Source organism: Thamnophis elegans, chromosome 1, assembly GCF_009769535.1.
Source record: "Thamnophis elegans isolate rThaEle1 chromosome 1, rThaEle1.pri, whole genome shotgun sequence".
Classification (NCBI taxonomy): Eukaryota; Metazoa; Chordata; class Lepidosauria; order Squamata; family Colubridae; genus Thamnophis; species Thamnophis elegans.
Window position 1 is genome coordinate 72,235,003 of NC_045541.1, and position 59,437 is coordinate 72,294,439.

The following is a 59,437-nucleotide window of genomic DNA, read 5'->3' on the forward strand; positions in this document are numbered from 1 at the left end:
AGATAATTTCCTCTGTTAGTTTTGCTAATTAAAAGTGTCCATATAAGAAATTTTAAAAAATCCCAAAACAAGACAATCTCCCCCATCGCTTTATCATAGCATCAGAAGTTCAATTTCCAGGAGCAAACCAGCTGCAACTGATATGTTTGTGGCCATTTTCTCTCATTTATTTCTTATCCCTGCTGAGAATTGTGATTCTCTCAGTACAGGGAATCCCTACTTACAGAGGATTTAAAAAGTAGTCTGCATGATTACAAATAGATGACAGCAAACTAAAAAAAAAATCTTCAAGTTTTCCGAAAGTAAAAATTAATAATTTAATTATGTAGCTCTTGACCATATGTGAAATTGTCCCAGATCTGCTGGCATCTAGTTAGAGCCTTAGATAGTTCAGGTAATTTGATCAGCCCTGAAACTCATTGTGTGTCTGTTTTGGAAATAGTTGCCCTGGCTAACATACGATATAGGTTTCTTGTGATTAAAACATTGAACATAATTATCTACCCACATGTAGCACACTGAGCTTCTGGGGAAACGTTAGTTTCAGAAATTAATGTCCATGTGAATGTATTCCCCAGAAATGCTAGAGACATTGTGATGGGCAAGGCAATATGTTCGGTGAGTCAGTTCTTGGACATTTCAAAACACTAAGAAGTGTTATCAAATATGTATCTTAGAAGCTTTCAGAAATTTCAGTTCAAGGATTTCAATATATCAAGTGCACTAAATATACTATGTTTGCTACTAGTGAAGAAATCCAACTGAATGATGAGCAAAAAGGCATTTAATTTCTTCTTATAGTTAATGTTGGATTCTTTTTCTCAATAGTTTCATTGAAGATTATACAAATAAAACTAATGCAATTACATAGTACAGAAAGACATTTTAAACATTTAAAAAGTGCAGAAAGGGGGAAAGAAAGGGAACATAAAAGATAAAAGAAAAAACCTCTTCCTGTATCCTCAGCAAGCATACTCAACAAGTTAGCACTAATCCAACCAAATACCTCTCTGTTCCATACCTCACCCTATATCTCCATAAGCCTGTCTCTAAATTGTCCATGTTAATCAGAAAACCCAGTAAGCGTTAACAGAAATAAGCATTACATTGGGTTTTATCTAGTGCACTCAATTTGAACCCTTTTGTATTTATATCTAGTTATGTTTAAAAGATCCCCCACTTCCTCTTCTCAAATAATCAGTCTGATCCCAGTCAAAAAAAATTAATATTACCAGAAATAACCACCATCATCCAGTCCCAATCAGAAAACTATGTAACCCCACCAGAAAGAACAATTACTTATTTTAATCTTGATCAAATAAATTGATGTGTATTCATTCTTCTTTCTCCCAACTATCTTTGAACTCATCACAGCAAGTTCTAACATCTGATTTCTCATACTCTTTTTTTTCTCTTCTCACAAAATTCTTGTCAGGCCCCTTTTGTAATTCCAGTGTGACTACTCCAGAAAATGTTTTTTTATAAATCCAATATAAGAAAATTATCCACATCACTCCTCTGATGTATTATTTGTACAACTTTAAATATTTTAAAATCTTCATTCAATTTCAGTTTGTAAATCCATTGTTTTCATCTCTTTCTTATAAGCTACAATTTTTTTAACCATCTATACATTAATTTCAGTTTAATCAATGGGATTTGTTCAATAACACTTTCTGATTCTATTATAGTAGCAGTCGCCAACTTTTCTGGCTCCATAAAATGGCAGTATCAGTGATGAGGGGAGATGGTTTCATGTGTAACCTAACCCTGTACATGCACAAATGAAGCTTTGTGGTCTCGCCCATCACTTGCACTGCAGTTTCCCACGGGGCCTGGACCAATACCAGTCCATGACCCAGGGGTTGGAGACCATTTATTTTAAGGTAGCCATTGGGTGCCATCTAGTGTTGAGCTTTCAAAGTCATCTTATCAGTTTCAAAATATAAACCAGAGCATTTTCCCATGAGAGGATCTTTTCAATTTGATTCAAAGTCTTAAATCAAGTCATCTTTATCCCTTAATTTAATGTTTTCTAAATCTAGCAATAATTATTATGTTGCTGTATACTAAAAAATGGTACAAATCTTTAATGGTTTTTTTAAAGAATTGAAGGAAACTCACCCGTAATTTTAATAAAATTTGCCAGACTGAAAGTTCTCAATTGTATTTTAAAAAATGGCCAAATGGGAGAAAAATTAAATACAAAGTGATTAAGAGATGAACCTCAGTCAAATATATGATCCATATAGATAATGTTAATGGCTATAAGCACAAATAAATCCCATGATTCCCAACTCATAATGGGTTGACCATAAAAAGAATGTGTTTCCTGCTCTCGGCTCACAAAAACAGATGTGTGGGGTACATGCACATAACCTTGCAATCTCTTTACTTTGAAGAGATTTTGGCAGCACAAAAGCATTTGGGTGCCATTTTTCAGCCACAATATGTTTTTCTAACATCAATTTGCCATGATGGCTCACTGGAAGCTTGAAATTTTGGGTTAACCCTCAAAGAGTACATGTCAAATTTTAGTCAAAAAAAATTGTAATACCTATTCATTGTTTCTTGATTATTGGCAAGTAATGGAATGCCTACTTGTCACTCTGCATATAACTACCACAAATGTGATTTTAACCTTAATTAGTCAAGATACTTTTTATTATGAATCTGAGAATCTCTGGTTCCAGAATTAGCAGAAACATTCCATATTTTTAGCTTCTTTAGAACATAATATAGGGAGTGAGTAAACATTAAATTATAGATAATACAATACTTTGCCTTAATCCAGACTTTTCCTATCTATATCCTCCAGATGTTTGGAGCCAGAGCCTTTGACCTTTCCTAGATTGGAATATTGGAGTTTTGAAGTTCTGGAGGGTAGCAGAGAAAGGCTGTCTTAATCTCTCAGGGCATGACCCAGCCAAAGTTAAATGTGAGCAGTTTAAGCACATAATTTAGCATTGACTCATATAAGTGTTGGCATTTGGCTTAGTCATGCCTGCCTAGTTCCATGAATGTACTTCATTTTTTTTGTTGCAACAGGAATGAGCACAAAAATAAAAGTCCTGTAGCGTCTCTTATGCAGTCTTCCAATTGGACAGCTCACTTAATCTGAAGGCTTCTGATTTCTTTGTTGTTCTCTCGACCTTTTGTTCAAGAACAATTCATTTCTATCAGAACTTGCAGGAATTTCCTACAGTTTTGTTCCACTCCAGCCACCTTGCATTGCCTGGCTATTTTCTATTTGTTTAACTCAAGAGGAGCCCCAGAATGTTGGGATTTCAGCCTTCTCGATTCAATAGCTTTATTCTTACCAGGTTATTATTATTTTTTAAGTCTGTAAAACACCCTGCAGTACCAGCAGTTTTGGGGAAAGGCAGTTGCATCTATTGGTAGCACCTCTAGGTAAGAATCATTGTTTAAAATAAACAGCAATGTTGCTGGGACAATCCACAAAAGAAGGGGCCAATACACAGTTGTACATAACGATTTTTTGCAAATATAACTGCCCCACTAGAATAAGATAGGCAGAGGAAAAGAAATGATGGGATAGTTACTTTTCCTTCCTTGACTAAAACACTCAATGGTTGCTTAAATTTTCTTGTTTGTGAAAAAACATTGAAAATAAATGGTAGAAATAAATTGAAATAAAATGGTAGCTTTTGCATTTGGAAAACAAGTCTCTTTTATTGTACATGTTCTTGGAAATTAAAATACTTGGTAATCACATGCACACATTAATTGGTACATATATATGTCAATCCATATGATTATTAGCTCTAAATATTGAGTCTTGTGTTCAGTATTTGGTTTTCTAAACAATTTATTTCTTAGACTAAACTGAATTAATAAATTACAAAGGAGTTTGTGCTGTCTGTGGATTAATGAAACATCTTAAAATATTGCACTAAGCAAATATAGGATCCATTCCAAGTCATGCAAAATATTTGTTCCACTCTACATTGCCCTGATCAGATTCTGCTTGGAATACTTAGTTCTGTAATCCATAGTTCAGAAAAGACATTGGCCAACTTCAGAGGAGGGCTACCAAAATGGTAAGGGATCTGGAAGATAGGTTAAAGTTGCTACATTTGTTTAGCCAATGGATCCATCAACTGAGGGAAGTTGTTTGAATCTTCAAATATCTGAAGATTATCCACAGAATGAGTGGACTTATTTTTTTATTGTCCCAAAGATAGGCCCAAAATGAAGTAGGCATGATTGATTGTATAAGCTTTCAGCCAAAGGAAAGCTACCACGTAATATAATGAGGTCTTCAATGGAGGTCTTCAAACTGATGCTGGATTGTCATCCTTCAGAAATACTCTACCTGGTCCTGCTTTGAACAGGGGGATTGAATTAAGTCCCTTCCAATTCTCTGATTCTAAATTGATGAAGTATATTTGCTTGTTTGACCAAACGGGTGCTTGGATGATGAAATAAAGTTATGTAGAAATATATCCTCAAATTTCACATTAAATTTCTTCTCCAACTAAATTATTTTAGGAAGTTGTTTAAGTATTGGACCATTGTATAAGCAATGAAGGAAGATGAAACTGCTATCTAGCTGGATTTTGTGTGTGTGTGTGTGTGTGTGTAGATAGATAGATATATACATGGAGAGGGGGGGGAGAGAGAGAGAGAGAGAGAGAGAGAGAGAGAGAGAGAGAGAGAGAGAGAGAGAGAGAGAGAGAGAGAGAGAGAGAGAGAGAATACTTGTTCCACTGAATTGGTTGCTTAGGCAGAGTCCTGGCTAGTCAGTATACCTGAGATGTAATTATATGAAGAGCTATGGCTGAAGAATTAGATTTACAGTATTTAGCTATTTATTTATTGTGTGTCACTCATCTTCTCTAAAGGCGACTTAAAATTACACATCAATGAACATATGTTATTTTAGGCTGTTGTTCTACAAACCTTTTTATATTCTTGATTCACCCAGAAGATCTGATATCAGAAACTGGAAAACATATTTAGCTTTTTTTTTTTAAGGAAGGTAGAAGTAATTTTACTGTTGCTTAAGGTAGGACTATAAATTGTCTAAATTTGAATAATTCCCCCAAGGCAATAGAATAATGAAGCAGCATTGCAAATATTAATATATTCAAAAATTCAAATTAAAGCATGCCTGATAGCTTCTGCTTGAACACATTTACAAACAGGAACCAACCTTCTCATTAGATCATCTGTTTTAACATTAACTGCTTTTGCAGTTAGGATTCCCCCACCCATCCACGCACATATTCAATCAGAATATCTTCCTGTAACTTAAATGTCTTGTTTTTTTGGCCTTCACTCTAGAATAATAAAGAACAGGACATGATTTTTGGAACTTTGTACTAGCATATCTCCTTTTAGCCTCCTCACAATGAAGCCTATCTATTTCCCTCAGTCTTTTGACCCAGTGTTCATCTTTGCTACCCTACCTGAACCCATTTCTATTTATCTGCATCCTTAAGGTGTAGTGCACAGAACTGCAAACAATACTTAAGATGGGGTTAACCAACGCAGGAGAGAACAGTTAATTCACGTGACAAGGGGAACTTCATTATTGTTATTATTTTAGTAATTATATATATTCAAGTTTGAGAACAAGAAATCATAAGGCTGTCTGTACTTTATATACCGGAGTTCATACAGAATGGATTTGCCTATGATTAGAATTTATTTTAGATACCATTATAGTTAAAGAATATTTGCCCCCAAGGATAGTAACTGCTATATTGGATTTTGTTTTCTGCTTTTGTTAGGATAAGAAGAGCTTCCTTAAGTTTCTTGGTTGATAAAAGAAGAAAAGGCAATTAGAAGCAAGGAGAATTTTTTTCTTTCCTGATGAAGTGAAGTAGGGTAATTCCTAATTGACATTTCGACCAAGATGAACCTTTAAGCTGATTAAATTAGATAAATAATCTCATTGTGGCAAGGAATACTAAGACAGTGATGAGGGAAAAGAGAAAAAGAAAGACTTGCCTGGCAATATTCAAGCAGAAGGTTGAAATTATCTTTTTTTCAACTATAGTCTCAGCAGTGATTCTTGAATATGTAGTGAAACTACATCTCTTTCAACCCACAGGGTTGTTGTTGTTGTGGGGAAAATAGGTGGAGGAAGGTATTAGGTATGTTTGCCATCTTGAATTACTTACAAACTGATAAAGGAGGATAACATCTAATAATGAATAAACTATTATTTATTTATCTACTAGACCTTGTCCAACAAATTTGAAAGGCACCAGGTTTAGGACTTATGCAACGTATATTTTTATTATGTCTTTTTGTAACTACAGATTTGAGAATTCTAAATATGGCAGCATTTCTGAGAGCAAAAGAGCCATGCTGGATCAGTAATAGTCTTAAAATAATATATAGAAAAATAAACTTGGAACTCTTGTTATCAGAAGTTAATTTAATGATTTAATTGCATTTGAAAAGATTGTGCTAGATGTATGAAATAACTTGTTTTGGTTTGTGCAGGTATAGTGTAGCTCTCTGTAAACTTCATGTGCATGTATTCAATGAAAAATTTAAGTGGCACATTGGAACTGAATGTGGTAATTCATCTTCAACATTAATCTTAATGGTCTGTACCTCAAATCTTCGTCCCTCAATGCTGCTGAAGATATGAATAGATTCTAAAGTAGGCAAGCTATGAAAAACAGGTCATGCTATTCTTAGAGAGAGATTTACATTAGATTATAAAAAAGCACCAGGGAAGCTAGGATGAACTTTGATATATGGTGAAAATGGACTGGATGAAAAGGAGGATGAAATAAGGGAATCATGAATAATGTTGCTAAATTTCAGTGCCTGAATCAGATACTACCCTGGAGCCTTTCAATGATGTGGTCATGGCTGTCATCTTTCTTGCCATTCACCTTGTGATAGCATTTCCTACGGTTCCTAGCCAATGGTAATCATTGCTGAGGATTGTTGAAGTTGTAGCCCATCTGTTTAAAAAAGACTGTCATCAGAGGCATCCATGGAGAATATTTAAAGAATGGCTGATTCTTCCACAGTCAACTTGCTTCTTAGTTGTCCCACCCCCAGCTGGAGACTCAACTGATTACTTCTTCAAAAAGCACTCTGAGGGCATCCAGCTACCGGAGGGAGCAAGCTGGTTGATTTCCAGAGCTTCTCTTTACCCAGGGAAGTTTCTTCTGACTTAGAAAACATTCTAAGTTGTGGAGAATCTGTAGTAGACCAGAAGGAAATGCTACAACCAAGTCACTGTGATTCTGCCGGAGGTTTTTTTTCTAAGTCCAGAAAAATTAGAAACACCTTTTTTTTGGGGGGGGGGAACAAATGAGCAAATCTCCCAGGATTTTCTACAAAGTAAAAAAAAATGCAATCAGGTTTTGCAAGGTTCATAACCTTTCTTTTATATCGTTGAATGCCTTTTGGGTTTGAGAGCATATTAGGACTCCTGCTACAAAATGGTTGCTATGCTGGGAATGGTCAATCTCAAAGTACCCATATGTCAGGTTTCCAAGTGATGAAATCCATTCAAAAAAGAAATGTGCAAAGTTCATCTTCGTTTAAAAAAAAAAATTATTTAGGTAGACATCAAATTGGCAAAGTCTGTTGTAATTCTGGATCTGACACAAACCAGAATTACACCACATAATATTGTAAGTTAGAAACATCCCTGAAAAGTCATATTCTCCAAATAACACTCAATGTGTTCTTCATACTTCACTTTCCGTTCTCAGCAGGAGCAGCCTCTGTTCCCACGGGAAAGAAGGACACCTAGCCAAAACAATCCTCACTATCTATTCACTCTTTCCACCCCACCTTAAGAATGTGGCAAGTCCAAAAAAAACCTTACATAGTAAAGAGAAAGAAAATGAATAAATGAGTATAATAGAGAGCTAAATAAAATGGCTACACGTATGTCAAATTTGGACTCAACACCATATACCAGAAAATAAATCATTGAGACAGCTACCTTCCCACTCTTAACCTTCCAGAATGCTTTATATAAATCAAATATAGACTGGGTGTGTTGTTGTTGTTTTCATTTGGCAGGTGGCCACAATTCCAAGCAAAGCATCTAGGCTGTGTAGCATCTAAGAGATGGAAATCATAATTAATGTAACCTTGCAAGTGCTTTCCATTGCAGAAGCTTCCTTTTGTTACTTTACAGAACCTTTTAAAATGAAATGGTGAACTCTAATAGAAGTGTTCACTGTCCTTTTACACTGTAGTACTACATGTGGGACAGAGATAGATTGTTTCCTAAGGAGTCTGCTCTAAAACGATGGCAAATGCAAGGCTGCTGTGCCTATAGCCCTTGATTTTCCTTCCTCTAATCTTTTATCATCACCCTAAACTCATTTGTCCATAATTGTACTCCTTTGATGCCTAGAGATAGAAGAGCCGGTGATTTAAAGGACTACAGCCTGGATTCCAATAGGAGAACTCTGACGGAACTCTTTGTTCAGCTGGGATGCTCACTACTACAGTGGCCTTTGCATCAGGCATTTAACCTACTCCACCTATTATTATTGTGAAGATAAAATAAGAAAAGAAAGGACACCACCTTGAGTGCTTTGAAAGAAGTGCACAATAACTGTTTGTAAGATGGTCAAATTGTAAAATCCTGTTAACTGGAGTTTGAGAAATGTAGTATATTCCAATAAACAACCCAGTGGAAAAAATTCCATTAAGAAGCAGTTAAAGAAATTGTATTTAACCATCCCCTTTTTAGGAGATATAGTATTAGACAGTAGGTGCATGAAAGGTAATGTACAGGTAAGTCTTTGACATGGCTATAATTGAGACTAAGCAAGGAAGTTGGTAAGTGAATCATGCTCAATTTACCTTTTTCAGCACTGTTTTTATGCAAATTACTGCAGTTGCTTTATGCAGTTGTTAAGTGAATCTGTCTTCCCTCATTGACTGCTTAACAGACGCCAGCTAGGAAGGCTACAAATGATGATCACATGATTCCATTGTTATAAATACATCCAGTTGCCAAGTGAATTTTGTTTTTTTTAAACATATTTTTATTTCCATTTCATAACATACAATCACATGTATACTATACCCAATATCATATAATATTAAATAATGATTACATCAGTTCCTCTTGTCCTCAACGCCCCAAAAAGATTAACACCCATTATTAGCTCTTCTACTCCGTGACCCGTCAAAAGCGCGGACAAAAGCGCGCTCGACGAAAGCGCGCATGTGACGTCATCACAGCGCAACGAAAAAAATTAAAAATTGAAATAAAATTAAAATTAAAGCAAGCCGATTCACATAAAGGTAAGGGTTAGGGTTAGGGTTAGGGTTAGGGTTAGCGTTAGGTTAAGGGTTAGCGTTAGGTTTAGCGTTACGTTAACGGTTAGGTTTAGGGTTAGATTTAGGGTTAGGTTAAGGGTTAGGTTTAGGGTTAGGTTTAGGGTTAGGTTTGGGGGGGTAGGGTAAGGTTTTAGCTTTATTTTTACATTTTTCGATCACAGCGCGATGTTTTCGTCGCGCTGTGATGACGTCAAATGCGCGCTTTCGTCGAGCGCGATTTTGTCCTCCACGATTTTGTGGTGGAATCCTTCTACTCTCCATACACCTCTTTCTTCTACCTCTCTCTTATTTCCTATCTTCCCTCCCTCTTCCTTTCCTACTCTATTTCCCCTTCCTTTCTCCTTCTCCTCTCTCTACATTCCACTCCTCCTTCTCCTCATCCTCCTCATCTTTCCCCCTTACCCACTCTCCTATCCCTCCCTTCCCACCTTTCTTCTCCCTTCTGCTTCCCACTCTTCCTTTCGTTGGTGTATTTCTGCTTCCATACTACTCTATTTCCTCTTCCTTTCTCCTTCTACTCTCTCCCCTTACCACTCCTCCTTATACACCTCATCTTCCCCCTTCACCCTCTCTCCTATCCCTCTCTTCCTATCTTCTTCTCTCCTCTACTTCCAACTCTTCTATATCCTGACTTCCCTCCATCATTTTCTACTCTACTTCCCCTTCCTTTCTCCTTCTCCTCTCTCCCTTTACCACTCCTCCTTATACACCTCATCTTGCCAAGTGAATTTTGATCATGTGACCATAGGGATGCTCCAACCATAATAAGTGTGAGGACCAATTGTCTTTTTTCATTACCATTGTAACTTTGAATGGTCACTAAACAAATCGTAACTTGAGGATTACCTTTATAAAAAGCATTGAGATTATTAACAATCAATATTCATTGTGGCAGGAAAGGTTTACTCTCAATGAGTAGTTGGTGAATTGCAGAGTGGGGAGGGGTAGAATGAAGCAATAATTTCTATCAGTATTTTCAGTCATTGAAAAAGGTTTACATTTAGGGCACAGTTCCCCAAAGTTTCGGGCTTTGCAAATTGGCAGGGAGAGGGGAAACAGAGGGTGGTTCATGCAAGTGGCAGGCAAGCACACAGCACGCAGCTCCATTTCCATGAGCTGCTTGCATGTTCACCTGTCGCTTATGCAAATGGAGCCCACTGCTCACATAACTAAGGATGCACACATGCTCACCAGCCATTTCCACAGCCCAGTTGCAAACCCCTCACGGCCAGTAGTGGGATTCAAAAAATTTTACTACAGTTTCTCTGGACGTGGCTTGGTGGGTGGGGTGTGGCTTGGCTTGGTGGGTGTGGCTTGGTGGATGTGGCTTGGTGGGCATGGCAGGGGAACGATACTGTAAAATCCCCATTCCCTCCCCATTCCAGAGGAAGGTTACTGCAAAATCCCCATTTCTTCCTGATCAGTTGGGACTCAGGAGGCAGAGAATAGATGGGGGTGGGGCCAGTCAGAGTTAGTATTCACCAGTTTTCTGAACTACTAAAAATTTCCGCTACTGGTTCTCCAGAACTGGACAGAACCTGCTGAATACCACCTCTGCTCTCAGTCCACAGATTAGGGACCACTGGTTTAGGGCCAGACTAATCCCAATGGCAGTTGTCTTAAAATCTAGATAAAATCCTGGCCAAATAGAAAGAGGATGGAATGGTATTTATTTATCAACAAGGGGCAGAATTCTTCCTGTACAAATGGTTTCCTACCTACATGATTTAATTGTCTGCCAAGGCAGACTCTCTTTTGATCCTAGAGCTCAGTTAAAGAGAAACACATGGGGAGTGGGGGGAAAAATTAAAGAGAGATATTCTATAGGAAAGCTAACCATAGATTGGCATCAGATTCTTACATCCTCCACACAAGAGACTGTTCTATTTTAGAAGGGTTTTTTTTTTAAAAAAAAGTTCATTGGTGCATCAAACTGATTCATGTGCCAGAGAAGATGTGCCTATTTTTCTCTCTCAAAGTTATGCCATATCTGCATTTGGAAAAGTGCTTCTTTGTTGGTATATCTTATTATAAAAAATACATACTTGTCCCTAACAGTAGAATCCACATTTGATAGGCTTTGAACTCTTATTTGGTTCCAGTTCACATGTTTGGATGTTCTTTTATTAACAGATTTTGCTTCTTTCAAACTTATCTCCCTTCACACTTTTGCCTGCTCTTGTAAATAATGAACTTGCCTTTAACTAAGATTTTCCACAAAGGTGCAGAGCAGTAGGTGCTATAATCTGAGAAAGCATTGTTCTAGCATTTGAAGAGATTTATATGACACATATTCTCAATTTAGAAACTGAAAACTCTGCATCTCAGTATCTAGTTTACCCATTTCAAAAGAAAATATAATAGGATCAAATCTGTGTTGGTTACCGAGAACAGTTTTGTCTTCTGAGCTACTGTGTGACACAGAAAAGTTCCCTGACGATGGGCTCCAACATGAGTCCAAAAGCTCAGAAGATTAAACTTCTGGTTCCGGTGATCAACCCAGATTGGATCCTGCAACATTATCCTGGGACACCTATATTCACCTTCATTTGTGAGTAAATGTAATGTCACGCAGAAGGACAAACTGGTGTATAATAAATAATTTTACACCATAGAAAGTATGTGTGAGGAGAGAAATAATAACATTAGGAGTATATGTTTTGGAAGAAAGTATTGAATCTCCTGGTTGAGTGAAAGAAAATAAAGATAAGCTTTATTTAGGAACTAATCAGGTGATAGGAAAAGCTTAGTTAGTTGTAGCTAAGGAACTCTTTTCCACTATGGACAGAATGAGTCAGTTAAGTATCTGAATTGCACAGGTCAAAGAGGAAGGAGACTGAGAAGAAAGTAAGGAAAGTGAATAGTTGGTACTTCTATTGGCCGTAATGGTTAATGGCGTTATTGGTGCACTAGGCTAGTTCATATAAGACTGAACTCTATCAAATATGCTCCTCACTAATAAAGCATTGCTATAAGTAGTTTGTGAGATATTTTGATTCATGGTGTATTGAATTCCTTATTGAATGGTTGTATCTTGAATTCTTCATCCTGAATTCTTGATCTTGAATTCTTGTATGAAGTTATTCCTGTGCATGTTTATGATTTGCTTTCTGCTGATTATTTATGTATTTTCTCAAGTTTAATTTAGCTACTGAAATTCCTCTTGTTGCCTTCTGTTCTCACATTGCCTCCTCTTCTCCTGCTTCTTTTGTCTACTTCTGATTTACTTTTTGTTGTTGTTTCCTTTCTTTTTGGCCAGAACTATTTTTGCAATGGTTTAATTGGAGTGGAATAAAGGGAATAAAACTCACTGTGGCAGGGGGGCGGAGTTAAAAACGGCACTAGGATTGAAGTCCTTTTACAGAGTTTATCAATTAAATCATCATCTTTCCATAAGGAACCAAGGAATGAACAGATGAGGAATTCTTAGAATATAAGGCAACAGCCGCAAACATTGTAATAAAAGCCTTTATTTGTGCAACACCAGGGAATGGAACCTGCAAGCAGAGACTCAGAACCAATAACCTCTAGAACTCTATTCTCTACATGAGGAATTTGGCTCCCATTCAGGGGTGGGCTTCAAAAATTTCAGCAATGGTTGCTGGGTGGGTGTGGCCATGGTCTCCTGCACCATGGTGGGGAGATGTTTTCGCCTTCCCCAGGCTTCAGAGACTTTCCTTGAGACTCTGGAAGGGTGAAAATTGCCTCCCCCAGGCTTCGGAGGCCCATTTCCAGTCTTCTGGAACTTCAGGGAGGCCCATTTTTCTCCCTCCACAAGGCTCTGCACTGGCCCTGCATTTACCTCGTATCCAAAATGGGCTGCATGGAGACTCCTGGGTGGGGCAGGAGGGGGCCAGCCAGGGGGTGGTATTTGGAGGTTTTCTGAACCGGCCATAATGTTAGCTACGAGTTTTCCCAAACATGGACGAACCTGTAGCAGCCCACCCCTGCAGTTATCGCTATAACATCTATCCTGCAGCTGCGCTCTCTCTAAAAGACCATGACAACACAGATCTTAAAAGACAGCCCATAATTGATTGTATAGACAATGTTTACTGACAGCTCAAATTGTTGTTTCTCACTGTGGCTTTGGGGTCGGTTTCTGTGACGTTTCCAATAATTTTTATTTTAAGATCATTTATCAGGCCTAGCTTCCTTCAAAGATTCAGGTACAATGACACTCAGGAAGACTCTACTGTTTGTTTTTTTTTTGTTTTTTTATTATTATTTTTTATTTTTGTTACATAAACAACACATGCCCACACCAGTGGGAAAAGAAAAAAATCAAAACACAAAAAAGACAAAAAACAAAAAACAAGGCAGGGAAAAAAAAGAAAAAACAAAAGAAAAAAAACCACAGGTATATATTATAAAAAAGTATATCAGCTGGTTACAACATGTTTTGGTGCATCTCTTCCATTAATTCATATTAATTCAAATATCTTAACTCAAATGTTTACCATATTGACATCATTATACCTCCACTTTTAGTTGACTACAGTTATTTAAACATCTTTCATCCTTAACTATGCCAAAGATTTAATCCATAACCACGTTAGCATTTCATTTACTTGTTTATAAAATCCTCCATTAACATCAAATCCTCATATCCTGTTTTACCTAAACATCCATAATATTTAATACCAAAAATTCCATCTTCCATGTATATAGTTTATTATCATTCTCCTTTCTTTATGTAATTATATCATATATCATAACATTTTCCCCATATTAGTTAACATTTAACTGTATATAGTTTTATTTTATTTTTTAATAGTGATAATTATTGTGATTAATAACCTTTGTATATGGTCCAAAAATATTTCTAACCTTCCCTTCTCATATCCAATTATTATTTATCATATCAACTCCACATTATATACATTACTATCATTATCAATTATTATTCAACTATGTCTATTACAAATAAAAATAATTAGGTTTAGCTAATTTTGAATTGTATTCTTCCATCTATCAGCCTGTGTCTCTCCAATAACAAAACCTCCTTAATCCTATTGCCATTAGTGGAACAAGTTCTCCAAACGTCTTTATAAGCAAGTCCAAACAAGAAGATCTTCGCACCTTTTTGCTTAAGATGCCTCTCATATAATGTCGTTGTCCTACACTTGTTGCACTTTTCAGCTTGTCTTTAATTCTCAGTGGTGGTATCGAAAGTTTTGCAAATGATGTTTCATAAAGTATAAATTCTTTAATGCTTCTCATTCCTCCTGCGCTCTGTCTTTTGAAATAAATCTTCTGTATGGCTGCCCCCCCTTCAAACGTTGCATCTCTTTCTCCCTCCGAAGTAAACCAGATGCCAGGAGTGTCAGCAAGTTGAGAATCTTTAAACCAGATGCCCGGAATGTCAGCAAATTGAGAATCTTCATTTCTGACATCCTTCGTTTGTATTTCAGGAACATTCAAACATTCAACATTCTCACTTTTTTCTTCATATTCTGATGTTAAAAACAGCAAATAGTCCAGTTTTTTTTTCAAATCTATCATACGTGTCAGACAGCTTTTGTAATGCGGAAAAAATCATTTGAAATGAATCATTTGAAACTTGCACAGACGCCATATTTGTGACATAGATAGTATTTTTCCTTTAGAGGCTTTAAGGTATTTGCAAATAAAAACAAGCTGTGCAATCTTATCTGATCTTAGACCAACACAGCCAAGCAATAAAAGTGTCAAGTTGTAGGGAGCCAAATTATAGTAAATTGGTTTACAGCCCACTTACAGAGAGTCAGAGGAGATGTTGAAGTAATCTTTCCTTTGTCCATGTAAGTAGCATTTAAGTCATTTATGAAATAGGGTAACCACCGTCCATGAACCCATAAAGAGCTCCAATTCGCCGCTAGATTCTTCCGTTCTTTGGTTTCAGTTAGCTTAAATTTTTATGCGGACCGTGTCTCTCTGAGTAATAAAATCACCTTACCAGCTGGAAACACTTACGCCATTCTTAGGGGCAACCTGCAGTTTCGGTTAGCTTACAGCTAATCCAGAAGTCACTGGCAAAGGAAGTTAAATTCCAACCCCCCAGGGACTTGCGAACGTCTCCGGGGTCACTGGATCTCCTCCTACCTTTCACTGTCTCTCCGGGACAGCTTGGGTCCGAAAAGGACCGTCCAATTTCCTTCGGAATAGAGGAATTTCAGGAATAGCCTGAAAATCCGTCTTCTCACTGCTAAGCCCCACCTTCTTCAGGAAGACTCTACTGTTTTGAGGTGGGCATTTTAAAATGATTTGTAAAGAATGTTAACAGTGCAAATATATGCTATAATCCTGTATATGAGTTCTCGAAGTAAATCCCACTAAATTCAGAGCAAGCAATGAAATTATACGTGAACTCAACCCTTGACTTGTTTTGCTCCTACTGTAATTCAGTAATTGGGTAAAGTAGCTTATTTTTTATTATTTTATTAATGTTTCATCAATAAATAAAATTCAGATTTTTTATGATGGGCAGAGAAAAATCAACCTGTATGATATGGAAATCTGTTACATGTTAAACTCTTCTTTCCCTTCTCTGGGACCAGAGCTACTGAACAACCCTAAGTATGGTTGATCCGTGCATTTAATACTCATATCCCCTGGCCTTGGACCTTTGCAGCCATTTTATTCAAGCATCCAGCCTATATGAACTCTTGTTGTATCAGTTATTTCCCAACTGCTCCTGAGCAAGAAAATGAAACAATCTGTTGATAATTGTTGTTCTTGAAATTAGCATAACAATAACTGGCTCATTTGAAATTTTGCTACATCCATCTCCGTTTCCAGTCAATCAGTTTATTGTTTTAATATCCTTTTTAAGTAAAAAAAAGTCCTTAATATTACTGGATGGATCTTTTTTATAGTTTATTTATTTTTCATATTTACGGTATATGGTAAATGCCCATCTCTCAAAAGCAGTGACGTGTGGTGAGCTTTATGGCTGGTGAGGCAGCTTTTTAGACTTGTGGACTTCAACTCCCAGAATTCCACAGCCAGGCATGCTCAGTTCCTATTTAAAGTAACAGCATTTTTCCCTCTTGCAAAATAGGTTTTCCCATTCTTTTTCTTCTCCCTCCCCCTCCTTCCTCCCTCTCTCCCTCCCTCCCCCCTCTCTCAAGCAGACACATGCACACAGAGAAGTTGGATCCCTCTCTCACTCACTCACTCTCAAACAAACACAAACACAGAAGTTGGATTGGATATATTTCCCAAAGGCTTGAAAGCAAGTCCTCTGCCATACCCCCCTCCCTTCCCCTGCTGCCTTCTGATTGGAGCCTTTGATTGCAGGTGGAGCCACATTGCCTTTTCAAACTTGTAATCAGGGAAGCTGGGCTTATATACTTTTATCCAGCTGTGTGTTTGTGTGTGTTTGAAAGGCGGTTCTGCCAGAGCTCTGAGTCAGACTGAGCTAGTTGCTCCCAGAGAACTCTAAAAAGCCTCTAAAAATGCCCTCTACAGGAGGCGAGAGAACCACGTGCCTCCTTTGCATACGAAATTTTTCGCTTTTTAACCCTTGCTTAACTCTTAAAAGGCGAAAAATTGCTTATGCATAGGAGGCCCCTAGTTCTCTCGCCTCCTCCTATAGTTAACACTAAGCACTGTTCCAAGTCACTATGACTTGGAATCTGGCAGCGACTACCTTGGCTTCAATTATTTTTAAAAAATTCTTTAATTTTTTTTCCTTTTCCTCATGACTGGTGAGGCCACGCCTCCCCTGCCTCTAGTGACTGCACGCCCCTGCTCAAAAGCTAACCACTATTGCTAACTAGATCAATATTTAGTTCCCAGGGTTAGGGATTACCTTTGCAGATGCTCCCTTTACAATTATACCAGAACTAGAACTAGGTGCCATTGATGTTTCCATTTGAACAGGACAGGCATCCTTTCCATGGTTAATGTGTCATGCTTCAAACCGATGAGTCATTCTGACCCCTATGGAGATACCACTGACTTTTACGCCAAGGCTCTTTTTGGGTGCAATTTTGAGTTCGTTATTTAGGTGACCTGATTCTAGTGCTGGTGATTGTATGGGAAAATGTTTGCCATAATGATGTCTCTTTAGTAAGGCAGTAAAATTAATAGTAATTCAATTCAACACTAAAATATACACAATCAATACTGCTTGTAATGCCTTGTTTATTTTATCACTGGAATACATGCAGACTTCCAAAAGAAATAAGTCCAATGGCAATAAGAACCAGCTTCATGTCAGCACTGGAGTCCATTTATTAAATAGAAATCAGCATATGTTATTAGAATAGGAACACAGAAGTAAGGAAGAGATAATGATGCAACCAGGAGAAAAAATTCAAAGCTGCTGTGATATACTCCCCCCTCCCCCCCATCAATTCTTGTAATTTGGGAAAACTTGCAGCTAGCAAAGCTATCCATTTCTTTCATCTCTTATAGGATCAGAAATTGATACGTAAATAATGACAGTGTAAAACCTCCAGCCATTGTGAAATAAACTGTAGGCCTTTGCAATGAATTTGGTGTGAGAAATACTTTTTGCAGATGAAATTTCAAAGGATATCTTTCTTCGCAACAGTTCATTTTGTACTCAAAGCAATGCTAAATCTCCTTTAAATGAACAAACTGCACTTTCTCATGAGGCAGTCACCATTTCTACAAGGGCCTCTTCAGTTGTCCTTCACCATCATTAATCATTTGCTTGGCTATCACAGTGCCTTAGTGCACCCACCACCTTCTTGCTGTCTTCCAGATGAGCTGGACTAGAGTTCTCAGTTAACCCATCAGGAGGATACCAGACTGGGGAAAGATGATTGAATATCAGAATGCTCTGGGGCACATCCTTAATAGGTCAATTCCTATACCTCATTGTTGGCGAAGTTGCCGAACTCAATATTCTTGAACAAATATTGCTAGAAACTATTTCACTTCTGATTTTAGCTCAATAGAAAAGCAATCAGATACATGCTCGCCACTGAATATGAATAGATGTAAGGCCTCCTTTGACAATTTCATTCTGCGGGCTTTGCAAGATGCTACATGACTAACTGCCTTCTCTGGCCCAAAAGATCATTCTTCATATACTCACATATTTCAGGTCATCATTTTAGGTGTCCGAGAGGTAAGATAACAAAGGCAGTAATCTCTGTTGTAAAAGAACCAATTCTAGAACTCTGGTTTATTCGTTCATCTTGGTGCCGATGTCCTATGATGCACAGAAATCTTATAGCAGGAAAAGGGTGTGTTATTATTTATTCTCCTGATCACGTAATTTCAACAGCACATTTCCCAAATACATCCTTCAAGAGAAGAGATCCTGGCTGCTGTATCTTTAGCCCTCAAGTAGTACTATAAATGATTAGGATAGTAGCCAGGGGATAGTGAACAGCAAAGCAGTGTGGCATCTTCAGTTCCACTCCAACAACTGGGTCAAAAAAATACTGTTTATGCAACACTATCAAACACTCCCAAGTCAATAACTTTCAATAAAACCCCAAGGAGTGCTTGCTCTATTGCTCATAAACACACATTATTGAGGTCAACTTATTAATTTCAAGGCAAACTGAAGAAAACATTACTTCCTCAAGAATAGAAATGGTAGTGTCCAATTCAGAGATTACAGAAAACTCTGTCAGATGTGGTTTCACATCGCATTCAGAACATAATCCCAAAAATCCCACCAATGATCAGTTGATAACCTCTAGCCACTGTGTCATGTTCTGGCCTCCTCCTCTTGTGATGGTAGAGTTGGAAATCTGGTAAAGTCCACACAGATCCAGGATGAGGGTGCAATCATAAGGAGACAAAAGGAAGCCACAATGTATGCAAAGTTCTGCTGCCAACCAGGTATACATGCCCAATGGAACCAATGGAACAATCAGTAACACAAACTGAATTGATTGGCTAAAATCATCCAAGCAGGAGACTCTGATTGTAGAGGCTTTGTGAATTCATGGATTATCAACAAAACCTGATTTTCATTGTCATTATTTATGGATGGAAGCTGAAATAGCAAGTGCCTTCCACAATGAGTAACCACCAACTAGACCCCTCGGTCTGAAAGTAGGAGGGAATGGCTACCAAGGGAAATTATGTCTTCTAGGAAGCCTGCATCGGTTGTTCTCATCTCAGAAGTTTCAAAATATCATCCAAAAGGAAAAGCTGTTTCCTTCTTTAACCAGAGAAAATCAGAGCCATTTTCATTTTATTAACACCCAACAGGTCATCTAGATATTTGAATTAAAAATTCAATATCAATTTTAAGTAAACCCTAGAATACAATAAAAAGAGAGAGGCCCCCATCAATACTGCAGCATCAAAACTGAAGTTTCACTAATTAAATCCAAATAGTCCCCACTTTTAAAAAATGACTTGCTAGAAAATTCAGTCTCTGAGGTCAATCTTTGGATGTGAATAAAGGTGTGTGTGTGTGTCTGTGTGTGAGTGTGTGTGTGTTAAGTATAGAAAACATGAGAACCAGGAGTACAGCAGAAATGTGGCCTAAGGAAGATCATAGCAATGGATCCGGGACTAGTATGTTGAATGCAAGCAAGCGCAATTGAAGAAGCGTGGGAGAAATGATTTCAGGTGGGAAGAGCGTGTTCTAGAACGTCCGTGGCATAAAAATGAAGTCCATTAGTTATGAGTGGCTATCCGTTAGATCATTTCCCCATCCTTCCATCTTTACTGGGGTTTTGATCAGGAATGGCTTTAATACCAGCGTGCAATGTGTGGGAAAGGGCATGTGGATCCCTCAAAGGAAAACCCTGAGCTACAATCAGAAACAAAAGCAAAACTTTTCCCAGCTACTTCCTTCAAGCTCCTAAGAAATACTGGAGGGATCTGCACCTTGCAGCTCTCAAGGAAGGCTGTTTTCAACAGGTGCATGCCTTTGGAAAGCTGGAGCAGTTGTTTATCTATCTATCCATTAAGCAGCAATGACCAACAGCATTTAGAGCTCAGAGTGGCAAGCAAATAATGAGCCCAAGGTCCAGCCAAGGCTTCAGGAATATGTTTTTATATATTTATATATGTGCGTATATAGAGTGGTTTTTAAGTAGAATATTATATACTGGCTGAGGAGGAATGCATAGAAAAAAAGGAAGGAGTTCCAACATGGCCTCATTCCAAAGTGCCAGAGAGTTCATATTCACTGCGTAAAAATGCCTGGAGTAGATGCTCTCAAGAAACTGAAGCTGCCACTCAACAGGAAAAGCCTGTGCTTCTTACATGTTCAATTAATATTGTGCCATCTTGAATATGAGCAGACATTCTGTCATCGATTTTTCTGGGTGTCCACAGAATAACTGAAGGTAAAAATCCTTCCCGATCATCATCTTCCATTTACATCTCGCTGGGATAGAAGCCCAGTTTAGCAATGGACATTTCCTTCCGAAGCCTCATGACTTCCCAATACATCAATTCCACTGTGGGTCAAAGGAAAAGAAAGAGATTAAGCAGAGAAGCAAATGAGAAATTGTAGCAGAAGCGAATGTTTGTTTGCTCTATGCTAGCTTCCCCAATGTAGTGTTCTCCTGAGCTCAACACTCATCAGCTCAGCCAGCATGGACAAATGATCAGGAGTCATGAGAATCATTTGAGGAACCCATCCCTCCCATTTGGAAAAACCACTTCAAATGAAGGTAGAGGAATTGATGTAAAGCATCAGTGTTCCACAAACACAAAAACAAGATCCTTGCCCTACAATAATGGCTATTTCTCTACGGACCAGTGGTGGGTTGCTGCGGGTACAGCCGGGTACGGCTGTACTGGTAGTGGCCGGAAGCAGTTGAGAACATACCGGTACAATGACTCATTTGGCCCACCCGCCTGTCCACGCTCTATAGGCTGTTTTTATGCCAAAAGGCACACTGTGCACTTTTGGCATAAAGTGATGAATGTCGCAGGGGTGGTGGATTGCGCATACATGCACTGTGCATGTCTCACATGTGCACAGCACACGTTAGGCTCATGCACGGACAGACCGCAATCAGCGTACCGGTGGCGACGGTAAAGGCAGGGGGGAGGGGTTACTATTGCTTAACAGTATGATATCTTCTTTTCCCACCACCATCAGCCCGCCACTTTCTCAAATTACATTTCTGCTCTGGATTCAGATTTCTTTTATCCAAGCATCTTAGTTGGGGCTCTTCCTCCTGTTCACAAGATTATTCCTTCTACCCCAGATAAACCACATATTTATCTTCTCACTGAATGGAAGGCATTTGGATGTTGAAACCCTACCTGCTTTTAATTAATATGCTATCCTGAAAATGGTCCAAATTCTGCAAAGTTCAAATCCCAACTTGGATCTTAACATCACATGTACCTTCTTGAACTTATTTCTGGAGTTTGGGGTTTGATTTTATGCACATGAACTTTTCAATCCATTACACATTAGATTATCTAGATTAGTTCAGGTAATGTAGCTGAACACATTAGTTCAGCTAGTTTACTGTTCTTTTCTATCTGCTTTGGGTAACATTTACAAAAGGGGTTGGAATAATTCTCTCTTGAATGTTGCTTTATGAAATGTCCAAAATGCTTGGAATGATTTGGTAGTCCCATTAATAATCACGTAAGTTGGTTGTGCATCTTGTGAATTAGCTACAAAGGAAGAGCCCAACTTCCACATCTCAAAGAGAGAAAAAGGGGGATTCTTACCATCTTGTCTCACCAGTCCCTGCTGGATGTACCGAATGTAAGTGAAGAAGTTGCATACGGCTGTAATCTGAAAGAGAGACCAAACATTAAAGGTGAAGGTTCCCCCACAAATGGTGCTAGTCATTTCCTGCTGTAGGGGGCGGTGCTCATCTCCATTTCTAAGCCGAAGAGCCAGCGCTGTCTGAAGACATCTCTATGGTCATGTGGCTGGTATGACTAAATGCTGAAGGTGCACAGAACACTGCTACCTTCTTACTAAAGGTGGTCCCTATTTTTCTACTTGCATTTTTACATGCTTTTGAACTGTTAGATTGGCAGAAGCTGGGACAAGTAACGGGAGCTCACTCTGTTACGCGGTGCTAGAGATTTGAACCGCTGTACTGCCAACTTTCTCATTGACAACCTCATCGTCTTAGCCACTGAGCCACCGTGTCCCTATAACAAGCATTACACAAACATTATACCTTTTATAAGCACATTTGGAAATATTTCCAGGAAACATATACTGTATTTTTTGCACTATAAGATGCTCTGGACCATAAGATACACCTAGCTTTTGGGGAGGAAAACAAGAAAAAAATCTGCCTCTGCCTCCCAGCATCATCGGTATTTGTCTGACTAGCATCCTTGCAGCAAACAGCAAACAGCCTGGTCAGCTTCTCGCAGCCTGATTTAGCATGAGCAACTGATTGGCAGTTGGATCAGCCTCTTAGAATACCACTGATCAGCTGTTCCAGGCTGTGGGGATCACCGCCGCCCATCTTTGTTTCTTGTCAGGCAGAGGTGACAGCCTTGAAGACGCTACTTTGCAGCGGTGATTGGTGGCAGCATTAGTGATTGGCGGTGGCAATTGGCGATGATAGGCAGCAGCAATCCCCGCCACCTGGAACGAGGCAACAACAAAACATGCAGAGGCCAAAAATGGGGCACACGGAGGCTGAAAACAGCCAAGAGGGGGGGGGGGCAGCAAATGGTGAGGCTTCAACAACATTCGCTCTATAAGACGCATAGATATTTCCACCCACTTTTTTGGGGGGGGAAGGTGCATCTTATAGTGCAAAAAATACTATATGAATAGCACAGACAATTGTAAACTCTTCTGCCTTTAAGATGATAATTACTCTATTGGCGTCAGATGCAAGATACCTAAAAAAAGGCATGGAGCAAGGCAAAACAAATGCAAGCAAGTTGAACACAATTTTTCTATATGTATTTACACTATACTGTCCAGATAAAGATTGTATTATTTTCTGCTAGGCACACTACTAATAAGAACTTACCCTGGCCCTGCAGGAAGGGGAAATGTAGTAATAATTCCCAGAATCTCCCAGTTTGATGCGATGCTTGCAGGCTCGAGACAGGCCACTCAAAGCGCATTTTCTATAAAAGGGAGGTGAGAGTAGAAAGAATCAAGCAGGATGTCATCTAGAGGCCTTGACTAAAGGGAACAAAACATTATGCTGGACACCACCATTCAAACCCAAAAAAAGACCTTCATTTTTGCATCTTACTGGTATTAAAGGGTTTCACAATATGTTAGTTATTTTTAGTTATTCTTTATGCTAAGAATTTATCCTAAAAGATATTAAGGCTATAAATCTAAGCATAATTATTAGCATAGAAGTTCAACTCAACTCAACTCAATTCAGTACCATTTGCACTTCTTAGAATGGATGGCAAATTTGTCGACGTCCCATTCGGGATTGTTATATCCTGGCAGGAGATCCTCCTATTCCATCAGCTAAAACTGTGAACGATCTAAACCAGTGTTTTTAACTCCCAGAATTCCCCAGCCTGCTTGTCTTCATAGCAGCCATCCTGCTTCTTGTTTTTCAGTGGGGGTGTGGGGAGCTAATCAGTGCTTTGGTTGAATCATTTTTTCTGGATTCAAATGTTGCTATTTGTAGCCTGTTTGAAAAGTCCATTTGGGGCATTCAGTCTCAAAACATATTGCCGCTATAGAGGTTGCAGAAAGTTTGGAATTTTGTCTTACTAGAAATAAAAATATTAAGAAATGGAAAAATCATAAAGATGCATTTACAAATATTCTGCCTCCATTCGATCACCTCTTCCTATTCTACAGTAAAGGGAATCAATTGTCAATATCAGGATTAGCATTGTATAATATTTGAATTTGTTACATTTTGTCTTTCTTCCTTCTGTAGGTTTATAAGTAATTTAATTTAAAAAGAGAAAAGAAAAGAAACTATTACTATTAAGCCACCTGTAAGCTATTCAAAATTTCTTGCATTAAAATTTGACATTTGAAAAAGTCTAGCTATAGGATTTGGGAGGTAACCACCAACACAGAAAACCAAGTAAAGTTAATATTATAGGAGAAAGTTGACAGTTAGTAGACAAAAATATTCATCTGAGGTTATATACCCAGCAGTGCAGGAATAAAGATGAACCATTCCAAAGACAGTTGTAATTGAAGATTACCTATATTGTACGCAGTCAGCATCCTGAGTGCTTAAAATGTATTGGACAGCACCAATTACAAAGCTGTTAGTAACAACTTGAGTTAGTAGCTTATTAATAATGGAGTAAATACCTTTTCACTGGCTTAAAAAAAATAACTTACGTTATAATTTGGGACCGGAACCCACTGTGAGAAGAAATAAGAAGTTGAAACTAGTATTAGGCTAGAAATGGCAACATTCATTCTTCTTGGACTAATGGCAGTGTGCCTGTAGAAAGCACAGCTCAAACTGAGAGAAGATTAACATCTAAATTATTTAGGCTACAATCCTATATGGGGGGGTCTTTAGAGTTCTCTGAGCTTGCTTGTTTTCTTGCAGACATCTCATTACCTTAACTAGGCGACATCATCAGTGCACATCCTATACTTACCAACAAGAACAAACTCAAGAGTAGCAGAATTCTGGACTGTACTATTGCTAAAGTTTAAATGGGGCAGAGAGAATATCTGTCTCAAAGACAAGTTATTCCGAGCCCAGCAGACTGATCCATACCACTTGGGTCTAAAAAGTAACCAAGTGCCCCTTCTTGTGGGCCATCTTGCACTGATGTCAATGGGGGGGGGGGGGTTTGCATAGATGAACCACCTTAGCAGCCATCTTAGCAGCCATGCAGTCTAATGGGAGAAAGCAATTGGGCAACTTCAGGCAGTTTAAATCCTTTGCCCAGAGTTGAATACAAATAGTAGACATAGAGATCAAATCATTATCATTCTCTCCCTCCCTCTCCCTTTCCCACCCCTCTCTCTCAAAAAAATGGTGCCTGAGAATAACTATCGGCAAGAATTAATCATATCTCTCAGGCTCCCTTAATGTCTAATTTCCATGCCTGGAAAATAAGCATCCCTTCAGTCAAGTTCTTACTTTGCACCAGCATGAAACGATTCTCACCAGTTTGTAGTGCCTTTCTAGCTACATTAAAGTCCATTAGAACTGCTAATTGTTGCTAATAGTATTTATACTTTTGTACATTCAGGTAATCCGATTCTCCCTTTCCTCCTTTCCTTTCTCTTCTGGTTCTTGTGGGCCAAGCAGTAAAAATCGAAAGGAAGGATACACAACAGTGCAATAAAACAAATTCCATGAACAACCAAAGAGAAGACCATGTTTCAGAAAAGCAATTGGCAATGTAGCATGTTAGAAACTAATGGTGCATCTGTGGAAGAAGAGGGGGAGTAAAACCAAGGCAGCTGGACACCTGTTATGATCTTACTTTGGTCCGCCGCATTCAATGGCTGCCACCTTCACTACTGGCAATGCCTGGGTAGCCACTGGTTCAATGGTAAGGGTGTTCTGCTCCACAGCTGCCTGAACCAGCTCTGAAAGCTGCAACAAAGAAAACAAACACAAGGTTTTCATGTCAACAAGGAAGGAGCACCTTCACCTCTCAGAAAACTCTGAACAACTCATCTTTAAACTGACTTCATGCTTGGTGAAGTCCAGGCAAGGGCCTACATCTTCATGGTAAATCCTCTTGAGAAAAGGACATGATTTATCCAATGTTGGAGACTCCTTCCAAGCCTGAAATTCTGCAAACAAGATGGAATCCACCTGCGGTGACAGAAAACCATGAAACAGAAGTCTATTGAAGAAAACTAGGAAGTGGAAAACATATACACACAGATAACAGGCACAAAGAAGGAAGTAGATATCCCCTTACAAAAACCAGAAAGTTCTTCTAGTGTAGGTCCTATTCTTTAGGCAGATGATGAGGGAAGGAAGCAGAATGTGACTTATGCTCCAGCAATAGGCAGCTCTGCCTCCTGTTCCATGCAGAAAGGGTATGACAGAGAGAGCATCATCAGGAGACAATGTATCCTCCCTCAGTAGATTACAGTACTAGTATCCCAATAAGGTAATCAAAGGGAACATCACTTATTAGTCTGTAAATATTTGAACATACGGGGGCTCACATGCCCTATTGGAGGTGAAGTTCAGTTCCCTCTTCTTGGGGAAGCAGCCTCACATGGTCTGTGATCTGCATTCATACTCAAGCAGTATGTCAATGACAGAGAGGGTGGGGCCTCAGCAAAATATCCTGCTTCTCTTTATGACAAATCAGTTGCTTCCAACAGGTCCAGAAGAAGGGCAAGAATACTTTAGTCAGCTCGACTGGACATAGTCCTATAACTCTATTACTATCTACAACATGAAAGTTAAGCTCTTCTAAACAAGTGATATGCATTTTAAATCCCATATCTTTGTTCCACTGAATAGGGAGAAAGCCATGTGCATGGCTTTCCCATGGAAAGAAGTTTAATTGCCTCCACCAAAAAGGAATTCGCTTCCGATCCCAGCAAGCAAACATCCCTTCCCCAGTTGAAATAAACGAGTCTTTTCCAAAACACGCCATGGCTACTTGGTTGTGTTGAATAAGGGGCTGATTCCAAAAACAACTCATAGTTGAAGCATTCTATGTTCTGAAGATTCTGACTGTTACAAAATAAGGCATGCAGGCAGGTAGGAAAGGCAGGATGCAATGAGTCCTTTCTTCTACCCATCTATGCATATGGCAGGGAGAAGACTCACAAGATCAGAGTGTCTTTTCAATTGCTTGAAAATTGATGAATTCAATTCAATTCAAGTAAGTAAGCCAAGATGTAAATAAATAAATATTTAACCAAGCAAGTAAAGACGATCGGGCAACCATGGTTTTGCACTAGCAGGCAGGCAGAGCCAACTGAGAAAACATACCTGCTTGGTTTTTATAGCTATCCCTTAAGAATAAAAAAAATATTTAAAACATTCTGTGATGAATCAAGTCTCGAATGCTGATTACTCCCAGAAAGGTCTACTGGCACCTTTGGGAAACCCAAAGCAAATAGGACCTGATTGCAGAGCCCTCTTCATTTTTGCTTTTAGCAACTGCTAAACATTTGGGATTGCTGATTCTAAAACTGAACATAGTATACAGCAATCCTGACTGGTAACCATCCAGTCTTCCATAAATTTGTGAGTTCTCCTTTCCAAAGTTAGTAGCTCATATATGATTTGTGGAAAAGATCTTGGCATTTCAGTTTCTCAACCTGACCCATGGAACTTCCACAGCTATAGACAAGACCTTTGTTTTAAATCAGAGGTGGGGAACTACGGCCCTTTTATGACTTGTAGACTTCAACTCCCAGAATTCTGGGAGTTGAAGTCCACAAGTCATAAAAGGGCCGTAGTTCCCCACTTCTATTTTAAATAAAGGCAATTCTTCAAAGGCAAAATCTTCAAATTTTGGTACCACCAGGTTTCTTCTTTAAATAAAGGCAATCCTCAAAACCCGGGAGTACCTCCAGTTTTTCAGAAAGCCGCCAACCTCACCCAGCATGCTCTGTTCCAAATTTTGGAGAGGGTTAGAAAGTTCCACAATAGAAGGCATAACCATGATAATCAGAAATAACTGGAGATTCTCAGTCATCCAAATCATGGTTGTCCCAAAGGTGCTTTTTCAAAAGGCAACTAGACTTCTGGTTTTTCTTTGAAGACATTTTGCTTCTCATCAAAGAAGCTCAGAGCCAAAGAAGCTTCTTGGATGAGAAGCGAAACGTCCTCCAAGAAAAAACCAGAAAGTCCAAGTGCCTCTTGAAAAAGCACCTTTGGGACAGAAATAACTGATTTCCGACATCCCTCGCTGCAAAAAAAGAAAAAAAGCAGCTTATAAAAGGTTCCAACATTGGAATATTGTGGGGAAGATTTTTTCTTATTCTCCTGTCCATACATATTTTTAAGCAGAACTATGAAACGAATGTAGCAGTGAATGCAGCTCTCCAGCCCGAAAGAAAAATCTCTACTGACAACGTAGAAGCATTGAGCTACAAGGACTGCTCACCTGAGACCAGGAAACCACCTCAGAGCACCCATATGGGGAAGGGGGGAAACATTTAGAGAGAAAGAAACACACACAAATGACTTGTTAGTGTTAAAGAAAAAACTGAACAGGGGGAAGGTATTAAAAGCACACTGAAAAAATATTTCTTGTCCCCAGAACTGATCCCTCCTCAAGATCAGTGAAACCAGTTTCCACAGCCAGACTGATTGAGATTGCAGCTATCAAGATTTTTTTTTGCCAGCCTTGATGTTGCAGTCCCCGCCTTTCTGGCAACAATTGCTATGGATAGTGAATCAGGAAAAGGAGGACATTTACTGTCTGTACAGAAGAAGAAGAACAGCTTCCCTCAGACTTTATGACCACCTTCACAAGCAAATCTTGTTGGCACTGTTGTGACCAAATATCTGAGCCTACCTTCTTAGTCGCAGAGCTATTCTACTTCACCCCACCCGAAGAGAGATTACCTGCCGCGAGAGAGGAGAGGAGAAAGGAGAGTCTGCTGCCAGGAACCGCCAGCCTGGCTCATAGGTGATGTGGATTGCCTTCGCAGGGACGATACAGAGCAGCAGGGAGAGGAGAGTGGGTACCCCAGACTTTAAGGAATGGGAGAGCAAGACAGATAGGTGACAAGGGCAGAGAAAAGGGGGAAAGAGGAGAAAGACAAGGAGAGAAAGGAAAATGGTGTGAGAGGGACAGAAGATTAGAAAGAAGACGATCTCAGTCACAAAAGAACTTGGGCACAAATACCCCACCCCAGAAGGTACATAAAGGTGGCCATCCTATCTAATCCAGATGTACTGGGACTGCAACTCTCAGAATTCCCAAATTATCCTTCCCCAACAATATTGGGAACTCTGGTCCAAGATGGCTAGAACCTACAAGACTTCTCGTGTTTGATTCCAGTTATATTTAAGCTCATTCATGCCTGGTCATACATGATAATTACTGCTTATTTCCTCAACTCTGATTTAGTATATCAAAACAACCCAACCAGAATCAAGGAATTAATCAAAACAGGTCAATGAAAGTTTCCTCAACACTTCCTGCAATGAAGCAGGTTGTGTAAATGTAAGGTAAAACAGACTTTTCGACTAGATCCCTCGCCTTACTGCGTTTCCCCATCACACACACAACACAGCAGGGCGGATAATATTTTGCTTCCTCCCGGGGCTTCAAGCTAGACACGGATCAATCACATTTACCCACCTCTTTGAATTCGCTGTTGACTGATTCCTGGGGTGCACTCTGGCCAGCAGCTGTGATTGCACCGGTGCTACTGGTGCTCTTGTTGCGTCCATGTCCCTTTCTGAAGGCTGTTTTGGTGGGGCTCTGAAGTTGTGGGTGCAATTCCCGATTTGGCGAGGAAGGAGTTGACGTTATAACTAACGTCTTCAAGGCTGTCACCTCTGCCTGCAGCATGTCAATCTGAGAAGAAACAAAGAGCCATCAGCAATGATCAGCAAAGGACTTGGTCCCAGAATTATGCCATGTCCAGGAGAACATTTAATGATTCATGAAGCTAATCAGTTGTGGCGCTTCTTTAAGCAAACAGAACAGTTGAGTTCAGGAGCTATTAGCTTTATATCCTCTAAATTACATGTTTTTATTCTTATTTCCCCAAATATTAAGTATCTAAGCTTTATAAAGATTTTCCCCTGTACATCATAGCTACCGAATGCACTAAATAGGAAAATATGTTTGCATATATTAGTTACCTACATATCTGGTTTTCTTGGTGCATAATTTGTATTTATACAAATACTGGCATATATAAAAATATTTATACAAACATTGGTTCATGCAAAGAAGGTCACGGGTAATCCTCAACTTACAACAGTTTGCTTAGTGACTGTTCAAAGTTGCAACAGCACTAAAAAGTGATTTATGACCATTTTTCACACTTACAACTATTGCAGCATCCCTATGGTCATGTGATCAAAATTCAGATGCTTGTAAATGGCATGTATGGATGCTGGTTGCAGTGTCCTGGGATCTTGTGATCATCTTTTGTGACTTTCCAACAAGCAAAATCAATGAGAAAGGCAGCTTCACTTAACAACCATGTCACTAACTTAACAACGGTAGTGATTCACTTAATCACTGTAGCAAGAAAGGTTGTAAAAGGGTGCAAACTCACAACTGTCTTACTCAGCAACAGAAATTGTGGTTCTAAGTTGAGGGCTATCTGTATTTCTCATATTATGGTTGGGTAAAGCATCTAACACAAAATCTTTCAGGTGATGTGCTTCAGCTCTGCCAACAGATGGTGCTATATTCGCATTATAATGGCAGCTTTTTTTCTGTAGTTCATAGCTACAAATCTCTTTCAAAAATCCTTAACTGTGCCTCTTGAATTTTTCAATAGACAAGAAGTTCGAGTTCAGCAAGTTCTTCTGAAGTTATCAAAAAAGGGATTGTGGAAGCTAAAGTATCAGTGATGTATCACTAATCTCTGGTGTCTTCTGAACAAACTGGTTGAACAAGACTCGTCAAATACCTGAAGGTTTCTCATGCTGGAAGCAAAGACGTTTTCTGCTCCTTCAGAGAATGGGATGAAACCTAATTGGCTTCAGTTACTGTGGATGGTTGGGGGATGAAGATTGGGATAAAGTGTTGACATAAAGAGAAATCTCACAATGGATCCAACAGCTAGGCTTTATCCAGTTCCTTGAGGCAATGTTATTTACTACATTATGTTACTTGATCTTTCTTTTTTTTCCTTTTTCTTTTTGGTATGGATTGTTTTTGAATGTACACCGGTAGTCCTCAATTTATGGCTATAATTCAGTGTGCAATTTCAACCACAAGTTATGATGGTTGTTAAGCAAGTCATCATGTAGTGGCATCCAATTTTAAGACTTTTTGTAGCAGTCATTAAGTGAATGCTATAGTAGTTAAGCAAACCCATTGTTATCGGGTGGTTGTTTTTTTCCCCTCAAACAGGAAATAAACACCAGTTTCCAGCAAAAATGCCATAATAATAATATGGCTGTAAATGTAAGCCAGATGCTGAGCACCCAAAATACAGTCATGTGAAGGCAGACATTTTAACTTTGAATCTAGGTCACAAAGAGCTTTTTTCAGGGTCTGTAATGGAATGATTGCTAAGCAACTTGTTGTAAGTCGAGGGCTTCCTGTAGTTGCTAAATAAGTCTCCATTTCAGCAGACAGAACATGTTTGACGTATCTTTTCTTTGCCTTCTGAATACTTTCTGAACTCTTTCTGGTATCAAGCCAGAGGGGTACACCTATTTATGGCCTTGCTCATGCCTACTAAGGCTACAACCTTCTGCTCCCTCTTCTTTAGAAGCAAACACCAGAAAACTCAGCAGGATTTGTTTCTTAACTGGAACTGCCAGAATTGCATGGAAAACATTTCCCAAAACATGTGAAATAACACGAGTTTTCAGACAGCTAGAGCCAAGTCTCCTGCTTCAGCAAAATTCAGGTCTTTGACTTCATAGAGGATTTCTCTTTTTGATTGCAGCCCATTTATGTTAGCTGTTTGGTTTTCAGTTTTCTGAAGTTATTACAAACCCTACTGCATTCTTTTTATTGCTTTATCATCACATTCCCATGAGCATTCACTGAGAGGAACTGTGTCCCATCAGCTTGGGCTTTGTTACAGTTATCAGCATGGAGGCAACAGGCTAACAACACATTTGAAAAATATACCTCAGAAGCATTTTTGTATGGTTCAATTCCTGCTCTTGTGCAACAGCTTGATTTGGACTACCCTGCCACGTGAAAAGGCTTTTTTAACCCGTTGCCTCCAACCAGGAAGGAGAAAGGAGCTGCAATAGATATTCTACACCCATGTGGCTCCCACTACCTTTAATCTGAAAGAAAAATCTGCTCCAGAACTTCTGTATGTATACACACACTTTCCACACAGTTGACATAAACTGCAGGTACAAGCAGGTTTGCTATCCAGATTATGAGGGGAGCCCCTATCTAAAAACTTCCCTTTCAATGTCAGGCTCATTGACTTTGGCATATGCTTAGTAAATATGGTCTTCTGGTCACCATGATTGTATGGATGAAGACAATGTATGAAATGGATTTCTTCACCTTCCCTTGCGCCTCCTTCAGCTGCTTCTCTGAGGCTGCTTGCTTGGTGTTTGCCTCCCGGACCATCTTGTGGGCTTCCTATGGCAGATAAAACAAAAGAACACTTTTGTCCAAGGCAATCAGGTTCTCAAAAATGACAAGAATATTTTTAGTTAACTACAATAATAACAAGGAAATGTTAATGTATAATGTTTAATGATGTGTGTGTGTGTGTGTGTGTGTGTGTGTGTGTGTGTGTGTGTGTGTGTGTATTGTACCAGTAAAAGCAAATTGGACATAAGCTTTAATTTGTGAGTTGTGGGGGGAAAGGGACGGGAATGCTTAGGTATCCTACTAACTGACTTTGTTTTAGAATATGTTATAAAGGTGTAAAGTCATTGGAGGTTTATTGAGATTGCGAATGTATGCCAGTAGGTGGTTGTGTCTTTAAATACAAATGATTTTAGATAAAAGCACGTTTAAATAATTGTAGTCAAATGAGATATGTGGTACAGTGATAGTAAAATACATAAATTTTAAAATGTACAATTCAATTTGAATGAAGTATATGTAATGATTGTGGAAGAAACGCACGTATTTGTAACGTATTTGTAACCAATCGACACGCTTTCTACAAGATGTAACGAAAGATGATTTTTTTTTGTGTTTTTGTTTAATTAAAACAATAAAACTTTTTTTAAAAAAATGACAAGAACATTTTAAAAAGAACATGGAATAGAGGCCCAACTGTCTTTTCCCAAACTTTCACCCATAACAACCAGCACAGACACTTGGTGCAGAGGGCACATTAAAGTAAGGAACATTTAACCACAGCAGAAGCGCCCAGTTTTTTCTTGGGATCAATGGTGACAGGTGAGTTTTGCAGAATGCAGAACTCTTGCAGACTTTATGAGGAAAGGGTAATGTGGAAAATGAGTGCAGCCAACATGGAAGGTTGGAAGATTGAGATTAAATCGTGATTTTCTTTTTTTAAAAAAAAAATATTCCATCCAATTTTTTCTCCACAAGCTTATTTTTGGGGTTCCTCTTCCATCTGCATATCTGTTACTTCTATGTACTACAAATTGATGGCAGTTGTGCAGGTGGTTTGCAATACCATAAAAAAGCAGTGAAAAGGGAAAGTATAATGATAACCATACAACATTTCCCCCCCGGCTAAAAACATGCACTGTATGTTCTAAGGTGAGACTTCCTCTTCTCAGTGCCTTTTTCTTCTTATCAATTAAAATACCACCAATACAGGTAGTCCTCAACTTACAACAGTTCATATAGTGACCGTTCAAAATTACAACAGCACTGAAAAAAGTGACCTATGACCATTTTTCACACATGACTGTTGCAGCATCCCCATGATCATGTGATTTACATTTGGATGCTTGACAACGGGTTCATATTTATGACAATTGCAGTGTCCCGGGGTCATGTGATCCCCTTTTGCAACCTTCAAACAAGCAAAGACAATGGGAAACCCAGATTAACAACCATATTACTAATTTGACAACTTCAGTGATTCACTTAACAAACGTAGCAAGAAAAATTGTAAAATGGGGCAAAACTCACTTAGCAAATTTCTCACTTTAGCAACATAAATTTTGGGCTCAATTGTGGCTGTAAGTTGAGGACTATCTGTATTTTAAACATGAGATTTTTATTTTAAAAACACTGCACTGAAACATGTACTATATTACCAAAAGTATTCGCTCACCTGCCTTTACTCGCATATGAACTTACTGTAAGTGACACCCCATTCCTAATCCATAGGGTTCAATATGATGTTGGTCCACCCTTTGCAGCTATAACAGCTTCAACTCTTCTGGGAAGGCTGTCCACAAGGTTCAGGAGTGTGTTTATGGGAATTTTTGACCATTTTTCCAGAAGAGCATTTGTGAGATCACACACTGATGTTGGACGAGTTTACGTGGCCTACCACTTCGTGGCTGAGTTGCTATCGTTCCCAAACACTTCCACCTTCTTATAATACAGCTGACTGTGGAATATTTAGGAGCGGGGAAATTTCACGACTGGATTTGTTGCACAGGTGGCATCCTATCACAGTTCCATGCTGGAATTCACTGAGCTCCTGAGAGCGACCCATTCTTTCCCAAATGTTTGTAAAAACAGTCTGCATGCCTAGGTACTGAATTTTATACACCTGTGGCCATGGAAGTGATTGGAACACCTGATTCTGATTATTTGGATGGGTGAGCGAATACTTTTGGCAATATAGTGTATCTTTTATTTATCAGGTCTAAATGGGGCTGCCACAGAATATTTTGGAATTTTGAGAGGCTAGGGCTGTTACAAATCCTCTTAGCTGAATCCTAATTCACCAATACAAATAATTAGATCCTCACATGATTCAGAGTGTGCAGGCCACAAAGAGCTTTATGTTTGACTGGAAATTTTAAACTACTTTTATAATATGTGGAGTTCTTTCTGCATGTTATACTTCTATTTTTGTAATTTTCCTTGAGAATGTGTTTGAAAGAGCACCACATAATATGCTTCAGAGCAAAGTAAAAATAAACAAAGCATTCAGTATTCAATTTATATTTAATAGTAACCTGGAGCCATACAGGTGAATATTATTAACTTAGCTTATCCTGGTGTATCTTCAGTCAATATGACCTTGCAAATGGATGAGAACAAGCCTCCCTCCACCACACACTTACATAGAAGCAATAGTCAGATATTGATTGCCCTAGTTAGCATTTGTTCACATTTATGACAGTACTGAAAAATAGGTTTGTCACTGGTCCTTAAACTTACAACAGTCACAGTCATGTGCTGTGAATATGTAGTTTCCATTTGCAACCTTCACAGTCAGTTTCTGACAAGCAAGAGCAATGGGGAAGCCAGCAGTAAGTTGCAAGATGCAGTCACATGACACTGTATTTAATAACCATAGGTGATTCACTTGCTGTCCACAGTGGAACCCATGTAAGTCAGATGATAGTTCACTTAAAGATTGTGTCACCTTGCTACGGAGTTACCTGTCCCAAATGCAGTTGTTAAGGAAGACTATCTGAATTAGATGTGGATTGCAGAACCCAACCTGTCTCAAATTTGTTCAAAGTTAGGACATATCCACTTAGATTATATTCCATTTCTCCTTTTTCCAGTCTGAGTGAGTTAGGCCTAGTTCTGTACCAGTTTGCAATTTTGATTTTAAAAAAAACATGCACAAATTTTTGTGTACATCTCCCCCTTTTGTTTTATTCCAAAGTGCATCGTAAAATTCAGATTTCAGTTTACATAAGAATTCAGAAAGATCAGATTGGATAAATTCCCTGAAATATGGGAACTGAGTAAATTTCTCACTCATCTCTAGATAATGTTCAATGTCAAGAGAATGACTGCACACCTCTCTGACCCAAGGCCATGGATGAATAGCCTCTTCCCCCAGAGAAAGGCTATGCATCCATACAAAAGGAGAAATTTCCATTCCTCTGAGGACTACAACACATCAGGGTAATGAGACAGAAAATGCACCAGCTCAGATTCTGCTGACTTTAGGGAAAGAGAAATGGTTGCTCTGCTAACTGAGGAGAGAGTGCTCTTATGCAAACACACAGTTCCTGTTGGTGCTGGCCTACATAATCAAAGAAACAACACAGTGTGGCTTTTGCTGGATCTAACTTCTTCCAGTGGAATATGAGCTTCATTGCTCCTACACAGTAAAGCTTTCCTGAACATATAAAATATAGCTCTTGGAAATCCCCTGGGTCAAAATGTTAATGGTAAATTATTAAAACGTCCATAATCTGAAATAATACAATCCAAAAAACTCCAACATAGAATTCTGTTCTTTCAGCAAATACGGCTTTCAAAGTCAGTCAGAACATACTTTATGGATGAGAAGAGATGCATGGATCCTAGTGTCCAAAGAGACGTTTTCAAAGATGTACACCAAATACTTAAACTCAACTTTGGACTTGGTTTCTAAAGGATCCATACCATTACCTTCAGGATTTGGATGCCAAGTTCAAGTTTAAAAAGTGCAGTACCTCAAATAAGCTTGCTGTCAGCTCTTCCAGTTCCTGCTCCAGCTGCTCCCTGACTTTGGAAAGTCTCTCACATTCTTCATCCTTCAACTTTAATTCCTGCAGAGAGAAAACACAAGAGATAATGATAGTCATTCTATTTTACACAGAGAGAGAGAGAGAGAGAGAGAGAGACAGACAGACAGACAGACAGAGGCAGAGGCAGATACACACGTATACCCACACAGATCAATCATACACTGAAACTTGTTGACAATTGTCTACCCCTATAAAAATGAAAGTAGTTTTACAAACCTCAACCAAAACTTTAGGGGGCCTGCTTTACCAAAAAAATCATATTAACTGAAGGAGGCAATGGCACAAGCTGGACTTGGACATGTAGCTTGGAAAATGTGGAATTCACTTTCCTACCACTTCAACTGCAGATTGTCAAACATAAAGAAAAGCATAAAGAAAATAAACCCACTAAATAGCATACCGTAATTTAGGCTTCCCTATGGGCAACCAAAGGCAATATGAGACTCTCAGCTGACTATACAAAGTCTTCAGCTGTGATCTAGAGGCAGATCATATGAGCAGAGGGGAAAGAAAACCAGCTGTCGATCAGAGTCTGGAATCTAGAGAAGCAACAGATTGGAACTCTTGTTTGCCGAGCCAGCACAATGTGGGAAGTGTGTCATCCCAAATTCCAGTTCTTATCCAGTTCGTTATGGAAAACCCTGGTCTTGTAGCCAGTCTGTTCTGCAGCCCAAACTACATAGAAGCATTAAAATGTAATGATTCCTGCTTCAAAAGGAACATATCATCATTTATGAATAGGAAGTAGTAAGGAATCTGTAAAAGCATAAGATTTGTGAAACCAAGTTAAGAAATTTGATCCAAGTTCTATTTAGAAAATCACCAAAATCAGTAATATGAAATGGGCTTAAATAATATATGTATGAACTTAAAGAGAGTATCCGGGGAATCATATGTTCTACAGTAAAAACCTAGCAGAAAAAAAATGGAATAACATAAATCATCTGGTTTTCTGTTTTAATTTCCTAATAGTATTCTAGCATTTTACCTGCTCAGCAACTGTCTACTTCATGAATTGATATGAAATAGCTTTGGACAGAATGGAATCAATGTAGCTCACAAACACCTAAAGACAAGCAGAGCGGCAGGACAAAATGTCAATTTCCTAATGCAGATGGACAAAAACTCAATATTTCTTGGCAAGCAATTCAGATGAAGCTTTTGGACCCATTGAGAGGCAACATCTGAGCATATGTTTTAAGCTTGATAACAGGTGGGTTTAGGGCTAGTAGCCAAATTCTCCATCCCTTCTTAACCTCATGCTTACCTTCTGAGCTCTATGGAGCTCCTCCTTCAGGAACTCAGAACCCTTCTCACGGATTTCTACTGAGGAGCTGCGTAAGCGGGAGACGTTCAGTTGTGCCAACGACAGGGTCTCCTCCCCACCAGCCAGGCTCTTGACAGAAGGCTCTGGGAGCTGTAACTCTTGCCCTCTGTTAGTTGCTGAAAGAGGCTTCCACTGACTCACTACTAGCTGCTTTTGGAGCCTGGGCTCCTCAATATGGGTCTGGCTGTAAGAAAGAAATCAGTATGTTCAGGATTAAAAAGAGGGATACCCTGGGCCCATATGTCCTTTATTTCCCCTCACGTATATTCCTCTCAAGGATGTCCCACATGAGTTCCATTACATAGTTACTTACACAGAGGGGGAGAGGGGAGTAAAGATGAAGAGACACAGCAAATCAAGCCGGTTGTTTCCTCTTTTAAAACAAAGAGTTTGTTCTCTGCCAGTGAGTTTTACAAATGGAATTGGCTATCACATGGTCAGAAGGCCAGGTTAGAAATATTTCTCCGGGAAGCAATCTCTTCAATGCTTTTTCCCATCACTGAGAACATAAATGAGGCTATTGACAATTAGCTTCGGTGCACTCGTGCTCATCAAAAGAATATAAACTTGGTACAGCAGCCTACAGTAAGTATTTTCTCAGAACAAAAGAAGGCAGCATTTACGTGATATCACCACTAGGCATGTATTATTTATTTTGGCATCAACCAGTGCAGAAGAAGAGTTATAACCCACTTTGCTCCATATACAACATGATTTTCAAGCAGGACCTGACACTTCCAAATTATAAACCAGTTTGATTATGTAAATGAAATCACATTCAGAACTAAAGATGGCATCTTGTTGGAATCAGCAGGCCTTCAAACCCAATGTTATTCTGCCTTGGTGAGTTTCTCCCTGTTCCTCCCCTTCCAGTTCCAAGCAGCTTCCAGACATCTGGACAGCACTCTGACAGCATCTGGGGGAGAACGAGGGCAACACCATATTCTCCACTCAGAAGGATAAACAATCAGTGGTATCAAAAGCTGTTGAGAGATGAAGCAGAGTGCACTATCTCTAACCAGGTCCCCCCAAGTGCAACCAAGAGCTATCTCTGTACTCAATCCAGGTCTGAAACTGGATTACAACAGTTCCAAATAATCTGTTTCATTCAAGGCTTTTTGCATTTTTCCACCATTTTCTCTTTCCTCAGAAAGAGTTTATTTTGTATTTCTGGTTCCTTAAGAAGGGGCACATCACTTTCTCCCTCAAAGAGGAAGGCAGTTCCTCTTCTCTCAAGGATTCATTCACCATCACTGAAACCCAGCTCTTCCTCACATCAACCAGGAAGGAAAAAAGTCCACGTTACAGGGGCCGGGGTTGATGTGGAAGCCACTGGAAGGAAGATACATTATCCTAATATACAGGTCAAAAACCTTGCCCTTCCATATTTGTGACAATAATTTTTTTAATTATACACAAACTTTTCCATGCACAAATAGAGATACATAGAATCTTTGACTTCTACAATATAGCTGAACTTTAATTTCCATCAACCTCTCAAATTGCTTGGAGATTTTCTACTCCTGCTATAATACTAAGTTTTCAGTGGAAAAACTTTTTTCTTCTTCCAGTTATTGCATGTGGTGTGTGTGTGTGTGTGTGTAACTCAAAAAATTAGAATATCATGCAAAAGTTCATTTATTTCAGTAATGCAACTTAAAAAGTGAAACTAATATATGAGATAAGACTCATTACATGCAAAGCAAGATAGTTCAGGCCGTGATTTGTCATAATTGTGATGATTATGGCGTACAACTCATGAAAACCCCAAATTCACCATCTCAGAAAATTAGAATATTACATGCAATCAATAAAACAAGGATTGTACATAGAACAATATCGGACCTCTGAAAAATATAAGCATGCATATGTACTCAGTACTTGGTTTGGGCCCCTTTTGCAGCAATTACTGCTTCAGTGCAGCGTGGCATGGAAGCTATCAACCTGTAGCACTGCTGAGGTGTTATGGAAGACCACGATGCTTCAATAGCGGCCTTCAGCTCTTCTGCATTGTTCGATCTCATGTCTCTCATCTTTCTCTTGGCAATGCCCCACAGATTCTCTATGGGGTTCAGGTCAGGCAAGTTTGCTGGCCAATCAAGCACAGTAATCCCACAGTCATTGAACCAGGTTTTGGTGCTTTTGGCAGTGTGGGCAGCTGGAAAATGAAGTCAGCATCCCCATAAAGCTCGTCTGCGGAAGGAAGCATGAAGTGCTCCAAAATCTCCTGGTAGACGGCTGCGTTGACCCTGATCTTAATGAAGCACAGTGGTCCAAAGTCCTGTTGCTCAGTGGTCCAAAGTCCTCTTTTCTGATGAGAGCAACTTTTGCTAAAAGCACTAAAACCTGGTTCGATGACCATGGGATTACTGTGCTTGATTGGCTTCTCCATTCTTCCTCCATACTCTGGGTCCTTGGTTTCCAAATGAGATGCAAAACCAAATCATTCACACAGCTAACAATAATAGTCTTGATTTATACAACTTCAAAAGTTTCAGCCATGCTTATTAATGAAACCAAGTGGTGCATTCCCATGCACCAACCTAGGTCAGACAGTGGCAACATTCCTGCCCTTGTTTTCCAGCACTAGAGCAGACTCTACAATGGCTCTTCAGTTCTGAGCTGTGTGCTTCAATAAGGGTTTGTTTGCCTTGGAGTTCCCTCCGCCATTCCTTCCAGTCCAAGCTAGGAGTAGCAGTCCCACAACTAGCATGACATGGAAAAACTGAATGAAATGCATCCTATCACAAACCACAAAACAAAACTTCTGCTACAGCACTCAAAACCACCCAGAACTTTCAAAACAATCCCGCTCTCAATGCCGAGCTTTTGTTCTGAGGATAGAAAGAAACAAAACTCTTGAAGAATTGGATTTTTCTGTCATAATCAAGGGTGGGTTCCTGCCATTCTAACCTCTTCTATAGAAGAGGTTCCACAAATCTACAGTGCCATTTAGAACTGGTTCCAGCTCCCTCCCCCCCGCCCGTCCGCACACCATCAAGATGAAGAGCGAGAGGAGGAATTCTGGGAGTTGAAGTCCACAAGTCTTAAAGCTGTCAAGTTTGAACACCCCTGGGGTTTTATTTCCTAAAGGGTTAGGGGTGCAAGGGTCTTGTAACTTGACAGCTTTAAGACTTGTGTGCTTCAAACGCCAGAGTTTCTGAGCCAACATTTTGGTTGCTAAGTAAGAGCGTTGTTAAGTGAGTTTCACCACATTTTACAAGTTGGCCACATCCACCCAGTCACATGGCTGGTAAGCCACTCCCACTTGGTCACGTGGCTGGCAAGCCACTCCCATCCGGTCACATGGCTGGCAAGCCACTCCCACAAAGCAGGCCACACCTACAGAAGAGGTTCTAAAAAAATTTGAAACCCACCACTGGTCATAATAATAATGTTTTGCATGCAGGAGGTCTAAGATTCAGTTCCTGGTTCCTCCAGACAGGACAAAGAGACACTTCTGCTTAAAATCTTAAGAGACATTTTCAGTATTTCTTATCAATGGCCTAATAAAGTATAGCATTAAGGCAGCTGCTTATGTTTTGCATCTGTTCCACACACACAAACAAACATCAGTACAGGGAATGGGTGTTTCCTTTAGTGGCAATTCTTCCAATTCTGAAAAATGAGTGCTTCTTGGATGAGATGCAAAATGTTTTCAAGAAAAAAAACTAAGGAAACCCAAATCCTATTGTAAAAGCACCTTTGGGACAGCCAGGATCTGGCTGATTGAGACTCTCCATAAACGTTTCCACACTATCCCAAATTTTCTCAAAGGGGGAAGGGAGGAGGAGCTAGAAATAGCAATAGTAGTAACAGCAGTAGATAGCTGTTTCTTTCACAAGTTATAATGAATGCAATAGTAAAGTAAATTGTGTCGGAGCTTACCACCCTGGGCATCAGGCACAGCACATCACCAGGTTATATGAATAACTGAATAACACCTCTCTATGTTTTTTATTTTTATGTTTTATATTGCATGGTTTATGTATTTTATTTGTTTTATTGTAAGCAGGCTAGTCACATAAATGTGAGATGAACAGCTATATGAATGAACGTATGAATAAATTACTAAAAGGAGTCCTGGTGGCGCAGTGGTTAGAATGCAGTATTGTAGGCTAACTCTGTTTACAGCCTGGAATTCGATCCTGACTGGCTCAAGGTTGACTCAGACTTCAATCCTTCCAAGGTCAGTAAAATGAGGACCCAGGTTGTTGGAGGCAATATGCTGACATTTGTAAAATGCTCAGAGAGTGCTGTAAAGCATTATGGGATGGTATATACGTCTAAGTGCTATTGGTAAAAAATCTCAGAACCACTGAAAATCCCTGTGTTTGCTTTAAAAGGATAAAGATCCTAAGCATAATCATTTTACCTCTAATTTATTTGAAAAAAAAATGCCACATACAAGAAGAAAAACCACTGTGGAAAAGATCCAAACAGGAAACTATAGAAGTGTAGCCATTATCCAGACACTCCTGTGGGTTAATCCTGGGAAAGAAATTGCTCAAACTTAGCCAACATTAGCCTATGGCCAAGATTTGATTACATCAAGCTTGGAAAAGAGATCAGGAGTAAATGAGGTCTATGTATCAAGCAATGGCAATTAAATCAGATTGGTTCAACTTCATGTGAAGCAAGAAACAAATAAAAAATAGCTTTGCAAAAAAAACTTTGCAAAATAAGAATAAGATGTTTGATTTGGCAGTTCTTGTCTTATACTCGATTTTGATTCCAAGTAAAATAGCACACTAGGCAGCCAACAGCTTGACTAGGAGCCCAATAGAAGCCACCTAGATCACACTGATCACACACTGAGGCTCAAAGTCTCTCAAAAGGACTAAGTGAAGAGATGGATATTGATCCTAAACCTAAATAAATGGCATTTATTTAATTGGACCTGTCTTTTGGCTATGATTAAAGAGCCAGGAGCCTGTGCTTCCTCTCCCCGCCTTGAAGGCTGCTAAAGGGTGTATCAGCATTAATCCTAACCAGAGTTAAGAGATAGCATCAGCAGTTCTGCAATGGAGTATTAGTGAGCTTCTCCACATTGTTATTCCATGAAATCAGCTTGCCTGAATTTTGCAAGTGCCCAAATGTCTATATTTATTTCACAAAGCTATTGATATCAAATTCATTCCACCATGTGTAAAGTACCTACAGGCTCATTTTTTAGCCCCTAAAGCTCCTGCCAAATGAAATTTGCAGGCAATTTTCCAATTTCCAGCACAGCTGTTTGCCAACTTACTTTCTGAAAATGCTTTAAGCCTCCACTAGGCATAGCTTAGCCCCACACCGGCTGCTGCTGATATAATTCCCATGCCTCCTCCAAACTATTGTGAAAAGGAGGAGGAGGAGGAGACCTTATTCACAAAAATATTCCCCACCCCTGCATCAACTGTATATCAGCTCTCGATTGTTTAATGTGAATTACCATTCCTGGAATCAAGGAAATTCCCCCTCAGCATCAAAAACAATGTGCAGCAAAAGCTGGGAAGCTACTGACACGTCCTGTACCTGACTTTACATTGTTCTTTGCTCAGTGATCTAGAAAAAAGGGAAAACAAAGTGTTCTATGAAATTCTGTGGTTGGGATGAAAGCCCTCAAGTTCTTTAGAGGTTGGACTGCATATCTATTCCAGAACAGGTGGGTGTTGTTGTTTTTTTAAATAAATCATTTTGAAAAGGTTTGCAGAGACAATCACTTCTGGAGGGAGAAAATGGGTCTTTCTAACAAAGTCTGTAAAAAAAAAACACAATTTTTAAAAGGAAAGAAGTTAGAAGAAAATATAAAAAGCCAGGTGTTTCTTTGGTGCTCAGAAAAAAAATAGTTCCTTATCAAAGCACAACTCTTAAAATCAACCAGACAGAACTGAAATGCAGATGGGTGAAGAACATAGAAATCTGAAGGGAACAGTAATATAGGTTGTCCTCAAGTTACAACTGAAAGAGAGCCTGCACATCACAGTTATAACTCATGAAGGTAGTAAAGCAGGCTGCTCATATAACCAATCCGATTTTATGATATTTTTGCAGCGGTCATTAAGCAAACATAGTGATCATTAAGTGACCCAATGATTTGTTATGGTGCGGTTTTGGTTTTCAATAAAATCGATGCAAAACAAGTCAAGTGACTGCAGGATGCTGCAAACGGATGTAAATCTTTGATAGTGAGATGGGTGGCATATAATTTTAATAAATAAATAAAATGCGGCCCAATTGCTTAGTGCTCAAAATGCACTCATGGGTGACTTCAAGAAAGGGGGAAGCCATTGGAATTTTCAATTGGTATCTTAAGTATCCCCAGGTAGGTCCATTGGGACTTTAAACAACCAACAAGCAATTGGTCATAAATTGAGGACTAGCTGTACCATCTTTTTTAAGCCCAATTTGAGATATTGAGTACAAAATGCCAAAATATTTTTACACAATCAAGAAAGATCTTCACCCCAAATCTTCCACATAATTTCCTGTTTTAATCTGGATCCCATCTTCTGGTTTGCATACTGATTTATAACCTGGAGGAATAATCTGAGAAAGTAGAATACAGGGCGGGCACATCCAAACCAATCCTTTTTTAAGAAAGTGCCAGCACTACAAAAAAAAAAACCCTCAATGGCACAACTTTTTTCCTGTAGCTTAAGTAGATCAGGCACTATTTAAAATTTAGGTAGGAAAATAATTAAGCATGGTGGGAAAATTTGTTACTAAATAAACAAGTCTCACAGGAAGACTTAAAAACTAATACCTCCGGAAAAAGCTAAGCCCAACCCAGTCACAGATTTGGAAAGAAAAGAAAATCAGTGCAGGAGCCTTAGACAATCTTATTTGATGCTGTTGTGCAGACAGTTCCCTAATCCCCCATATCCCTGCAAAAAACTGTATATTAGTGAGAAAGGATACTAGATTTGCCTGACATCAAGTTTTCTATATGCAGATATCTTTTTAATACAAAGAATCAAATCCCACCTGCACTGTGGCACAGTAGAGCAAATCAAGCTATTCACACTATTCACACTGTCCAGCTACCTTTTCTTTATTAACAAAGTAATGCTGTGATGATACTATAAATATCTACTACAAGTATCCTTAACTAATCATCATCTGTTGGATAACAAACAAGATAACCTGTACAATGCTGCAGACTGCCAGCATTAAACATTTTCATGTTTTAGTTGCCTGAGGGAATTAACAGGGACAACAATATGCATTTACTTTAATGAAAGGAGTTATTAAAATAATTATTATATGCAATTTCTGATTAATAGAAGTGTGCTAATAGGAAGATAGAAAATGGCTAAATACTTTTAGTGGCAGTAGAAGAAGACGCAGAATAAATTAGGTGATCATGAAAAAGATTGGAAAAGACTAATGAGATATTAGCAATCCCAAATTTTTTTCTGAGTTATGAAGCAGCCCAATTAGCACAGGTAAAACTCTGATTTAATTGTAATCAATGAAACCCTTGATTCAAAAATCAATTAAACAAGATATTAAGAATCCATTAGAAAGCCTTTTAGTATTCAGTAAAGTGGAGGAAGGAGAGAGTGTTGGACAAAATTATTCCATCTAACATAGTAGAAATATGGGATTTAACTGGAGACACTTTTATTCCATACTAGATTTTGCTTTGCATTTAAAACAATGATCTTTTATGAGTACAGTATAGACTTTATTGTCGGAATTAAAGTATTCATCAACCTGTAGAACCAAGACAAACTAACATATAAAGAGTATTTGGGTATTTTAATGGAAAGATTAATGTCACTCCGATGAGATTAGACACTCCCACCCACACTGGCAGAAGGGGCATGCTCCAGATCCTGTGAGCCAAGGAATTTCAGCTGGTGGGGTCCAGAAGAAGAGCCTTTTCTGCCATGACTCCCAGCCACTGGAACATCATGCCCCCCAGATGAAATCTGCTCCCATGCTTTTGACTTTCAGAAAGGCCTTGAAAACATAGCTGTGCCAACTGACCTGGGGCTCAAATGGGGGTGTGGCAGGATGGACCTGGCTAATAGAGTAAATAATACCCCACCTGCTCCTTGTGCACACTTTGTTCCCTCATTCACTGCTTAATTTTATTTTAATTGAATTTTAAATTTAAGATCCTTATTTATTGTTTTAATGTTCTATAATGTGTTTTAATTGAATGTCTGTAAGCTGTCTAGAATCTTCTCTAGCAAGATGGATGGTGTACAACTTTAATAAATAAATAAAATAATAAGTGACAAAACAAAGTTTAACATAACTGAAACTTGGTACACTGGTGAGAAAGTAATACTCTTATCCCGGGAAGTTTTCTAAATGTTAAGGCTGCAGAATATGTGGCATGGGTAGAGGGGAGGATGGGGACAAAGATAGGCTGAAGAATAAGAATCAGTCACAAAAGATACCTGCATCAGATTTTCAGAAACTCTTCTCTCTTCTCTTCAATCTCCCTATGTTACCACTGAGGGATCACCAATTCTCAAGAGGGATTTTGGTTGTTGTTGGAAGGAGTGGTGAAAAATTGCTTTCTACCAGTACTTCTCTGGAACCAAACCAATAATCTCTTCCCATTGCAGCAGCCACAATGTGGGAACTTCAATAAATAAATATACTTACCCCCACAGGGTGGTAATTGTGGGAAAGGGAGGGAATGTTATGTATACTACCTTGAGGTCCTAGAGGAAAAACAGGATATAAATCTACAAATAACTGAAATAAATTTTAAAAAATCTTTCTGAAGAGGAAGAATGGTGGGGATTTATTTTTTGTTTGTAGCTGGGAGTTGAATTTAACTGCTGTGAGCCATCTAGCACTCTCTGTAGCACAGACTGAATGTATGTATGTATGTATGTATGTATGTATGTATGTATTTATTTATTTATTTATTTATTTATTTATTATGTATTTATTTATGTATATATATACACACAGTAAAATAGATGATCTTTAAAAAGAAGAATTGTATTATTTAGGTTTAGGTTTATTGGACTTATATGCCGCCCTTCTCCTAAAGGACTCAGGGAGGCGTACAACATAAAAACACATATTACAAAAGTTAAAAGACAGATGAAATAGAATAGCCAAAAAACCCAATAGACATTTACAATGAGATTTAGAAATTAAATTAAAAATAACAATGAAAATTAATGATTTATTTTATTCAGGCCAGGCCAGCTTGCTGGAAAAGTCAACTTTTTAGGGCGCGCCAGAAGGACTGGAGGTCAGAAATTATGCAAAGCTCCGGAGACAGCTCATTCCAAATGGAAGGCATCTGAATCTGAGCGATTTTGTCCTGCAGATACTGAACAAATTCCTCAGCCCTACTCTGCAAGGGGTCTTCCCCAGTTCCTTGATTAAGTAAGGAGCGGGTCACCCTAAACAGGACAGCTTGGCAGTTATCTGCAGACGTAATAAGAGTGGAAAAATGTTGCCGTTGTGCTGCTTTTATCGCCACTAAGTAGGATTCAATATGAATTCTTACTCGTGTTCGGTCGGATTCGGACCGGCTGGCCCTCCAATCACTCTCTAGGCGTCTTTTCCGGCATTTCATCTCCTGGAGCTCCTCAGTAAACCAGGGGCAATGAGGGTCGGCGCACGCAATCGCTCTTAAGCAGCAAACCTGTGTCCCACGGACATAATTTTTGCATAATTTGGCCCTAGGCCCCCACCGTATCTGCCCCTTTTTCAAACAGAAGTAACTTAGTAGAACATCTTCAGGAAAAACAAGCATTACTTCCTTTTAAATTTATGGGAAGTTTACTAGATGGTCATCTATCATGAGTGGTCAACAAGCTGTCTTTTTAAATAATTGTAGAATAAGCCTTCCATAATTTTTATGTTTTAGATGGAAGATTCTGCAAAATAATATTTGTCCAAGAAATTTCATTATGATCAATTTAATATGCTGCATTAAAAATGAATAGAAAATTGAGCAGAAAAGTACCAAATAACTTATGTCATTTATGCAACTGGCCCTGCATTCTAGCATGATTCCAGGTGACTCTGGCAGAGTCTAGTTTGTCCCTTAGAAATGTAGAAATGAATCAGCAAGTCTTGGTTCCTGTGTGGCTAACAGATATCAAACATACTGAGTCAGCATTTACAGCATATTTGAAAACATCCTTAGGTAATCATTATTCTAGGGCTGATTGGAACAGCAGAGGCCATAGTAGAACATAGAAAAACTGTCTCATTTAGCCCATGGCACAATTGGGAATCTATATCTTGGCTTCTTAAGTTCAAGAGATCCAAAATCTTTTTAAAACTGCTGATTTTCTCTTTCTATCATCACACATTCTGTAAGATGGACATACCACTTGGCTCTTGTGCTTTCTTACATAACAGCTAACTAAAAACTTAATGCAGTGTGATGTGATGTGAAATGAAATTTCATTCACATTTGACATATACAGTTTACATGCAGAAGAAGGCAACCATTCATTCACAAAGAGAAACAACTAAACTTCTGCTTGCCTAGCTTAAAAAGAACTCAGTCGGCAAGAGTTTCTTTAAAAACAGTTGAGCAAAATAGTTCAGGTCCTAAATCATTTCCTAGATCAGAGGAAGAAGGGGGTGAATTATATTAAAAGTCTTTCATTCCCACAAATACTTCTTTTATTGCCAATTTTCTGGGAATGCTTATGAACTGTTACTTACTCATTCTCTAGAAATTGTAACTACACTTGCATGCTTTCATGAGGAAAACAGACATCTGCAAATCTTTCAAGGCTGGGCATTCTGTTAGAAAGAGTTGTTTAGTGACAACACAGCAAAGATAAATGAGCAGCAATCAGAAAATTTCAAGTTTACTGAGCCTTAATAAAATATAAAAGTACGAACTTTTTTTTATTTAAGGCAGCAAACTGAACATTTCCTGTTTTGGCTAGCTTATTTATGAAAATTCTGGGAATGCAAAAAACTAATTTTCACAAATCCTTGGAAGACAGGAGGAAATAGGAAAATCTTTACGTGACAAAAAATAATAAATTTAACAGGTGCTCCAAATACTTTCACTGATTTTCTTTCTTTTTTCACTTTTTTAATGCTACTTTCCCTCTCCCTACACCCAGTTTGATGAAGGGTTTAAGGCATCATGCTAGAAACCAGGAGATCATGAGTTCTAGTCCTGCCTTAGGCACATAACCAATTGGGTGTTCTTGAGCCAATTCTAGGAAGGAGGTAAGAGCAAAGTACTTCTGAAAAACGTTGCCAAGAAAATTGCAAGGACTTGTCCAAGGCAGTCTCCGAGAATCAGACACAATGGAACAAAAGAAAAACAATATTCTTATAACTTTGCCTTTCATGCTTAGTTCAAATTTCAAAGACTCGCCAGTTCATTATTGGTACATCTAGCTGAATATCACTCCCTGCCCAAAACCAGATTCTCCTCAGATCCATGGCAATTACAACATGTAGGGATGAATCTCCAACTTCCTTATAAAAGATTTTCTGTAGTTCTTTCTGGTGATGCTGAGAAGTAAATTGAGACATAGTCTACTGTCTATGGAGATTCTCAGTCATCCAGGTCATGGTTGTCTCAAAAGTGCTTTTTCAAAAGGCAACTGGACTTTGTTTTGCTTGAAGATGTTTCACTTCCCATCCAATAAGCTTCATCAGTTCTGACAGTTCAGTATGATGTGGGGGGGGGGGGGAATGGAAGGATTAGTTCTGGCCTCAAACCTTAAGAATTAGTCAGAGCTAATCCTTCCATTCCCCACCACTACCACCAGCCAGTCAGAACTGATACAGTTTCTTGAATGAGAAGCAAAATATCTTCAAGCAAAACAAAGTCCAGTTGCCTTTTGAAAAAGCACCTTCGAGGTAGTCTACCAATATTAGATAACAGGAAAGAAAACTGCCTTTCTATAATGCCTATTTGCTGCAGCCAACAATACAACTGGTATTCTACAGGATGTAGTAGGGATGAATGAACATGCCTATTAAATGCTCCCATCCTGAATACATGCCATGGTGTACTGAACTTCTTCGTGACTTTCAAAACGCATAGTCCAGATACATTTAGGCTATTGCAATAAACCTCATTCCCCAGCTAAAGCCCAGTCACAAGAGCAATCCTGGGAAATCAAAGACAAGTCCTGAACAGGTAAATAATTATTATTGTAGATCTAGCATTAATTTAGTCGTGGCAAAGACCAGCTTCTCCAAAGTCTAGAATTCTAACCATCTATATTACTCATACACGCAACACTCAGGGTTTAAAACTTATCTCCTACTTTAACAATGTAAAAAATTGGCCACAGCTCTTTTCTCTGGTTTTTGCTGTCTGTTGTCCATTTCTTGCAGTAGCTTATATAATATTCCTTCCTGTTTCCTTCCTAATTTGCAGATGTCATTTCTGACCTGCATGGAGCTAAACAGACTTTCAGCCATATCAATATCTAATAATACTACACTGCCCAGTAATTATTATTTTTTTGCTCAACTGCAGCACTTTATGTTTATTTGAATTATTTGGAAATTGGAAGCAATCACACTGAAGGTAAATTTCAGACCTATTAAATCAGTGCAGTTGCCACTGTTAGCCTGGATTAAAATTGCAATCTGGTCTTTATTTTCAAGAACAGTTGCTATTTAGTAATCCAATGTAGCTGCTCTTTTCCAGAAGAAGCTTTTTTGTGAAGGAACTCCCCCACCCCAAATTTAAATGAAATTAACAAGGCAATATGATATAACAAAGTATTGGGATAAATGTCAATGAGTATCATGAGTCATTTTCTTAGCAGACTTTTAATTTGAAGCTGTGGAAGAGACAGTCCTCAACCCAGGCTTCAAGGTTACAGATGCTCTTCCCTGCAACAGTGAGCCCAAGCAAAAGGCCGCAACCCTCCATTCCAATTTAGTGAGGAAGGCCAATGTCTGCCACATAAAGTCTCTTCACAATGGGAAGTTGTTAGCAAGATCGTTTTAAAAAAAATCTAATTCTGCCGATACAGAAGGAGGGAGAGGGAAATGTGCCGGATCTGCACTTTTTAGCAAAAGGCCCAATGAGTTCCCTGCAGAGCTTGTCTGACAGAGCAATTTCCTGTATGAAATGCCTTTAGATAACTTTTGGTAAAATTCTGCAAGGAATATGCCCAACAGAGAAACCTGCATGGATTCTCTCTTCAATGAAAGTAATCTCCGCTGACACCAGAATAAAGAGATTGAATCTATGTTCCACTGTGCAGTGATTTTTTTCCTCCTACATATGTATACCTGGAGAGATATTATTAACTGGGAAACTACAAGACAACTTCATCGTTTCCCCCCCTGGTGCTCTCATATAGACTAGTTAAAGCTCACTGAATACATAAACATGTAACAGAAACAACACTGGCTATTAGCACAGAAGTAACACTTATAAGGCTATTATGCTCCTGGCATTCTACTTTGCTTTAATGAGAGAATCAAGCCACTTCATGAAGTTCTCTGATTTCCATAATATTTCTCACATTGCAATGCCAGCCTGATACCACAATTCTGAATGGGAAATCCACTGACATCTTAACTAAAACTAGAAAGCTTTTTGGAACAAAATCTAAAGTGCTGGGCAGTATGTGTGTGTGTGTGTGTGTGTGTGTGTGTGTGTGTGTGTGTATGTGTATGTATGTATGTATGTATGTATGTATGTATGTATGTATATATATATATATATATATATATATATATATATATATATATATATATATATATACACACATACATACATACATACATACACAATCACTTTAGTAGGATTTCTGGCATAGGAATTCTTAAAATAACATAGTACATATTCCTGGGCAGCAGAGCCTACAATCACTGGCTGTCTCAAGATCTATACATACATCATTTCTGTTCTTAGGACTTCAAAGGCACAGCAACAATTGAACCAAGATAAATGTGATTCTGCATGTCCACTGCACATGCAAACACCAAAACGTTGTTACAAGGAAAAAGAGTACCATTGTGTACTACTTATCTTTCTGCACCACATCTGAGTTGGTCCTTTACCCTTTCAACGATAGTGGACAGACAAAAATAGATGCTGAAGAGCCAAAAGTGCTAGATTTAGAATCAGTCTTCCTAGTCTTTACCACAAATAGTTTTGACCTGACTTTAATTCTTCTTTTACGGTCCAGAGCATGGAGATATTAATGTTTAATATCAAGGATGTTTGTTTCTGGAAATTAGCAGTAAAGCTCTGCCTCATAAATATCAGACTTTTATTATGCATCCAGACAATGTCATCAGCCCACCTTTGATCTCCCCTGCGGCTCTTTTTTTTGGTTCATGGGGCTAAACTTTAGCTAACAGGCTGGAAAGACATGCTGTACCCTTCTGCACAATGGGGGAGAGTGATTTTGGGACTAAAGTGATAATTATCCATTCTAATGCACAGAAGCATCAGGAAGGCCAGATTTTGAGGTGTACTTCTGGGGCTCCACAAAAGAACATATGTCAACCAGTGACTGAAATTACAGCCAAGCATTTTAAATTGTTGCACAACAATAGATGGACGGCCAGCAGAGCACTTACTTTCCATGTTGTTTGCTGGGTGAGTGGCTAGTTGGTACAAGGAATAGGAAGCAATAGTGGCTGTGAGGACAAGGAAGAGGAAAAGGCAGAGAGAATATGGCAGACAACCAAATAGTCAGATGGCTTTGGAGGCTTTCCAAATGTTTTCTCTCAGTTTCCTCCAAACTGAGAAAAGCATCAACATTTCCATTCACACGTATGCACATGCATGTGCACACGCACACACACACACACACACACACACACGAACCCATCTCACTATTGTCAGTCCTTGGACAGGTATTTCATACACCTGCACGTATATCTTTGGATATGTTTGCAGGGAATTTATGGAATTTCACTTCTGCCATTTTCAAACCTTTTTCACTGGGACTGCATGCACCAGAACCTGCAACTAGATGGAGGTTTTGCAGTTCTGGGAGTTAAAGAGTCCAAAGACCTCTGGAATTCAATATTCTGCTTTACGGAGTAAAATTGGATCATTCCAACTGTACCTCACACCAGTTCAAACCTAGACCCCTCGCTGATCACGGTGCACAATTATTCCAATTTATATCTCGGCCGTGGAACTGTCTTAGAGGGACTACTCCCCGTAATCAGACTCACATAAGTTCTTATCCGTAAAATGCAAGCTAGCCAATGATGCATCCCCCTTCCATTCTAGTCAGCTTCCCCCAGCCGGCGCTCGGGGACTCGGCTCTGGATCCCGCCCCTGCCTCCGCACCGTTCAGCCGGGGCTCCCTGAACCTAGAAGCGGAGCCTCTTCCGCGGATGAGCTGCAAAAAGCAGATTACGAGAATTCAATCCTGCCCGAGGGGAAGGGGGAAAGACCGACAGGACAAAAGGCACGTCAAGTGCCACTGTGATCATCCTCGCCACCCCCGTCAGGAATTGACTGCAGACTCAGACTTCCTACCCAGTCCACATGCTGGCTTCGCGGCACTTCCAAAGGCGCCACCGCGCCGCGTGCCTCACAAGCAGGACAGGCTATCCATCGACCCCTCAGAGGCTGTGCAAGGAACCGGTGATCGATCCGGAGCCGGCGGCCTGTCCCTTCCCCTTTCTTTTCTTCCCAGCTGCGCTGCGGCAGTCGCTGGACGGTGGTGGTGGAAGCCCTCCCAGCCAGCTGCTTGGCTGGCTCCGCAGCTGGGGAGGGGGGGAGGAGGAGGAGGAGAGCCAGGAAAGACACGTGACCCTTCCGAAGCCTCTCCTCTCTCCCTTTGCCCATCGCAAAGAATGCACGTGCACATCTCGGCGCGGCGGCGAGTCACATGACCCGCCTCCCATTCACTTCCATGCAGTTCCGCGGCTGAGCTTTCGATCCGGCGACTCCCGGCGATGCTTCTTTTTGCCTTTGCTTGGCCGCTACCGCTAGTTTTCCTTTAGATCTGAGGATGGGGGGGGTTATCTTCTTGCGAAGCCAACCTTGCTTTCTTCTTAAGTTTATGAAACACCTGGTGGAAGATTTGCCAGAAGTTGGGGGTTTTTTTGGAGTCCGGCGGCATAAAAATAAAGTAAACCAACAGCTCATGAGAAAAGAGGTCGGGCCACGTTGATAGTAGATCGGCCCGGATTGATTTATTTTTATAGCCGTGTTTTTCGGTGGAGTTCGGTAAAAATTCTGGAAAGCCGCCCAGTAGTTCCCTTACTGCTTAAATAAAATGGAGGCGGGGGGAGTTGGATCTGGTGTATTTGAATATGGCCATAGTAGAGGGAAAGGAAAGGAAGCTAAAATTCAGTGTTCCCTTAAGCCATATTTAGAAAAACTCATATTAAAGTTAGCTGCAAATGCCAACACAAAATGTGGGGTGGCCTTTTCCTAATTGGGGCACTTTTAATTACAGCATACACTGCTTTAAAATGCCTCTGACTTTTCCAAAACAACCAATTAATCAGCTGCACTTTACACGGGGTTGTTAAAGTAGCTCTCTAAATCAGTCACTTTTCCATTGCATTTTAATTGGTTTAAATGTATGAATTCAGAGTTAAGACCTATGTTCTGAAGATTATCTCTCCATCCCTACTTGGAAGTTGGGAGCAAACTTTCTATTTTATCAGAAGCATACAGGAGTTCCAGAGTCTGTTTGCAAGTTCTGGTTTTAACTCTCCTATGCTACCTATCCTTGATTCAAATTGGTTTGGGGAGCCAAGGGAAACTCATGCATTTATCTTGGGTCATTGGCCCACAATGAGCCCTGGCAGTGCAAAATAAAACAGAACAGGTCCCAGAGCTGACCGTTGTCTTCATTAAGTCCTATGACCAGCACCCAAGAAAAAAAAGTGCATCATTTGATGATTGTTGCCCTCATAAATTCATGCCATAAATAAAAAGTGCCACAATTCTTTAGTGATTTATCCTACTGCTGAAACCAGCTACAAGTAGCAGTGTGATTATATTGCAAAAACACATCATTCACTTTTAAATCATTTGAATTGCCAGATTATTTTCCTGTCCTTCCCAAGATCTATTTTGCTACATAACTGGAAAGTGCCATATGCTCAAATTATACTCCAATATACATCCTTACATATTTTGTATGGTATGCTGGCTTGACAGCCATAGACAGAAAGGCATTACAGAGGATGATGAGCACAGCACAAAAAATATGGGCTGCCCTCTGATACCACTGGAAAAAATAGCCAAGACCGCTGCCACAACAGAGTGAGGAAAATCCTCAGGATGATTCACACCCAGGTCAGCACTTCTTTACTCTCCTACCATCAGGCATGAGCTATAGAAGCATAGCCAGCTGAATGAATAGGCTGAAAAATAGCTTTTATCCGTGGGCTGTCAGACTTCTGAATGCAACATAACACCACAATTAGGTTTAATATGGTAGACTTGCAGGGACAGCACCAGAGGTGGGTTCCTACCAGTTCGCACCTATTCAGTAGAACCAGTTCATCAAATCTACCGAACCAGTTATAAGAGGTTCCACCAGTGGACCCGGAAAGCAGGCCACACCTACAGAAGAGGTTCCAAAAATTTTTGAAATCCACCACTGGTCCTTGGATATGATTATTCTACACTATCATGCTCTATTTATAAAACGCAGTGCCTCTGTGAAAGGTAAGGATGACTACTACATTTGTGGTGCAATCAGAACATTGTGTGTGTTGAAGTTGTTTTAAAGCAAACCAAAGATGCCTTTTAAAAAACAAGTTTACATCATATTCTTATGCATGCCAGTGCTGTGTGTGAGGTAATTTAAGATGGTTCTGACAAGTGTCGGCGGCATCTTCATATCCGGTCACATGGGCAGCAAGCCACTCCCACAAAGGAGGCCACACCCACAGAGTAGGTTCAAACAATTTTTGAAACCCACCACTGGACAGCACAATGTGCAACATGTTCATACCAATGTAATATAATGTTACATACATATATGTATATGGCAGTGGTGAAATCTAAATCCCCCTCCCACCGGTTCTGTGGCCATGGCTTGGTGGGGGGGGTCATGTGACTGGGTGGGTGTGGCCAACTTTTTTTCACTTTTTAAAGCATTTTTTTCTTGCCGGTTGGGGCGAATAGGCAGGAAAAAAATGCTTTAAAAAGTGCCAGGGGGGAGCTCTCGCCAATCGCGTGGCTCACAGCTAACCTGCACAATCGTCAGAAGCTCTTTTTTTCGCTTTTTAAAGCATTTTTTTCCCTGTCTGTTCACCCAAACTGGCAGGGAGAAAAATGCTTTTAAAAGCTGAAAAAAAGCTGAGCCAGCTGAGCCATGCGATCCTAGGAAGCTTTTTTTTACTACTGGTTCGCAAAACCAAGGACAATCATCCCTACTGGTTTGGCCAAACCAGGCCGAACCGGTAGGATTTCACCCCTGGTATATGGGAATGTGTGTTAGTTATTACTTATTTGGGTTTAGGGATTCTATTTCTTTCATTTATTGAGTTATTGAGATGTATTTTATGTTTCTGGGCACCAAGGGAGGCTCATTCAATTTCATTGTACACATGTTCTGCATTGACAATAAAGGTTTGATTTGATTATACTGTATTAATAATAATTAGATTGAAGATAATGCAGGATAATCTTTCTTTTACCCTTGAATGTTACAATATGGGATAATAAACACTCCTAAGCAGAAGATTTGAGTGCACATGCAAAGGCTTGGACGACACTTATCAAGATGTCCTTGAAAGTCCTTTTGCCAGATGTCATTCCATGGAACGCAAGCAAATAAAAACATTGGGCTGGCTATTCATGCAAAATACTCTTGCATTTCTTTGCACATTTATCATGGAATTAACAAAACTTCCATGTCATATTTATGAATCTATCTTTTAAGAAATTTTAAACACAAGGTTTATTACTCCCTCAGTCCTAAACTCTGCTCTTAAAAAACCAGATTCAGTTTGCCTTTGAACAAACATTAAAGTCATGGCAGTCAATTTGCTAATTGGTAAGGATTGAAATAAGAACCTAGGGTTCATAATTATATATCTGTTCTATTATTTCGATCTGAGAATTTACAGGGAAATGTGGACTGTCCCTTTGTTAGATTCCCTCTCTTCCTCACAAGTCGTTCTTACTTAGTTTAAAATGCGTTCATATGGTCCCTAGACTAGAATCTCAACAGCTTTAGGATTTCCAGATTTTCTGTTTGAAACTTGGAAACTTCCTGAGCATCTTCAGTAAGCCATACTGAACTTAGTGGTATTTATTTCTATTTAAGTGTGCATATAAAATTGAAATAGCAATAGTTTTGTTTCTGATCCCCAGTGGGATTAGAACAAAGTCCCATTGAGAACAATGCATTTCCCCCCTCCCCCATCTAACAAAATATAGAATGAAAGACTTTATAAGTAGTCTTTGGTCACATTTTGGGTGTGGGCAACCAGCCTGCATTTGAGGCCATGCCCTACAGTCACATGACTCAATTTATTATGTTTTTTCCAGAAACTGGTGTTTGCTTCCAGTTTCCAAGAAAAAAAAATGGCCATAATGAAAGAACAACAGGTTTGCTTAACGTCTGTGGTGTTCACTGCAAAAAGGTTGTAAAATCAGGCCTGGCCACATGATGTCCTGCTTTATGAGTGCTATGATTTATGATTGTACTTGTCAAGCTCAATTATGATCATAAGTTGAGGGCTACCTGTATATGTTTCTCTATGTTTTAAATCCTGATTGTACACTTCCCATTGTACACCACCCAGAGTCATTTCTGGTGAGATGGGTGACCATATAAATATAATAAACGAATAACTAGATTTCAGCCAGATCTTTTATATTCACAAATAAATGTGTGTGATCAGTGCACGTAACTATAAAGATGTTTTTAACTTTCCTTTCCAAACTGCTCTCAATGGAAGAATCTCTAAAATAAGAGAGAAAGAAAAACTGCTTGTTTGCAAATCTACTTTGCTCCTTTCTGTTTTTTTATTCCAGCACCAGCAGACACAGTGAACAAATGTTTCTCCTTTTTCTTTTGACATCATTATAAATATTTTGAAAGCTGTAAACTTACATCTCCTGGGATTTCTTCCAGCAAGCAAAACATTCAAAGTTTACGCAAGTTCTGGTAATGTGATTTGCCTTGCAGATTTTTTTTATTATTCTTGTAGCTCTGCCCACACTCTTTTGTGATTTGCCAACTTCCCTCTTGAATTATTCCTGAAACTGGAATTATCAAATATTGTTCTGAATGGTCTCTGACCTTTCTCACAAACCTGGCCAAGAGTGTCTCATGCTCAGAACTGGAGGGCATCATTACACTAATCATCTCTCCTAGGGTATAAGGCCATTCAAAAGTTCCCTGTACAAGTTCTCTTCTATGCATAGGAAAGACAGTGGGTGACCGATGTCTGTAATGAAATATATGTTTAATCTAGGCATGATTTCAAAATGTTATGACAGACATGTTCTAGGGTGGAATAAAGCCAAGCCACTGGGATGGTTGGAGTAAAGCAGTAGAAAGAGGGAGGGGCAGAATTGGGTGCATTAGACTTGAATCCAAGGGTGGCAGCTATTGAGAGGCAAGGGGAAAGGAGGCACAGGGAAAAGTGGAGAATGGAGAGATGAGCTATTGGGTATGCCTTTGTTGAATTCAAACATGGAAGGGGAAAGGGAAGAAGGCAGTAGGAAGATTGAATGTGGGCTGGCTCTCAGTGTTAAAGAGGAGGTAAGAGAGGAATAAGAGAAACAAGCCTTGCTCTGTTTTCTCCATAAGACAGAGAGAGAGAGATTTTATCTCAGCCAAAGGGACCAGGTTTCATTTGCCTTAACCATGTCTCTACTCATAATGGTTCCATCAAGTTTCCAACACTTTTTTGTTTCATTGCTATTCCTACCCTGGATAGGAGATTTCTGTACCCAGAAGCCAGAGGCTTCTTCCCCAAAGCACCAAATGTTTTGTGATATTGCACTTTCTGGAAGCAATATCTGAGCAAACCAGAGACAGACATAATAAGAACATGAACATGAAGTTTAAGAAGTCCATAAAAAAGTTAATCTCTGATGAGCAGCTGGTACTTACTGTAGTTAACTTGACAGCCTGAGAAAAGAAAAAGGTGTCACCTCTGTATTGGTGGATGGCACTTTGAGAGACAGCAGTGGAGATGAATGAACATGACTTGCTATGCACATGACATGTTTTGGATGCTCTCTTGAAAATAAGTTATCATATATGTATAGAAAGCCCAAGCTTGAAGCAGGCTGGGAAGAAAAATCACAAGAACTGGAGCAGGAAGTAGCTTCAACTCATCAGACAGCATAGATACAATAAAGACACATTCAACAAGAACTGACAATGAAGCAGTTTCATTTCATAAAACAAATGAGTCATTGTTTAATGAGTAGATAAGAATGTCATCCAGAAACAACATAAAAGATACTGCACTACTGGAATTCAGAAACAGATGTAATAGGCTTCCAAAAGAAAAAGCCTCTTAGCTAAAAAAGATGTTGCCGAACAGGAAATGAAGGACCAAGCAACATCTGGCAAGGAGACAGAATAGTTACAGTAATTGGTGATTCAGTACTATGAGGAATATAAATAAATATGTGTTAACCAGACCTATCAGTTAAATATGCTGCCGGACAAGAGGATGGATCAGGAATGCATCACAATTTCAAGGTTTATTATCATTATCAAAACATATTAATTAAAAGGAGGATGAGAAAGTTTATATTCCAGATGATTAATAGAGATAATATTAAGAGGATTAGCTAAGATTCAAGAAGATAAGATTCAAAACAATTGATAGATTGTAGGAA

General features: G+C 39.2%; 1 protein-coding gene across 3 annotated transcripts; it reads right to left on the reverse strand.

Moving 5' to 3' along the window:
* Nucleotides 1–17,860: 17,860 nt before the first annotated feature.
* LOC116515752 (guanine nucleotide exchange factor for Rab-3A-like) lies at nucleotides 17,861–53,398 on the reverse strand. Of its 3 annotated transcripts, XM_032227962.1 has the most exons (11): nucleotides 53,135–53,397; nucleotides 37,651–37,894; nucleotides 36,309–36,404; nucleotides 32,302–32,379; nucleotides 29,437–29,655; nucleotides 25,836–25,964; nucleotides 25,627–25,739; nucleotides 24,518–24,541; nucleotides 23,214–23,313; nucleotides 21,934–22,000; nucleotides 17,861–20,696 (listed from the first exon to the last, which is right to left on the reverse strand). In XM_032227962.1, the coding sequence occupies exons 1-11, from the start codon at nucleotides 53,143–53,145 to the stop codon at nucleotides 20,614–20,616; spliced, it is 1,164 nt and encodes a 387-aa protein (XP_032083853.1). In that variant the 5' UTR covers nucleotides 53,146–53,397; the 3' UTR covers nucleotides 17,861–20,613. The 3 variants fall into 3 exon arrangements, with proteins under 3 accessions (XP_032083853.1, XP_032083870.1, XP_032083860.1); XM_032227979.1 differs by lacking the exon at nucleotides 25,836–25,964 and having other exon boundaries at nucleotides 53,135–53,398; XM_032227969.1 differs by lacking the exon at nucleotides 24,518–24,541.
* Between the last annotated feature and the right edge of the window lie 6,039 nt (nucleotides 53,399–59,437).

What these genes read in the sequence shown, in the direction of transcription:
- LOC116515752 (XM_032227962.1), bottom strand. An exon ending in AGCTCCATAGAGCTCAGAAG is followed by an intron (nt 36,405 to 37,650) that starts GTAAGCATGAGG and finishes TTCTCTCTGCAG; the next exon opens with GAATTAAAGTTGAAGGATGA. An exon ending in GGGACTGGTGAGACAAGATG is followed by an intron (nt 20,697 to 21,933) that starts GTAAGAATCCCC and finishes TTTGACCCACAG; the next exon opens with TGGAATTGATGTATTGGGAA.